Source organism: Lygodium microphyllum, chromosome 25 (assembly GCF_053477565.2).
Source record: "Lygodium microphyllum isolate KBCC chromosome 25, Lygodium_microphyllum_v1.1.10, whole genome shotgun sequence".
Lineage (NCBI taxonomy): Eukaryota > Viridiplantae > Streptophyta > Polypodiopsida > Schizaeales > Lygodiaceae > Lygodium > Lygodium microphyllum.
The window spans coordinates 20,473,195-20,545,283 of record NC_141159.1 but is presented as its reverse complement, the minus strand read 5'-3'; the positions used below and the strand labels follow the sequence as shown (position 1 = coordinate 20,545,283).

The 72,089-nt window shown below is 42.1% G+C and overlaps 1 pseudogene; it reads left to right on the top strand.

The window, feature by feature from the left end:
* The first annotated feature begins 41,514 nt into the window (after nt 1–41,514).
* Nucleotides 41,515–51,113, top strand: LOC148013958 (uncharacterized; annotated as a pseudogene).
* Nucleotides 51,114–72,089: the final 20,976 nt, after the last annotated feature.

Sequence of the window (72,089 nt, the reverse complement as noted above, 5' to 3'; positions counted from 1 at the left end):
CTCATTTTGTCCAACTTACCCCAATTTTTGGTCCAAAACTTGGTCACGAGTTGCCAAATTGATTGGAGCCCACCATTATCCACTGGTTCATGCCAAGAACCTCCATCTTAGTCACGGTTTATGAGAGATCTCCATGTTAGACCACGGTTATGAAAGAACTAACTCATGTGACTCAATATTAACTGCGGTCTCCCAAATGACTAACAAATGCATCATTGGTCCAATTAGCCATATAGCACAATACTTTCTTCTTCCCTTTGTATTCACCTATAACACTTCTAGATACACCTGAAGATGTGGGGATGCTCCTTAGTCTCCCAGACCAAGGGCTAACTATAGATGTAGTAGCTTATGATGTTTTTGGTCCATTAAGGATTCATGATTCTTGCTTTTCTGTTTGCACATAACTATCATTATCATCATCCAATGCATTACCACTAGATGCATGCCAACCACTCATCTTATAAAAAATAACACCCCAACTCACTCTATACTCACCTATGATACAAGGTTATAATAGTGATATCCTTTATAGTCTAAAGAATATGTAATAAAAATACATTTTTCAGCCTTTGGATCAAGCTTCTTTTGCAACTCATCTAGCACATGAACATATGTAATACAAGTAAACACTTTTAAGTGTGTCACGTTGGGCTTCTTGCCTATAAAGCATTCTCTAGAAGTCATTTCATGAACTCAACTGTGGGTGTTCTATTCATAATATAGGTAGAATATGAATAGTTTTAGACCAAAAATGTTTTAGTAAATTCTTTTCAGCCATTAATACCCATGCAAATTTTGCAATATGCCTATTTTTTATTTCTGTAAACCCACTTTTCTATAGGGTATACCTACAAGTAAACTATCTCTTTATCCCATGAGACCTCAAGAAGTCATTGAACTCATAAGAGAGGTAGCCTTCCTCTCCATTTGACCTCAAGAACTTAACTTTTAAGCACATTTCTGTTTTATTAGCAAACTTTGTTATCGCTATCACTAACAACTGTCGAGACCCTACAAACTACTTATCAAGTCAAGCATTTCAAGCAAGTTGAGATATGATTTTTGATGCCAAGAAGTGCTTAAAAATATCCAAAATTTCCAAATTTCAAGGGAAAAATAGACTTCTCGAAGGCGGCTGTGACAATCAGTACGATTTTAAGCGGCAATGCCGAAAGTGCTTAAAAGACCCACTAGATGGCGATCAATGAATTTTCACAATTTTTTGACGCGTCTGACGAAACCTTGGGAGATGCTCCGTAGTGCAGGGCTTGAAGATGGATGCCCAGGATTTTTCGGACTTCATTTCGGACACTGAACGATGGAGAGGGAGTGCCCGAGATGCCAAGCCTAAAATGGCAAGTGGAAAATGACTTAAGAAGTCCCAAAAGTCATGACTTTTGGGGGCTCTCTTTGGAGTCCCAACTAAAACTCAAAATCACGGGGGGAGGGGGGCCCGTTTTTTTTCGCACGTGTAGATGAAGGAGCCATTTTCTTATTTGATGGTGGAGAGGGGGGTTGGAGAGCCTGCAAACAACCCCCCAACTAATTACATGACCGGCCTACACTCAATCTTCGCTCCCTATCGCTTGTTTCCATTCATCAAATGGCTGCCTGATTGTGGAGATGTCAATCTAGTCTTTCTCTCTCCTACATAGAGGCACTTCATGTGGCAAGAATCAAGAAGAGAATCGGGTGATGGATGTTTGTCCGGGGAGGCATCGGATTGTTCCAAGAGGCTGAGAAGGTTGAAGGGGCTGAAGATCTATACTGAAATCCATGGCTGCTTGGTCGATACACAGTCCCAATTAAATATTCAGAAAACCCGAAACACGCAAAATGTGGTATGCTCTATTTTATGAAAGAATTTTACTTGTTTTTTATCGTTCATGTTTTAAATGGTGTGCACATGGGCTAAAATTTTATTTGAATGTTCCTTGCATTATGTTTGAGGGCTTTAATCACTGTTATGCAGAAGCCATATTGATTTATAGCAATTATAAATTTTCAAAACCCGAAAAAACACTAATTTTGATGGAAATTGATAGTTTTTTTTTTGTGGAGAAAAATGAGTGGACATGGGATAAAATAAGAAAAAATGCTAAGTTTCATTTTCAATGATTGGTCACTAAAAAAAAGGTAGAAAATACCTATTTTTTATTAAAAGTAAATAGAAAAAATAGAGAAAAATGAAAAAAATGGGTTTCTTGCGTTCGAAAAAAATAGAAAAATACGATCTATGTATGTGAACATCTGACAAGGCTGAAGCATGAGGTCAAGCCTTAGTTTGGCCCTTGTCCTTTGTGTTAAAGTGCATCTTTATTGCTTTTATATACAAAAAATGGTATACAAGAATCTCTACACATATGCATCGCAACACAATTTAAACGGTGAGGGGGGGGAATGATATTATACAATAGTTTAAATGATGAAATAATAAAAAGTATGATTTTTCTCTTTATGCATAACATTTAGGATGTGGTTTATTTAGAAATAATAGATCTAGCAGCACGAGGTTAGTCTTGGTGCTAGGTTCCTATAACGAAGCATTGCGTATTAGTGAAAATTCATTAAAAGGGTTGTTTTTGCACGGCACATAGGTTGATTTCAAACCATAATTGTTTGTGCACAATAAGGCATTCACTTTTGCATGAATCATATACACATGGTATCTATTCCTGGCATGCACAGCAATTGGTTGAAGTATAAAATGACCCACGTTGAAGAGAGTAAGGCACCCAAGCTGCAGATCTAGATGGTGGGTCCAAGGGGACAATTAAGTGAGGACTCGTACATTCCTAGAACGATATAATATTGGTACCAAGAGCAAATTCTATTTCGTATGTGTTATATGTGTTAGCGACACATCGAGGGGCCAATCCCCAAGGTGTAGGAGGGTCGCAGTGGGGCCGTGACAATCAGTCGAGGGGTGCCTCCTATGTTGTTCTACATGGTAAATCGCACCAAAATGTGTAGGGTCTCCCTCTGAGGAGTATGAGAAGGTTAAGGGTTGGACTACAAACACGATACAAACGCAAAATTTATGTGAGATGGTAGGACAATGTGTCCTGTAGACACTCCTCTGACCGTGAGGCCATGGGGTTGTCTTGTGCATGTCAGAGGTCCGGCTAGTGCTATAGCCAATGCTTGCCCATTTTAGGTCCCATAAGTGGCGTGTTTGTTGGGAGCCGCCAACAAATGATGGTTCTTGAATCTAGGGTTTCTAGGGACCAAATATTCAGTTTATGTCCTCTGACAAGGACCGTCAAGCCAAAATACAAAAAGCAGAACGTGCTGAGAGGTCTAGACAGCGGTTGGAGATTGTAAGACACTATTCTCCTCAAAGGAGCAACCCATTACGCATAAGTGGCAGTGGTTTTAGTCATCTAAGTGTTACAAGCAACCTTTTGAGTGTAAGTGAAAGTCTTAGTACTTTCCCACTTCCAGTTAATTAACCCACAACAAATGGGGGTGTAGTTATACCTACACAAACTCTCGTTGTCAATCCACTTGTAGCCATGGCACAACCCATCGCAATTCCAGTAGGGACATTGGATTTACCGGCATTAGGAGCACCTTTACCCATTTTCCATGGGCTAGCTAAAGAAGATGGAGAACTCCATATTAAGGAGTTCCAAATGCTCATGTTCAACTATCAAATCCAAGACAAAGGACACCTAATGATGTTCTTCAACATGATATTAAAAGGAAGAGTGGAAGTATGGTATCACAGTCTAGAAGCTGGAACCATAACTAGCAGTGCCCAATTCTTTACGGCTTTCCGTAGAGAGTTTGCTCCTGAGAAGGGTGGACAATATTGGTTGCGTGTCTTGAATGTAACATGTCAAGAACCAAATGAGAATGTCCAAGCCTATGCCAAGAAATTAAAGCAAGTTCTTCGCAAACTTAATACTTATATTCCCATTCCAATGGCTACATAGTTGCAATATTTTCTACATGGATTGGATTTTAATATCCAAGTGCAGCTTAGTAGTGTTGTTTTGGCTTACATTGACACTGCTATTACCCAAGCAAAAGGAGTGGAGTCGCGCTTGCAAGCGGCTTGTGCAAAAAGGATACATTGGAATGGTAATAATTTGACCTTGACCAATGGGAGTCAAGGTGATCGCATGTCAAATGGGAATGGGCAAGGGAGTATCATGCCAAATTTGTCTATGTCACCCGCCCCTCCTAGCATGACTATGCCCATGGCTAATCAGGCGGCCTCACTAAATAGTGGTGGAAGCCAAACAATGAATTCTAATGTTGTCCCATTAGGTCAGCGGGCCAATTCCTAATGAAGTAGTTAGGCCAATAGGATGACAGATAGATAATCGTGGCTATGAATCGAGTGTCTCTAATGTCCTTGGCAAAGTTAAGGACGTGATGAAGCACTATATCGATATGATTTCTGAACAATATAGACAAATAGCTATGGACATCAATTTTCTTAAGCAGCTGGAGAATTTGATAGGGAGTCAATGCCTTGAGAAGGGTGCCTCCTCAAGATTCAACTATAAGTGGTGTGGTGGCCAACATTTCCCTAGGAATTGCCCAAATGTCAAATAAGATATTTGCAAAAAGTCTGGCTAATTAGTTGCTACCTGTTGGAGTAAGATCAGTTCTCTCCAACAAGGGAGTAAACAACTAGGTCCAGTTAACCATTGTGCACAAGGCAATAATCTCCAGCAAGAGGAGGGACCAAGACAAATACTGCAACGAGGAAAGGCTACTGTAGAGGAGTTGCCTCATGGCAGTGAAGTCAGCCTTATTGAGGCCGTGTGTGTCAATGATGCTGAAACTTCTAATCTACGAGCAGTAACAAGAGGTCAAAAGATCAAAGAGGGTGACAAAGGAATTGTAAAACCTGTCGAGGGAAGCCCTAAGCAAGATGCTAGGGAAAAGTGAGTCCCGAATCCTAATATGGAAGGTGGACCTTTAAGACCTATTGGTAGTAAAGTTGATCCCAAGAAGGATAAAGGATTGCCAAGAAAGAAGGTAAAGGCTAAAAAAGAGGCAACAAAGCCGATTAAAAGACCAAAGGAGAGAATGGTCTGGCGCAAGAAGAGATCTTTGGCTAACTACCACGACTTTGACCTAGCAAGTTCTCTTTGCGAAGTTAAACCAGATGTAAATCTCCTACAATTGATTAAACTTTCTCTAGGACTATGCAAGGAATTTAAGAAAATCCTTTATATAGGGTATATTGTAGAGCCTTTAGGCATAGCTAGAGTGGAAGAAGATTAGTTTGATCATGCTGAAAAGCATTGCCCTAGGGTTCCAACGTATGTGGATGGAATATTAGTGGAGCATGCTATCGTGGACACTGGATCCTCCGTCAATATCATGAGTTCAGATTTGATGGATAGGTTAGGTCTAGAGATCCAAAAAAACATCTCGACACTTCTTAGGATGGTTGATGATAGTCTAAGACAACCGGAAGGTTGCATCACTAAAGTCCACGTTATAGTTGTGAGCATGGAATGCTATCTTAACTTTAGGGTGATAAGGTTTGCAGGATGTCCTAGATATCGAGTTTTGCTAGGCAGGCCATGGATTCTACAGACAGACTGTCAAGTCGATATACCCAGTGGTCGAGTGATTCTAGGTCGAGGTGCCCATCGTGTAATAGTGGATGCTTACCCTAAGTCTCCTCAAAGTGAGAGAAATCCATTATCCTCCACTGAACTAGAAACAGTAAATGATCCATCTGGTAGTGAGATGTCATTGAGCGATGGATTTAAAGAAGGGTCCACTACAAAGGATATTTATCACGTAACCTTGAATGAGCCGATAGAGCCTCAAGATCAAATAAGAGATGCGGACGTTATTGAGTTGGACCTTGGCACGCCTAATGATTCACGGCCAATCAAATTAGGTTACATACTCAATTTGAAAGAGAGAGAGGAATATCTGTCCCTGATTCAGGAATTCTGTGACATCTTTGCTTGGAACTTAGAGGTGTTCCTCCCAGTTTGGATATGTATACCATTCCTGTAAAGGAAGGTACTTACCATGTACATCAAAAAGTAAGGTGTATGTCTTTTGAACTAAGGGAGGGGTTGTTTGAAGAGCTTTAGAAGTTGTGGAAGGCGGGTTTGATCTTCCCAGTTCAGCATACTGAATGGTGTTTGCTAGTTGTGATTAGAAAGAAGAATAGTAATCAAATCTGTCTTTGTGTAGACTTTAGAGAGCTAAATAAACGGATTGTTAAAGATTACTACCCGTTGTCGTTTATTGACCAAATTTTGAATCACTTGGCAGGTAGGGAAATATATTCGTTCACCGATTGCTTTGCAGGGTATAACCAAATGGAAATTGCTTAGCAAGACAAGCTGAAAACGATATTTATCACTGTCTTCTATACCTTTGCGTACCATGTGATGGAATTTGGGTTATGTAATGCACTTGGTTCATGGCAAAGAATAGCTGCCAACAAGACCTTTGGTGACATCTCCCCAGAGGAGTTGAAAGTATTCATGGATGACCTGGGGGCAGCCACCATAAGAGAAGGGGGATTGATTATTTTGCAAAAGTGTTTTGAGCATTATAGACAATTTTGCATAGCTCTCAACCCGCGGAAGTGCATCTTTGGAGTGCCTTATGGGCTATTGTTAGGCCATGTGGTCAGTTCCGTAGGGATTGCGACTGACCCTGAAAAAATCAAGGCCATAGTCGCCATGAGTCCGCCACGTACTCCAAATGAAGTGCATAGCTTTCTGTCATTGGTAGGGTATTATCGGAGGTTTATCAATGCCCCGGCAAAAAGAACGTTGCCATTGACGAACCTATTGTCTTTTAACTATCAGTTTGCATGGAGTGATGCTTACAAAGTATATTTTGACAATGTGAAGAATGAGCTTACCAAATCACCTGTTTTAAAAGCACCTAAAAGGGCCGAAATGTTCTATATATTTTCAACAGCAACCATGTATAGTATCAACTGCTGCTTATCCCAAATTTGAGAGGAGAAGTGGTACCATCCAATAGCTTTTGCTAGTCAAAAGTTGGGCATATCGGAAATTAACTACACCTATATGGAGAAGTTGTGCCTTGCGATGGTATTTTCAACCAAAAAGTTCAGGCACTACATTCTTTATGAGAAGGTGGGTTTTTTATACGAAGGTAGAAGGGCTTCGATTGTTGTTGAATAAGTTACAGCTCCCTGATCATTTAGCAAAGTGGTTAATCACTTTGCAAGAATTTGATTATGAGATTGATTAAGAGCAAGCTGACAAAGCTTCAAGGAATTTTAGAGTGTCATGTGGATTTCAAAGAGCCGAAAGAGGTCTTGGCTAAAGGAAGTGATATGGAAATTTTTTTCAAGATTGATACGGCATCTATTCCCTGCTGGTATGCTGCTATACCACACTATCTTTCTATAAGAGAAACTGGAGCTACTTTATCAAAATCAGAGAAGAGGAAAATTAAACATCTGGCATTGAAATTTTCCTTAATCGCAGGAACACTATATCGGCAGGGTGTTGATGATATCTATCGCCGATGTGCGATGCCTGATGAGTTTCCATTTATACTGAAAGAGTGCCATGACTCCGGTTGTGGAGGGCACTTTGCTGGGTAGTTTATGGCACAAAAGGATTTAAGAGCTGGATATTGGTGGCTGTCCATCTTCTAACTATGTCAAGATATGTGATACATGTCAAAGACATAACAGTAGAGAGAATAGGAAGCGTCCACTTACATCGATTATGGCTACCCTTCCATTTGAGAAGTGGGGCATCGATTTTGTGGGACCTATTACCCCACCATCTACTACTCATAAAAGATACATTATAGTAGCAACTGATTACTTTACAAAGTGGTCAGAAGCACGGGCAACGACGTAGGACAATGCAAAAGAGATAGCCAGTTTCCTACTTGAGCAAATCATTTGTTGTTTTGGTCCACCAAAGGAAATAGTATCAGACCGTGGAACCCATTTTTTGAACAAGGTGATAAAAAGCCTGACTGAAGCATGGAAAATTAAGCATAATAAGACGACCCCCTATAATTCGCAAGCCAATGGAAAAGTTGAAAGTACCAATAAGAAGCTTGTGGGTATCCTATCCAAAATAGTCTCCGAAAAGAAGAGGGACTGGGATACAAAATTATATGTGGCAGTTTGGGCGTATAATACGACATTTAAGTGAGCCACTGGCCACACCCCATTTAAATTTGCTTACGGGGAGGAGTGTGTCTTGCCCTTAGAGATTGAGTTGCCAACCATTAGGCTCACAATCAATCATTATTTGGGTGATGAAGATACCCTATTCGAGCATTTTATGACTATAGCCCACTTGGATGAACTTAAATTGCAGAGTCTGTTGCACCAGGAGGTGGCTAATCGTCGAGTGAAGCAGTTGCATGATCTAAAAGCGAAGAAATGTACCTTTAAGAAAGGGAAATTAGTCCTATACTATGATGCACGTAGGGAGGAGGGATCGATATGAACTAGTTTACTTGATTTCTTTAGGCCAAGAGGGCTAGCTAGTTTGTAGTGAAATGTGTTATTTCTTTAGGCCAAGAGGGCCAGCTAGTTGGCAGTGAAATGTGCTATTTCTTTAGGCCAAGAGGTCCTTATGTCTGTTTGGTGCAGGTATAGTTAATGGTTTTTTGTAGTAGTGATTGCATCATACAGGTTGACGAAGTCGCTGGAGGAAGCCTTTGCTGCGACGGAGCTTCTTGTGGCCATTCCAGGTGGTTTCATCCAATTTTTGAGTCTTTTCCCTTAAGTAATTAATGATATATGTGCGTGTAAGGGTCCCTTTCTTTTGTTTGTTTGGGACCGGCACTCGAGGCATGAAGTCCCAAGCTTGGGCTTTGTATGTCTAGGGGAGGTTTGAGTAGTTATTGCCTCCTCCAAAGTTATTGTCAGACATTGAAAGACCTGTTTTAGAAGACAATTCTAGTGACCCTGTCCTACTAACCTACTAGGTAGCCATTCTACGAGTTTCTGTTAGTTGTGAGGTAGTTAGAGAAGCCTACTAAAATAATGATGAAAAGAGGCAAAACCCTAAATATCTGAAAGACAATATATGAATATACGAAGGTGTGTAAAAAGGGGTTCTAACCCCTATAAAAATAGAAAAGGAAAGAAAGAAAAATCCTTGAGCTGTTGTCTATCGGCTTGCGATGGCCCAGTAGGTTTGTGGGGACGAGACAAGACCCGGGGCCGATGCCTTGTCTTCCTAGGAGTGGCATCTAACTAAAAAGTAAAGAATACAAGAAGGTTGGAGTGAAAATAAAAGTGAGCGTTAGAAAAGGATTCAGTGTCGCCTTGTGAGGGCTTGGTAAGTTCTTGGGTACTAAGACACGACCTGAGGCCGATGCCCTATTCTCCTTGGGTCACTACGCTCAGCTCCCTCCTTTTTACACGCCCGAGTATGGAAAATAAGAGGCTAAAATAGCAATGTGCTAAAAGAAACTATTTTTTGATCAGGCTATAGGAGTTCTTTCCTAGTGGAAGCTTCTAGTTGAGTTGCCCTTAGTTAGGTAGGTAGTTCAGACCACCACTTAGGATGACCTCTTTGATAGTTCTTTTTAGCTTGGATGTGTTGGAGCAATTGGTTAGTGACTAGCTTTAGACTTTCTCTCAAATTATGCTAGGCCTACTCCTCGTGGAATCATGCCTTGGTTTTGACAGGGGGTAGGGTGAGAGTTGTGATATGTTTTGTTGTGTAACTATTTTGTATCAGCTTGATGCTCTTTGTGGTTGTGTTTATGTGCAGATCTGTTTATGGGATTCGACGGGCTAAGTCACCCTATCCCGTGGTTGTTAATGACATATGATTTTTAATGTCGAGAAGTGCTTAAAAATAGCCAAAAATTCCAAATTTCAGGGGAAAAATAGACTTCGTCGAAGGCGGTGGTGGCAATCAGTATGATTTTAAGCACCAATGCCCGAAAGTGCTCAAAAGACCCACTAGAAGGCGGTCAATGAATTTTCACAATTTTTTGACGTGTCACACAAGACTCTCAGAGATGTCCAACAGTGTGGGACTTCAAGACGGATACCTAGGATTTTTTGAACTTCAATTCAAACACTGGACGATGAAGAGGGAGTGCCCGAGAGGCCAAGCCCAAAATGGTAAGTGAGAAATGACTTAAGAAGTCCCAAAAGTCATGACTTTTGGGGGCTCCCTTTGGAGCCCCAACTAAAACTCAAAATCGTGGGGGGGAGGGGGGGTCCGTTTTTTTTCATGACGTGCAGATGAATGCGTCATTTTCTTATTTGATGGAGAGGGGGGTTGGAGAGCTTATAAACAACCCCCCCAACTAATTACATGCCCGACTTACACTTAATCTTTGCTCCCTATCGTTTGTTTCCGTTCGCCAAATGGTTGCCTGATTGTGGAGATGCAGATCTAGTCTTTCTCTCTCCTCTTTCTCTCTTCTGCATAAAGGCACTTCATGTGGCAAGAATCAAAAAGATAATCGGGTGATGGATGCTTGTCCAAGAGGCACTGGATTGTTCCAAGAGGCTGATGAGGCTAAATGTTGAAGATCTATGCTGAAATCCATGGTTGGTTGGTCCATACACAATCCCAATTAAATATTCAAAAACTCGAAACACGCAAAAAGGCGGTATGCTCTATTTTATGAAAGAAAATTGTTTGTTTTTTATCGTTCATGGTTTAAATGGTGTGCACATGGGCTGAAATTTTATTTGAATGTACCATGCATTATGTTTGAGAGCAGCAATCATTGTTATGTAGAGCCCGTATTGATTTACAACAATTATAAATTTTCAAAATCTTTAAAAACACTAATTTTGATGGAAATTGATTTTTTTTTTAAAGCAGAGAAAAATGAGTGGACATGGGATAAAATAAGAAAAAATACTGAGTCTTGGTTTCAATGATAAGTCATCAGAAAAAAAACTAGAAAATACCTATTCTTTATTTAAAATAAATAGATAAAATAGATAAAAATGGAAAAAATGGGTTTCTTGCGTTTGAAAAAAGTCAAAAATAAGATCTATGTATGTGAATGTCCGACGGGGATGAAGCATGAGGTTAAGCCTCAGTTTGGCCCTTGTCCTTTGTGTTAAAGTGTATATTTATTGCTTATACATACAAAAAATGACATACAATAACCTCTACACCTATGCATCACAGCACAATTTAAAAGGTGAGGGGGAGAATGATATTATACAATAGTTTAAATGCTGAAATAATAAAAAGTATGATTGTTCTCTTTATGCATAACATTTAAGATGTGGTTTATTTAGAAATAATGGATCTAGCAGTATGAGGTTAGTCTTGGTTCTAGGTTCCTATAACGGAGCATTGCGTATTAGTGAAAATTCATTAAAAGGGTTGTTTTTGCACGACACATAGATTGATTTCAAACCATAATTGTTTTTGCATAATAAGGCATTCACTTTTACATGAATCATATACACATGGTATCTATTCCTGGCATGCACAACAATTGGTTGAAGTATAAATGACCCACGCTAGAGAGAGTAAGGCACCCAAGCTGTAGGTCTAGACGGTGGGTCCAAGGGGACAATTAAGTGAGGATTGGTACATTCCTGGAATGATATAATATTGATACCAAGAGCAAAGTCTGTTTCTTATGTGTTATATGTGTTAATGATGCATCGAGGGGCCAATCCCCAAGGTGTAGGAGGGTCACAGTGGGGCCGCGGCAATCAGCCGAGGGGTGCCTCCTATGTTGTTCTACATGGTGAATTACACCAAAATGTGTAGGGTCTCCCTCTGAGGAGTGTGAGAAGGTTAAGGGTTGGACTATAAACATGATACAAACGCAAAATGTACGTACGATGGTAGGGCAATGTGTCCTGTAGACACTCTTGACTGTGAGGCCATGGGGTTGTCTTGTGCATGTCAGAGGTCCGGCTAGTGCTATAGCCAGTGCTGGCCCATTTTAGGTCCCATCACGAGTGATAATGGCCACCTCTCACATGACCGTGCACACTCTAACACAAGGATGTAGTGAGCTTACTGTTGAATCCCATCATTGTATTCATCTCTGTTGGATCCTTTGATGGCTCCACGATTCAAGGAGCTAGCTCGAGAAGCTCCATCTCTATGCTCCAAGCTCTAACCTCCATAGTTATGCATGCAAGAAAATAGAAGAGAAGAAGGAGAAGAAGAAAGGAGGAGAAGAAGATCTTCCCCACGGTCCTTGACTCTCTCACGCTCACATTAATTCTCTCTCACACTCCCTCTCTCCCTCTCTTATGCACAAGAAGGAATCAAGAGCAAAAATAAGAAGAGGGCTAGTTTGTACACACACCAAGCATGAGCTCTTCCATTCACTTTTGGACTTTTATATATGCTCTTCTCACCTTGAACACCCAATCCATTTTCATGACCGGCCATGCAACCTTGGTCCTCTTTTTCACTCTCTTTTCTATTCTTTTTGCTATTTTCATGGCCCCTTTACATGCACCTTTTCATTTACAACTTGCAAATGAGAGAGCTTGGCATTTTTTTACAAAGGCTAAAATACACTTTACTTCTTGTATCCCTTATTCTTGATTTTTAAAATCCCCTTAACCTACTGAGAGCTGAAAAGATAAGTGGGTTGCTGATGAGAGTGGAAAAAGACTGAATTTTTGATTGATTTTTGTTATTTTTGAGGTCTGAATGATTGATTTTTTATGGATTTAGAGTGATGTATGGTTGATAATGGAAGTATTTGAGAGTGTTTTTGATGATATTGATTGTCTTTTGGAAGCTCATGATGATTTTTAGTAGAAATATAAAGCTCTGTGATGTTCTGATAGGTTTTGTTGAGGTTCTGATTGGTTCTGTATAGCTTTTATTTTGTTCTGATTTTCTTCTGTATGAAGCATGGATTGATGATTGATGAAGGTTGAAATATTTTAAAAGCTTATTGAGTATTTTTTGATAGTTTGGAATGGTTTTATTATGAATTATGAGGATTTGATGTTCTCTGATGACCTTCTATAACCCTCTGTAAACCTTCTATAGAGCCTCTGTCTCTGCTCTGTTCCTGTTCTGTACTGTTCTATAGATCTTCTGTAAGTGTTTTGTAGAATGTATGTGTGACTTTGGAAAAGTTTTCTAACTTTTGTAAAGGATGAATCTAAGTTCAAAAGAGCTAAAACAAATGGAAGAAGCAGCTGCTGAAGACTGAAGAGAAGACTGGAGTGACAGTGACAATAGTGCGCTATGAAGAGACATTGTAGTGGCTCTGGTGTCTCTTCACATCAGATATACCTCTTGGGAGGTTCATCCACGACCTAAGAAGGATTATTGACATTAATTATAGAGTATTTTAGTGAGGAAATGATGTATTATTGAGAGAGAGAGAGAGAGAGAGAGCCAAAGATAGCCGATTCTATCAAAACAGTGTAGCTGTATATGAGAGATTAAGAGAGGAAACTATGAAGACATTGAAGATGAATACTATGTGATTTATTTCCATTCAAAAATGTTGTATTCCTTTATGTTCCTTATTCTATTGATGGATTCTATGAAGATGTTGAAGATTATGGTTGATTCTATCAAATCCGTGGGAGATATCTACTATGATGCTGCGTGAAGAATTGTTGTTTTCTTTGTTTTGGTCATCAAAAGAATGAAATAAAAGCTTTTTGATGTTACAAGATATATTTTCTTGCAATAGAATTCCCTTTTCCTTGGTTTTCCTCTTGGGGCTCCATGTTTTTGGTGCGCAGCCGAGGAAACTTGCCATCAACAAGCATCTGAAGAGGCTGAAAATGAAGGAAATGGAGTTGCCAAGAAGAGGAGAATTCAACGGATGTTTGCAAAGTTCATTGTTCCATTGAAGAGTTGGATATTCTCATTTCCAAAGCCACTTTCCACAAGAAGTTCACCCCACAATGGCGGAAACATACTACCATCATGATGCATGCTCTATGTGGTGGGTTGTTTCCTCTTCCTGCTGAAGCAGTAGAAACTTGCATCTTCATGGAAATTTGTTTGGGAGCAAATAGAAGAGCAAAAGCAGAGAGAATGACCATCCATGGAAGATTTGGTATTCATTGAGAAGTTTCCAGACATCATCAAGTGGGAGATTATGAAGAAGCTTCAGGAGTCGTGGTCTGTGGAGGTTCACGAAAACAAGAAGGAAAAGAGTTGGAAATTGTTTGTGGATGCTCAACAGCAAGATACGTGGGATGCTTGTTGCACTGACAATCTTCTATTTGTCCAATTAGCAACCCACTAGAAGTTGGTAGACAGAGTGTTTTTCACAACATACACTCTTAAAACCCTCAGAAGCTAGCATTGTTATGATGGCACAACAACGATCCTAAGAAGAATAAGTTCTGATACTTTCAGAACAGAATATCTTCCCCTCTATAGTGGCTTGAAAGCCAAATTCAGAGATGCTGAAAAGAAGGAAGTAGAGGAGATATTGGCCAGAGAATCCCCTAGATACTGAAGCCCTTTCTTATTCTATTCTATTGAGTACTAAACAACTGGTTGGAGCCAACCCCCTAATGAATGATGCAATCAAGAGGCAAGTGTTAGAACGAGTCCAAAGGTACGTAAGAAGAGACAAGGCAAAAATCAAAGCTGAGAACAAGCTAGCAGTAGAAGCTTCCTTTGACGCCCTAAAAGAATTCTTTACAGAAGTTTCCATGTTAACTCAAGGTCCCCTTCCTAGTCAAATTCGTCCTGGAAATATTGATGACAGGCCAGCAAATGTAGTCCCATTGCCAGTTTTTAAGGGAGAATACAATGAAGACCCTGATCTTCATATAGCAAAATTTATGGTAGCATGTGTGGCTAACAATGCCAGAACCCCTGAGCATTGGTTAGTAATATTCCCTGCCACTTTCAAAGGTGCGGCATTTCAGTGGTATGAGAGACAAGCAGTAGGAACTTTTGGCACTTGGGACGACGTGAAGTTGGCCTTCCTCACTAAATTCAAATGTGAAGATTTTGAAAAGCCGATGCAAGAGGAGTTCATGAACCTAAGTCAGTCCTCTAGAGAAAGAGTAGAAGCTTATGTCTTGCAAATGGAATCCATCCTGAAGAGATGGACTAACCATCATTTGAAAAAAGGCATCCAGAAATGAGTGTTTCTTAGAGGTCTACAACCAAAAGTTTGCAAGTTTGTGGAATTGAGAAGACTAGCCAATCTGCAAGCTGCAATGGAAGGTGCAAGATTGTATGACGAAGTTGAAGCAAGGCTGTCAATGACTCCAGTAAGAGTAGTCTTACCTCCTCTCATGCTAGGAATGGTATACCCACCAAATGGAGTCCCAGGGACAGTTCCCTACCCCTATCCCCAGATACAAACAGTGTCGCAGTATAATGCACCTAATCCACTATGGTCACCACAGATGACAGTGCCTCAAATGATGGTTCAACCACAACAACAGTGGTCTCAAACAGTTCCTCCAATGGCGACTCAACAACAATGGAACCCTACCAACTGGAATCAACAATCCCAAGTCTCAATAGGAGCTTTGAATCAGAATCAAAACAAAGGACCCTCTAGATTGACCCAAACAGTGTATGCAGTAATTACAGAAGCTTCCCAAAATCCTACTACAAGCACTTTAGGGGGTGAAAATCCGAAGGACTACTTATCCAACTTAGTTGCAAGTATCAAGAAAAAGCTTATGGATGTGATCATAGAGCAGCTACAGATGTTGAAGGTGAATACCGCCAATAGATCCACCCCTACGGGAGCTGGAAGAGATGTGATGCACTCTAATACATGGTGCGGAAAGTGTCATCAAGTGGAACATTTAGCAACTCAATGTACCCGAAAACCACAACCATTCCTGGAGCCTTCTATTTCTACTGTTTGCGGAAGAACCGTACAGAGGATATTTACTCTCTAAAAGAGATGCACGAACAAAGACAGAAGGATGAAAATGCAAGATTTAACTTGCTAGAGTCCAAAATGACAACACAAGATATTGGACCAAAGCCTAGAGAGTTTGGTCCTAATTTCGATCCAAGGAGGTTTCCCTCTCAAAGTTACAGAGGATGACAGTCTGGCGATGGTCAGAGATCAGAGGTGGAATGTTATAGGTGTGGGAAAAAGGGTCATATCTCTCTGAATTGTCCAAACCCTAGGCAATCTATGGATTAAAAGCCCTTATGCAAACGATGCAAAGGTGAAGGCCACATTACAAAGGACTGTCCAAGTCCAGCCCCTCTAAAGGCCAATGGCAATGATAGCCAACAAAAGGTACAAGAGCCTGCCTCCAATTTGGTAGAGTTGGAAGTTGCCGCTATCACACGCGCCAAGAAGAAGGGACCAGTTGTGCAAGAAGATAACAACTCTCTTGCCAAGACTGTGAAGTTCAATCTTTCAACAGAGGGATAAAGCAGTATAGAACGGAACAATGCAATACAAAGCACTGTAGTGCCACATAGCGTCACAGAGACAGTCCTGGAGACAGGACCAGAGGTCCAGGAGATAGACAATACAGAAGCACCTTCAAAAACAGAGAAAGTTCCAATGCTATAATTATTAGAAAAAAAAGGAAAGATAAAATGGGTGTAGCCCCATTCCCCAACAGGCTGGAGAAGCCTGTGGATCCTATCAAAGATTATGACTTAGTCAAAGACCTAGACACCTTTAAACCAAACCTAACATTTTGACAGTTACTGATGTTGTCTCCTAGCTACCAAATTTCTTGTTGTCTCCTAGCTACCGAAAGAAATTCAAAAGCATCTTGACAAGAAGACGTGGACTAAGGATTGTTCCTTCAACAGTGGACTGAGACCAAAAAGGCCCCGGAGCCTGTAAAGGAAGTGGATGTGGCTAATGCCTTCCTAGATCTTGGAATCCCAAAGATTAGTGTATGGATTGAAGGATGCTTTATTTTAGATTCATTGATTGATGGAGGCTCATCAATAAACATAATGATGGATGTGACAATCAAGGACTTTAGGGTTGCAAGAAATTCAACCTACACAGTGGCTTATCAGATTGGCAGACCAAATCAAAATTAAACCATTGGGCATCCTCCCATACGTAAGGACATTCTTTGCAGGAAAAGATTATTAGCTAATATATTTGGTGATCAAACCAAATTCTAATGGGACCTCATACCCTCTACTGTTGGGAAGACCTTGGCTTTTTGAAGCGAGAGCTAGGACGAACTGGTTCAAAGGAACCCTAACCCTAGGCTAAGGACCCAACAAAGTGGTGTTGAAATTGTATGGATCGCAAAAAGGAAATGGATCCACATCCATTGAAGTCATAACTGACTCCTCCAACAAGGTAACAGATGGTACATCAAGAGACGAAGAGGCTGTTAAACAGATCTTTTCCAAAAAAACAAAGGCACGGTCCCTAACAGTGGACACTGTAAGCAAACTACCAAGGGAAGCAAAGTCCTTGTCCATGGGAGAATACCTCCTGCCTAAACTAGAATTAACTTCTGAAATCACCTTTGACAGTGGAATAGAAGCATGGATGTACTGTTCTCCCTGTTACATGGCAGTCCCAGAGACAGTAACAGAGACAGAACATAGACATAGCAGATACAGAGTAGAGACAGAACCAGAGACAGTCTAAAGACAATGACTGTAACAGAGACTGAAGCAAAAGCAAAAGCAGATGCAGAGGCAGAAGATCTGTTCTTCTCCTATAGAGCCTCTACAAAAGCAAAGACAGAGCCTCCAGAGGAAGAGAATGAAAATGATGAGGAAGAAAATAAGGTAGGTTATGAAAGTACAGATGAAGAATTTCCTCTGATAGCGGACGATCTTGTTGATGTCCCTACAGAGACCTCAGAGGCCGAAGATCTCAGGGTGCTAGATGGAATGACCATGGTTCCATTTGGGTTGATCAATGGACCACAAAGTATGCAGAATGTGTATAAGCAATGGATTAAAGGCATAAAAATTAAGTTCACCAGTGGCTCATGTCGCCCTAACCATTCAGTCCAAAGAAAAGATGATGATGATGCCATCTATTAATAGAAGCTAGAGCTATCAAAGCCTCAGCTTCTAGAAGGTCCGTGCTATGTGACATTCTTGGACGCATCCTCTGAAGATGAATCCCTAAGTCCAGAAGAAATCACCACTCACACAGAAGCAAACAAAGCTCTAATACCCTTCCAGCAACCTCAACAGACAAATGAGTCATCTGTTCAGAAGGAGGACACTAGTTCTAGTGGAACATCAGACAAGGACACTACTCCCTTGAAAGAGTCAAACCTCTATCCAGAAGCAATCCGTGGGACATTTATCCGCGAAGTAGAAGGTGAAAGGCAAGTAATATTCATGGATACTGATAGTACTGAATGTCACCTGAAAGTGGGTCTCAATCTTCCAGAAGAAGAACTAGTGGTCCTGCGAGACTTATTAAAGGAGAACTTAGACGTGTTTGCTTGGTCATATAAAGATCTAAAGGGGATTGATCCTACAGTATGCCAGTATCACATTGACCTAGAGCCTGATGCCAAACCTGTAAGGCAAAGATAAAGGTGTATGAGTCCTAATTACTCTGCTCTAGTAAAGGCTGAATTATTGAAACTTCTTGAAGCCGAGTTCATTTATCCCGTGGCTAAGAGTGAATGGGTTTCGCCCATTGTGGTAGTACCCAAGAAGAATGGGAAACTTCGAATATGTGTCGACTTTCGAAAGCTCAATTCGAAGATAAAGAAGGATCATTTCCCTATCCCTTTTACCGAACAACTTTTGGACACAGTGGTAGGCCATGAGCTGTATTCCCTCTTGGATGGATTCAACGGATATAACCAAGTCCAAATCGCAAAAGAGGATCAATCCAAAACAACCTTCACCATAGAATGAGGAACCTATGCCTATAGAGTGGTGCCATTTGGGCTCTGTAATGCTCCTACCACCTTCCAATGAGTAATGATGACTGCCTTCGAGAATCATTTGCATGATTTTATTGAGGTGTATCTTGATGACTTTTGTGTCTATAGTTATATTCGAGAGCACTGGGGACACGTAGAGCAATGTTTTGACAGATGCCGAGAGTATGGGATTTCTCTCAACCCCGACAAATGTGTCTTTGGCGTCTCATCAAGATTTCTTATGGGTCATATTGTCTCTACACAAGGGATTGCAACAGACCCGGCGAAGATTGAGAAGATTGCCGCCTTAACAGCACCAACAACCTCAAGCAATTAAGAGGATTTCTTGGCCATGTGGGCTACTACAGAAGATCTATTACACACTTTGCAACCAAGGCAGCCCCTCTGCACAAGATCCTAATGAAAGATACGGATTTCCTTTGGATTGATGATTGTGAAGAAGCCTTTAATGCCCTAAAACAGTGCCTTATCCAAGCACCTATCTTACAACCTCCTGACTAGACGAAGGAGTTTCATGTGCACACAGATGCTTCAGTTGAAGGGCTAGGTGTTGCCCTATGTCAAAAGGACCCCTCTAAATTAGATCAACCAATATGTTATGCAACCCGGAAGATCACTGATAGGGAACGAAACTACACAGTGATAGAGCTTGAGTGCTTAGCAATGGTGTTTGCACTAGAGAAGTTTCAATACTATCTACTGTCAACACATTTCAAGTTCTACGTGGATCATGAAGCCATTTCCTTCCTGATGAAAAAAGCAGATGTTAAAGGATGACTGATGAGATGGTTGCTCCTATTCTAGGAGTTCGATTTTGAAGTGGTCACTAAGCCTGGCCGTTCCCATGTCTTAGCTGATCATCTATCATGGATCCCTCAAACTGCAAAAGAGAAACATGATGATCCTGACGTTCCTGATGCTTCTTTGTTTCTAGTTGAAACAGTTACTCCCTGGTATCCAGACATAGCCAACCTCCTAGCAACTCAACAATATCCTCCTTGCATCTCAAGCCATGAGAAGAAGAAGCTTCTGTTAGAATCAGCCCCCGACACCTTGCTAGGCAGTGCATTGTACAAGAGAGATAAAGATGAAGTGCTGCGAAGATGTGTTGCAGGGGATGAAATCAGCATAGTATTGAAAGCATGCCATGACAAACCATGTGGTGGACACTTCGTAGGAGAAGCGACAGCCAGGAAGGCTCTGTTAGCATGTTACGGCCGACCCTCCATAAGGATGCATATGAATACTGTAAGAGATGTGATGCTTGTCAACGAATGGGAAAACCCACCAAAATAAGTACCATGTCACTGCAACCTATTCTTCCCCTAAAGCCATTCAAGAAGTGGGGGATTGATTTTGTGGGTCGCATTGATCCACCTACAAGATGGAAGTAGAAAAGATACATCTTAGTATATATGGATTATGTCACAAAGTGGTGTGAAGCTAAAACTCTCAAGCAGCATGATGGTAACAACGTAGCCCTATTCATGTACAAGAATATTATCACCCGTTTTGGCAATCCCCTCGAGCTGGTAAGTGACAGAGGTACTTATTTCCTTAATAAAATCATGGAGGAGCTAACGGAACTGTATAAGATCTTCCATCGCAAGTCCACTCCCTATTACCCTAGAGCCAACGGCCAAGTTGAAGTCACCAATCACATCCTTTGCTCGATTGTGAGAAGAATGATTGCCGCACATCGTCACGACTAGGATGATCGACTTACAGAGGCCCTTTGGGCATACAAAACCTCCCATAAGGCAGCTACAGGACAAACCCCTTTCCAGTTAGTGTATGGTACAGAAGCCGTCTTCCCTGTTGAACTGGAATTTCCCTCTTTGGGAGTGGCAGTTAAAGAACGCTTGGGAGATAATGAGTCACTGCAATGTCGTCTCCTACACTTGGAATGCTTGGATGAGATACGGCGGATGGCCCTACAGTGCATGGAAACCACTCAAGCGCGACACAAGGCCTATCATGATAGTTTCATCAAGCACAAGGAGTTCAAAGAAGTTGATCTTGTCCTAGCCTATGATTCGAGATTTGGCAAGTTTCCTAGCAAGCTTCAACAATAGTGGATGGGCCCATACAAGGTACTTGCTGTCAATCCTAATGGCTCTGTTCAGGTGCAGACCGTTGATGCCTCTAATGTTCCTTTTCTTATCAATGGCTATCGTTTGAAGAAGAACTTCCCTCCCTAGGGATCTTGACAATCACAGTCAACCTACCCTCCCTCTTTTGGGTGTCATACTGTTCTTCTTGTCATGCTTCTGATAGCCCTTATGATTCTCCTCATGAGACGGTCTTGTTCTGCTAAGCCCTCGCATATACATCCCAACCCGACCTTGTTCTCCTATTGTCTGATCCAACAACGGTGGCGAGGTTGGTCCTGACATATGGTATTTCTACCATTCTCTTTCTTTTAAAAAAAAAAAGAAAAAAAAGAAAAAAAAGAGAAGAAAAAAACACAACAAACAAAACTGTTATGGGAGAAAATGAAGAAATTCCCTGTCATAACAAGCCTCGTTCCAAGAAAAGGTGGAAACACCCTTGGGCGAGAAGCTAACTGTGAAAAAGATGGTAACACCCCATAGTTCAAGATAGCTTATTTATCAGCAAAACCTTTTCAGTATGTCATTTAAAGCCACCTCCCTTTGTGTGGTGTCTTTGTAATATCAGTCAGCCTGCTCTTATTAGTAGACGATATTTCTTACAAATCATTGAAGTACGAGACTTGTTGGCTGCCTCCCTGGGTATGCCTCCTCTTCAATACCCTGACGACAACAATAATCGACATGATCTTCATCACTAACCCCTTGAGTGATGTGAGATTTCATCCTAACAGGATGGGGATGTGAGTATGGGCTGCCCTTTATATCTATCAATGAGTGTGAGACAGAGGGTGGGGTGAGTGCCAGTCTTTCCCTTCAAATCAAATGAGAGGTGAGATGTGTGAACGGAGAGTTGCACACACGAGATGGGCCTCTCAATGCACAATGCACAATCTGCTCATATGCACTGCACCATAAGGCTCCCTGGCCTTCCTTCTTGCACTGATGCACAGTTGCACCATCAAATGCACACAAGGCATATGCCCTCTGCACAAGTGACAGTGAGGATTACATTCATGGGTTTCCCGAATGGGCTGCCCTCTGTATCTTTCAACAAAGCGTGAGACAGAGGGTGGGCTGAGTGTGACTAGTATTTTTTCAATCAATTATCGCGAGGTGAGGATTGAGGGACGTTACGACCATTGGAGTCAGGTACGTTTCTATTTCCCTATATACCCACAGGCAGGGTCTCTACCATCACCATGAGACACGTCACTCTGTTTTGTACACTGCACTGCAAAGGCTCCCTGGCCTTCCTGCTTGCACCTATCCTAGATGGGTTGGATGCATTGATGCACCCTTAACTGTGCACCCTGGCATACTCTTTCTACACCATTCCTTTGTCGATTCCTAAACCGGGTGTGAGCTCTTGGTTTCCATCATTATTTCTTCGAGTGATGTTCGTAATGGGATGAGTGACTGTTCTTTCATTCTATTTGAGTGCTCGTGAGTTGAGTGCAATATCCCTCGTCATTGATAAATTTCATGTGATTCCTTCAAACAGCTACCTCCTTGGGTGCTACCACGTGGTCCCTGCCACGAAGGACGTTGGACTTGTGCTGTGAAGACACCTTGGTACCTCCTGCAGCCGACAACGATACAAGACACAACCTCGATAATCGACCTCACTCCTCGGCAATATGGGCCAAGTTTTTCTAACCCTACACCTTCTATTTCTCAGTGACGGTCATGTCTTAAGTGTGGGGACGTTCGTGGTTGGTCTGATGTGTGGTACTAGGTCCTTGATGTTTGGTTTACCCTTCCTGCTAAGGTTTTAAGTGTGAGGACGTGTCCCTGCGCATCTATATTGCATACCTCCATGCATATACCCTGTTATAATCATGCATCTATGCCATGACTTCATTTTACCTTGATGGGGTCCATTCCCCACTCTTCCATTCTATTTCACCATGTCCTCATAGTTGTTTCTTGACCATTTGCCTTTATTCTTTGTTTTGTGACTTTTCCATGCAAACGCATTCTATGTTCACTGAGAATCACATCCAACCTTACAGCCATGTTTGTCCCTTCAAACTTTCCATTTTTCATTTTTACCAACCCCTGTTCCGACAGACGGTTCTAAAGTTATTAATTTTTGAAGCAATTCTCGTAAATTGGACGGTTTTCCATGTGAACGCGTCTTTATTGCTTCAGAACCTTGATCTAATGTGCCAACCATGTCCTACCCATTCCCCTTGATATTTTTCCTTTTTCCTCTCTATCATTCCGATGCACAGTTGGTCTGCTATTAATTTTTGCAGATTTTCGGGCCCTTTTGTGCCTATTTTTCCCAATTTTCCATGTGAGCATACCCTATTTTCACCAAAATTCCAGTTTAACTTGATAGTCGCATCCTACTAGCCTTTCCTTCAATTTTTCCTTTTTTCTCCCCCTTCTTTCAACTGCCAGATTTTTTGTTATTAAATTTTTTGAGTGTTTTTTAGTGTCATTTTTGGGGGTTTTTTCTCATGTGAACCCCTCCCAATTCCCCCCAAACTACATTTTGATGCACCAACCCTATGAATCCCTTTCTCTCGGACATCTTTCCTATTTATCACACTTCGTTCCGGCAATTGGTTCTTCTTGTATTAATTTTTGAGTCCTTTTTTGGGTCTGTTTTTGGGATTTTTCCCATGTGAACGCATCCTATCTCAATCAAAACTGTGTTTTGCGGTGATAGAATTGTTGGACACATTATTCAGCCCATTTTTCCTTCTTTTTGCACTTCATTTTGACAAGCGGATTTTCCAATATTGACAAACGTATGTGTTTTCAAGTCTATTTTTTATGTTTTTCTCATGTGAACATCCTGATTTTGCCCCGGAACCTGTGTCACATTTTTTCATCCTTTTCCTCTCGTCTCCTGACACATTTATCCTTTTTATAATTTTTTTATCCAGTGTCTGGTTTGTATTTTATTAATTTTTATTTCCATTTACGTGTGGCCACGTCTCTCGTGACTCGTGTGAACACGCATGTTTTTTATTTTACGTGCCTCGGGATGCCCCTATGGCCTCAGTGCCTCGCGTGTCCCCGTCCCTGCCCCGTATGATCCCGCTGATGCAAATTTTTTTACACTCACCCAGCTCTTGCGAGCGAGACAAGGTTGTGCTCCTTTTTACCCATCATGACAATTTTTTGTTATTTAAAAAAACAACAAAAATTTAAAAAAAAACCACAAACATTTAAACAAACACAAAAACAACACACCTTTTTTATTAAAAAAACATAAGAAAAAAAACCGAACCAAAAAAACCCAAACACATAACAATAAAGAAAAAAAAGCAAAAAAAAAACAACAACAAACAAAAACAAAAACACAAAGAAACACAAGAAATTCAAACACACAAAATCAAAAGGAAAAAAAATGAAAAACAAAAACAAAAAGCAAAACCAAAATTTATTTAATTATTTTAAAAAAAAAACAACCATCTTACATGTGTTCACTCTCCCTCTCCTCGTCATTCGTCTTCTCCCTCCTCATCGTTCGTCTTCTCCCCCCCCTCGACGTTCGTCTTCTCCCCCTCCTCATCACTGTCTTCTCTCCCTCGTCGTTTGTATTCCCTCCCTCCTCCACAACGCCGCCTCGCTCGTCGCCTTCTGTCTCGCCCTCGTCCTCTTCTCCACCCCGACTCCCCCGCTGTTGCCGCCTCCCGCCACCACATTGCCCTCTGTTGCCTCCCTGCCACCATCCTTCCACCGCCTCCCCTCCCCACACCCTTCCACCGCCTTCCCTTCCACCGCCCTCTTGCCCCCCCTCCCCCCCCCCCCTTACAGAATTGGCCCCCCCTCCAAATTTTCCCCCCTCCCTCCCCAACCCATATTGGCCCCCCACCAAATTTGGCCCCCTAACCCCCAATTACCCTAACCCCCCTAACCTCGATTACCCTAACCGACCCCCCTAACCCCAATTACCCCTACCCAAGCCCCCTTTCCCACCCCTTCCCATTTCTCCCCCTCCTAGCCCCTTTTCCCACCCCCACCACCTGCAACAAACCCGCTGACCCCCAATTTCTAACGGGCAACAACTGCACTCTCCAACCACTCCCTACATGCAGGCCTTTTTGCTGCTGCCGATGGTCTTCTGTGTGCATATGTTCACGTGGGCCCCATCGTGTGCCTATCCATACGTGCGCTGCTAGCGGGCGTTCACGCGTGAGGATGCACCTCCGACTTGTCCGTGAGGTGGTGTGTTACAGTCAGTCGTTCACACGCAGTCATCCTCCATTGTTCACGCGCACCTCGAGTACCGACTTTTAATTAACTCCTCTTGCATCCGCTCTTCAAAACCTTCACACCTGAATTTAGTGAGGAAGGCTAACTTCAAGTCGTCCCATGTGCCAAAAGTTCCTACTGCCTATCTCTCATACCATTGAAATGTTGCACCCTTGAAATTGGCGGGGAATATCGCTAACTAATGCTCAGGTGTTCTTGCATTGTTAGCCACACATGCTACCATAAATTCTGCTACATAAAGATTGGGGTCTTCATTGTACTCTCCCTTAAAAATTGACAATGGGACTACATTTGCTGGCTTGTCAAACACATAAAAACAAACAAAAAACACCAACAAAACTTCAAAAATTCATTAAAATACATTTAAAATCCAAATAAATTGCAAAAATTTCCTAAAAGATTTCCAACATTGCTCAAATCATTTGCACTATTTTCTCAAGTGGGAATTCAAGAAAATAAATTGCAAAAAATTCAAAACTTCAAAATTCTTTCAAAAATACATGCAAAATGAGAAAAAATCATTAAAATTTAGTAAAAATTCAAAAAAAATCAAAAAATTTTCACAAACCCCCTTGCCCCTTTTGCCAATAATTTCTCAATTAGAAATGCTTTCATAAATGGCTAAAGTATTATTTGATGCCAAAACTCTTTTTTTAATACGTCACCTCATGAAAATTCATTTTAAATTTCAAAAACCAGTTGAAAAATCATGGATAAATTCAAACACAAAGTTGACACTTGTTGGATTGTTGAAATTCCACCATTACACTTCACAACATATTCATGTGTCCTATATCTCCTTTTAATCATTTTTTTAAAAAAACAAAGAAAAAACAAAACACATAACATAGAAAATACAAACATACCTAAATTATAGTTTTAAAAAGACAAAGAAAAAAATCAATAATAAAAAATACAAATTAAAAAAATACACTAAGGTGCTTTATTTTTTTCTAGTCAGTGGTTTTTGCTTTTTTGATTGGATTCCTTGCATTTGGGACTACCCAGTGCGCCTTCAGTCTCTTGTATACACACCCCTACCATGTATTTACTTTTTATGTGCTTTATTCACTTTGGTCATCCCTTAACCACAATAAAGTGTTAAAATGAACTATATTCACCCACTTTTTCATGCGCGCTCACGCTAAACATATTGTTTTCTAATAACTTAAAATCAACCTGCCGTTCACTTTGCACGCGCTACTTGCGCTTCAGAGGCACTTTAATTTTTAATAAAAATGAACCAGCCATCACAAAAAAGCATGCGCTGGCAAAAAAGCGCTCCACATCACCATTAATTTTTTATTAATGAATTTGCATTTAGAGACTCCAGTCTGGGTATCGTAGTTCGAGTTTTGTTAAAGCACTGTTTCACCTTAATAAATTGTAATTAAAATTTTAAGAAGGAACCGCGATTTTCTTATTAAGGTTTATAACCTAATAAAATTTCATCCATTGTTAATAATTTTTTAAAATGAACCCTTCATTAAAATCATTTCCCATCACTGCACTTTTTTCTCCCTTTTTAATAAACACGTGTGGGATGGGCATGTAAAGTCCTCTTAGCTGAAATTGTTGGTCGAAGTTATGGTTAGGTCCTGATTAGATTTTTATGGTATTATCGTTTGCTTGTGTGATACGATTACAGGTGCGGTTTGTAGTTTTTTTTCTTTTTTGCCTGATACAGGGCCTTGGGTGCCTACTTGTTGCATCGCATGAAGTTTTCGGTCGTATATGTGTAGAGGTCATGCCGAATCTTTTCTAGGATGTGGGTTGCTTGGGGTGGTCAATTGGTTAGTTACGTCTGTGTGTGTACTTATTTTGATTAATTTCTTTTTTATAGCTATTTGGTTATTTTGCAGGCATTCTTTGTGATTGTCTATGTTTGTGGTGTATGTGTGTTTTCCATCTGAATGGTGCCTCACGCTCCTCCTCCTATCCAGTACGTCTCGTTGATCAATAGGGATTATTCTTCCCTACTAGCTTTTGAGTCTATAGAGAAAGCAAGACTTGCAACTTTCGTGGCTGCTTCACTCCCATTGATTCCAAACGATCCATCTCTGTGTGATGAGTTTCTTGCATCATAAAGTAAGAAATCAGGCCTGGTTCGTGGAGCTTCCATGCATTATTTGTCCAAAGAACTCTTCACAGCTTCTAGGATGGTGTTAAAAGGGGTCGCCATTGATTGGAGTACTTACCTGCTTACGAAGATGGACCAACATTTTCAAAGTGACCAGAGGGAATGTCACCAATGTCATTTATGATTCCTATTTATATGCTTTCTTGACATATTCTGGCCTTAAGAAGGGTGTGCTACCACCTCCTCCATCTGATCCTATTTATATGCTTTATTGACATATTCTGGCCTTAAGAAGGGTATGCTACTACCTCCTCCATCTGATCCAGTTCCTCCCCCTCCACCTTCCGAGGATTCAGAACCTATTGACATAGAGGATCTTGATTCCCCTCCTCCATTGGTCATTCAACTGAAGCGCTTGAAGCATGTGGCAAATAAAACTCCCCTAGTCATTCCTTCAGTCACAATTCCTGCTACCTCTGGCAGTGACCTCCCTGCATACCTTACATGCAATAATTTATTCAGGGCACATCGAGAGGGTTCTTTGGAAATTTCAATCCCTTCACTAAAGAGTTTAGTGTCAGGAGATGCCATTCCATTCCTTTGTAATGATATCCAGAGTTCTATTGAACTCTTAGTGATGACAGCTTGTATTCAACAGTTATATGCTTCTTTCTATGAAGAATTGATGCAATCCAAAGACCAGTTGCCTAAGGCAACCTCAGAGTTAGCCTCTTCTAAAGACACTCTTGCTGATCTGTTTAAGCAGATGGAGCAGCATACCCAAATGATTGAGATCAAGAGAGAAGAAATATCTTCTTTGACGATTCAGTTAGCAGAAGCTCAGTCAGAGGTCACTAGAGTTTCGAAAGAGAAAGAGAAAATGTCCAAAGAAGCTCAAGAGTTTTAGACTCTTTTAGATGCAAAACTGGTAGCTTTGCAGACTGCTCATAATACATTGGAATCACAAGCTTCCGAGATTAAGCAGTTGCAAGACCAACTGGCACAGTCATGGTCCATTCCTCCAAGCCCTAATGTTCCTATGATTCCTTTTATCTCTCAGTAAGACTTGGCAGTTTTCCAGAGACAGGCCACATTATGTCCTTTGTTTCAAGATAAAGTGGAAAGATTGCAGTCCAGGATGGATTTGTTATGGTCTACATTTGAGCACTTTCAGGAATATGTTCCTCCAGACCATTCCTTTTTTATCCACTATCATTTGCATAAGTTGGCCTTCTATATGAAGCTTTCAACGATGAATCTCCCTCTTCTAGAGGATGGTTGGAGTGGGACTTGGTCTTTTGATTTGCTGACAGAAGTTATCCGTATGGTCTTTGAAGATTCTGTGACGACGGATATCATGTTGTTGTCTTACATGTATCTACGAGGTGATATGTTGATTTTAGATGATGTAGATTTGGCTTGGTATGTGGTTTTGCAAAGCTGTCTTATATGTCAACTATTTGGAGTTGAGGATAGATAACATGTTTCAGTGTTATTCTTCTAAAGTGGCTACTTGCCGTGACACTTCATGGCATTCAATGATTGATTCTGTTGTCCTGAATCAACGTCAGAATACAGCTTCTACTTGTGTGCAGAGCACTAACCAACTGAGGGTGGATCTCTTAGCTTATCTTTCCAAGAACCATCCATTTGATTCATCTTTCTTTGAGGCCTATCATAGACGATCCTTTTTAGGTCCCTCTGTTCCTAGCCTACTGTACTATCAACAAATGGCTCATCGCTATGATACTTATCTTTTCCTTTATCAATCTAACTTAGCAGCTATCTTACCTCTCCTTTTCCAACCTCAGGGTTTTTCTCAAATTCCTATATTTACCTATTATTGTTTCATTGAAGATCGAGTCTTTTCCCCTTCTCCATCTATTCATGTACTTTCTACTTTTTGTGCTTATCAATTGACACCTTTCCTAACTGATTCACTTAATTTTCAGCCACTCCTTCTTTAGCTTATTCCTCCTTTTATGATTTTGCCTACCCATCTCTTCATCATCTTTTACTTATTCCACTTTCATCTCCTACCACTTCTATTTCTCAACCCCCTCAGTTGGTTAGTGGGTACGAAGGATTTGATCAACAGATTCCGAGAAGAAGAGGCTGTAACTCAACTGATTCTCTCACAGGACCACAGATTAATTGGCCATTAATTCCAGGGGACTGGACAATTGCTAGTCAAGCATACCAGAATTACCTCCATTTTTCTCACCAATATTCATAATCTCTAGATCCTTCAGTGAGATTGACAGCTCATTTTGCTTGGTACTTAGCATATATGCATAGACATTCCCATAACGATTAAAATGCCATTCCAAATCTTTGTATGAATGCCAATGTGAACATTGATTTCCAATAGTTGGATGTCCTATATTTTCATGCCCTATGTCTACTTAGCAGATATCTTGTTTTGCTAGAAAGGATGTGCTACCTTCAATTCTTTCAAAATCCTCCCAAGACATTTGTGGATGAGTCCTTCTCCATGGATCGTTTTTGAAATCACCAAGCCTTCAAAAGGAATCACCTTCATTGATGCCTTTGCAATGTATTTTGGATGATTCTTAATGCTATATCTCTCTTTTTGGAGGTGTCATTCAGATGGTTGTGTTCGTGTGTGTGTTGTAATAATTTGTATGTAATGAGTTCGTGCTGGTTGAATAATTTGTTCAAGAGCTCTCTTTTCAACTATTGATGGTGGATGGAACGCCTATGATGGAAAGCTGAAGAACCTCTTATATCCTTTACAAATTTGTTATGACTTTTAATTGATTATCAGATGAGTTAATGAATAACGAAGTTTTCCTTTAGTAGTATTTTCTAAAGATACAGGTGATAAGTTGGGGTCGTGGTTTGGAGAGATTATTGAAGATACTGAAGAAGATCAAAATTTAGCTCTTTAATGAACTTATATTCTTCTTTTCCTTAGGTCACGAGGATGCTTTTCTCCTAAGTGTGGGGATATGTTGGGAGTGGAAAAAGATTGAATTTTTGACTGATTTTTGTTGTTTTTGAGGTCTGAATGATTGATTTTTGATGGATTTAGAGTGATGTATGGTTGATAATGGAAGTTTTTGAGAGTTTTTTGGATGATATTGATTATTTTTTGGAAGCTCATGATGATTTTTAGTAGAAATATAAAGCTCTGTGATGTTCTAATAGGTTCTGTTGAGGTTCTGATTGGTTTTGTATAGCTTCTGTTTTGTTCTGATTTTATTCCGTATGAAACATGGATTGATGATTGATGAAGGTTAAAATATTTTGAAAGCTTATTGAATAGTTTTTGATAGTTTGGAATGGTTTTAGTATGAATTATGAGGATTTGATGTTCTCTGATGACCTTCTATAACCCTCTCTAAACCTTTTGTAGAGCCTCAATCTCTGCTCTGTAACTATTATGTATCTGCTCTGTTCTTGTCTGTATTGTTCTGTAGATCTTCTGTAAGTGTTATGTAGAATGTATGTGTGACTTTGGGAAAGTTTTCTAACTTTTGGAAAGGATGAATCTAAGTTCAAAAGAGCTAAAACAAATGGAAGAAGCAGCTGCTGAAGACTGAAGAGAAGACTGGAGTGACAATGACAATAGTGAGCTATGAAGAGACAATATAGTGGCTCTGGTGCCTCTTCACATCAGACATACCTCTTGGGAGGTGCATCCATGACCTAAGAAGGATTATTGATAGTCATTATAGAGTATTGTAGTGAGGAGATGATGTATTAGAGAGAGAGAGAGAGAGAGAGAGAGAGAGAGAGAGAGAGAGAGAGAGAGAGAGAGAGGAGAGCCAGAGATAGCCAATTCTATCAAACAGTGTAACTATATATGAGAGATTAAGAGAGGAAACTATGAAGACATTGAAGATGAATACTATGTGATTGATTTCCATTCAAAAATATTGTATTCCTTTATGTTCCTTGTTCTATTGATGGATTCTATGAAGATGTTGAAAATTATGGTTGATTCTATCGAATCCATGGGAAATATCTACTATGATGTTGCGTGAAGAATTGCTGTTTTCTTTGTTTTGGTCATCAAAAGAATGAAATAAAAGCTTGTTGATGTTACAAGATAGATTTTCTTGCAGTAGAATCCCCTTTTCCTTGGTATTCCTCTTGGGGCTCCACCCACATGTATCTCTCTAGCATGCTCATCTTGGGCATATGTTGATTAAGGGAATGAAAATGCTTAGTGCTTTGCAATATCTTTTGCCTTTTGACTACTCGCATTTTGAGTCATGTGATCATTGTTTATATGGAAGGCAGACTAGGAATTTACATACAAAGTCTTGTATTCCATGCATGGGTGAGACTTTGGCTCTTATGCATTCAAATGTATGGGGACCCATACCCTCTCACTCATTAGGGGGGTGCAAAGTACTTTGTCACATTTATTGATAATTATTCACGTAAGGTTTGGGCTTATCCCATAAAGCAAAAATATGATGTCTTGGCTATCTTTCAGCATTGGCTTGCTCTTGCCGAGAATCAGTCTAGAATAGGCTAAAATGCCTAAGGACCGATAATGGGGGTGAGTACGTCTCATGTGCCTTTGAATAGTTTTGACGAGTGGGGTACACCCCTCCCTAGAATGGTATAGCTAAGCATATGAATAGGACTATCTAGAAGACAGTCTCCAATTGCTTAGCCAAACAGGCTTACCACAACTTTTTTGGGCTGAGGAAGTCTCTATTGCCATGCATCTCATTAAGAGGTCACCTTGCAATGGTATTAACTTTTAGGTTGTTGCAGAGGAGTTATGGACAAGAAAGCCTCCCTCATATGCTCATTTTTGTGCCTTTGGATGTGAGGCCTTCTACCATGTGCCCAAAAACACAATAAGCTGGATCATAAAGCGTGAAATGCATTTTCCTTGGCTACAAAGATGCAGGTGAGATGGGATATTATGTTTGGGATCTGCAGATGTGAAAAGTGATCCGCTACCACCACTAGGATGTTGTGTTCAATGAAGGAAAAAATGCATATCCAGCGTGAGAAAGTTATTGAGATATGTAGGGTTATCTTTCAGGATGAGCCCCTTCCTCTCACACAACCAGCTTGACAGCCTACACTAGCCAATCCTCATGGCCAAGATGTTAGACAAGATGTTGGATAGGCAATACAACTTGCATTGATGTATTCTACTAGAAATAGATGACCTCCTAACAGTTATGAGCCCTCCATAAATTATGTCTTGGCTACAAATGCAGGAGAGCCTCTCACCTACGATGAGGCTATGCGCATGGGTGATAGTCACTCTTGGGAGAGGGATATGTAGTTTGAGATTGACTCATTGCATAAGAATAATGTGTGAATTTGGTTTCCTTGCATAGTGGCAAGCGGGCTTTGCCTTGCAAGTGGGTGTATAAGTTCAAAAGTACCCCTGGACACCCCAAGTGATCCCCAGAACAGCATACAAGGCCAAATTGGTAGCAAAGGGTTTTAAACAGGAACATGGTGTTGACTTTGATGAGGTCTTCTCTCCTGTGGCTAAGATGACCATCCTACACTTAGTCTTAGCTTTGGCTGCGGCTGCACAACTGGACTTGGACTTGTATCAATTGTTGGATTTCAAGACAACTTTCTTACATGGGGGCTTGCATGATGAGATATACATGGAGCAACCTAAGGGCTTTGCAGAGCCTAGTAGGGAACACTTAGTGTGTAGATTGAGGAAGAGTCTTTATGGCTAGAAGTAGGCACCTAGGGAATGGTACCACAATATTGATGCTTTCATGCAGTCACACAGGGCTACAGCCCTAGTGCTATGGATCCATGTTTGTACACAAAGAAAGCATCAGTAATGGGTCATTATTACTGATTTTGGTACTCTATGTGGATGACATGCTTTTAGCAAGGAAATCTCATGATGAATTAGATGCTCTTAAGGCTAAGCTCAAGAAGAGATTTAGGGTGAAAGATGTAGACTAAGCCTCTCATATACTTGGTATGCACATTACAGTGATGACAGATCTCACGGACTACTCTATTTATCACAAAAGGAGTATATCCATAAAGTCCTTGAGTGCTTCCATATGCAGGATGTGAAGCCTATTGGTTATCCATTGCCTTCTCATGTGAAGGTATCATAGGCCAATTATCCACAAACAGATGAGCAGAGGGCCGAGATGGCCAAGATTCACTATGCATCTGTAGTGGGCAGTCTTATGTATGCCATGATAGCCACCAATCCAAATATTGCACTTGCACTTAGTGTTGTGACACGTTATATGGCTACACCTCGCAAGAGGCATTGGGATGCCACGAAGGGTAGCATGAGATACCTGAAGGGCAATGCTGATATGTGCATATGTTATGGTAGCTAGGATACAAGAGTTGTGGGATACACAGAATCTGACTATGCAAGACATGCAGATAGTAGGAAGTCCACTTCTGGTGGCTATGTATTCACTTTTGCTGGAGGTGTTGTTTCATGGATGTCCAAGGTGCAGAAATGCATGGCCTTTTCTACTATTAGAGGCTGAGTATGTTGCAGCCACTGAGGCTTGCAAGGAGGTTATTTGGTTGGGTCATTTGGTTGTTGACCTTGGTATTGGAGATGCTATCCCTACACTACATTCAGATTCTATGAGTGTTATCCAGTTAGCAAATCATCTAGTCTTCCACGCGAAGATGAAACACATTGAGGTGAGGTATTACTTCATTCGTGAGGTGATTGAGGATAGGTCTATTGACCTTACCAGAATCCTGTAGATTTTTTCACAAAAAGACTCTCTACAAAATGCTTTTCCTTCCTTAGGAGGTTGATGGGTGTTGAATGAGATGACATCTTTCCTCATCCTGTTGTATCTATGTATATGTTGTACTGTCTTTTCTTTTTTCTTTTCACTCCTCACTGAGGTAGATTCACCTTTAAGTGGAAGGTTTTTGGGGGTAAATGCGCCTCTACCTAGCCACCTATATATTACTACACTGACAATACCCATCACTCTCACTTCATTCTTTATTCTTTCAGTAACATTTGAATAAAGGGAAGGCTGGTCACACATTGTAACTGTTGGAGTTCCCACATTGTGTATGTCTCTCTCTCTTGCTCTTACTCCTTCCACCATAGCTCTTGCTCGTGCTCGTGCTTCCACTTCAGAGCTCATCTCCCTTCACTTAGGAGGAATTTCTAGCATACCAAGCATTGGCTCAAAAGTCATTTTATGGTGGATGTGGCTGAGTAGAAATAAAAACCATTTTTGAACAAGCAATGGAAAATATCCACATGAGAAAAGAAATTGCAAAGGACTATATCAAATATTAGAAGGCCAAGAAAAAGGGAAAGAAATTGAGACTAAAGAAACTATAGGTCAAGAGATAGACAAGTTCATGATCCACCAAGAGAGAAAGCTAAAGATGGAGAAGGTGTGAGATTATATTCAATCGATAGGTCAATTGTTTTAGTCAAGGTTCCATATTTTCTTCTATTTGGTAAACAATATTGTTGGGTTCTTGTTCATAGGACTATATGGGGAGGAAGATCTTATCATTCATCCATTAGATTCCTCTATGATTGAAATCTTCATTGAGTTGTATGGTCTAATAGAGGTTCCCAACAACTTTGTCTCTCTTGAACTAATATATTCTCTTCTGTTGAAAGTAAAAATTGTTGTTTCAGTGATCCTTGGTCCTTCCAATAACCTTTGACATAGGTCTAGATATTAGACCATTGGTCAATACCCTTTTTAGATATTTTGTAGGCCAAAGGGGATTGTTTACTTACAATAGAACCTTGGAAAATATAGAGTCAAATCAATTTTGTGGCACACCATGGAAGTGTGAGATTTTTGTTCGGGGAGATGAATGTAAACTCTATTGACTCTCAAAATGAACAAGGTGGAAAAGCTGTAAAATCTAAAGCAGAAGACAAGGCCAAGGCAAAAGTGAAATAGAAGACGAAGGCGCGCCAAGAAGAATCTGGAAACACAAGAAGTGCAGAAAAGTCCTAAATCAATGAAAAAGGTGCATGAGAAAAAGTGTGAGTCTATACTATTATAAAAAAGTGCAAGGCACACCATGATTTATTTTAAGAGTACCGGGTTCTCACCTGTGCAATTTGTAAAAGTAGATGGGCGGTGGAAAGGAAGCTAGGAAGATAGGAGGACAATGGAAAAAGGGCCTAGGCTACGATCGGCCATGTAAAAAAGGGGATAAGGGGATGACTGCCTAAAAAGGAGTTAGGGTTTTGTATATAAAGTTGAAAAGTGAATGAGAAGCTCATTCTTGTGTGTGGCCAAAAGTGGCTCTCCTCCTCCTCTTCTTCTTCTTCTTCTTCTTCTTGCTTGCTTGCTTGCTTGCTTGCTTGCTTGCTTGAGCTAGTGCTTGAGAGAGGGAATGTGAGAGTGTGAAGGAGTGAGTGTGTGAGGGTGAGGGACCAGGGAGAAGAAGCTCTCCATCTTCTTCTCTCTTCTTCTATTCTCTTCTCTTCTCTTCTCTTGCTCACAGCAATGAAGCTTGGAGTGGGAAGCTTGAGGATGGAGCTCACTTGAAGCTTGCACTTGGATAGTGGAGCTATCGGAGTGCTCAGGAGAGGAGGTAACTTGATTGGGCATGGAGGTAAGCTCACTACACCCATAGAGATGGATGGTGTGTCAACTATGTGAGAGGTAGCCATTAGTGCTCGGCTTGGAATGCTTGAAGCAATAAGCGGTCCGTGCATCTTGGCGGTTGAGCGAGAGCTCCCACGTTTTGATTTCATTGCCGGGACCAACAGATTTAAGCCTTGAGCACTTTTGCGCTTTGAATGAAGCATTGAAGTAGGGTTTTCCCCGAACCGGTGCTTGAGATAGATAGATAGAAAGCGAGGGAGTTTGAAGAGGTATTCAATCTCCTTAGCAAGTAGGTTTTTGATTTTTGGACTTGGAAAAGCATGTTGGAGTAGTGTAGATATCTCCCTTGTGATTTTTTCTTACATTTAGGTAGGATAGAAGCAAAACATTGGAGCACGCAATAGGGTTTTCTGTTGCTATATAATAGGTTGAAACAGGGAAAAGAAGGGCAAAAAATAAAAATTTGGATTACATATTGGTGAGGGAGCAAGATTAAGGTGAGGACAGGCCTGGGTAGAGTGATAAGGGGCCAAGAGTGGCAAGGAAGACCACATTTTGCATTGCAAGGTTTCAAGAGAACTGCAGAGGGGGAGAGAGAGCTTCATTGCGTGGACTTGCCTTGATCTGGCCATCGAGAAGTTCTTTGCCCACCACAGGTAATTCCACACCTTCCCCTACATGAGTAGCTTGGATCTAGGGGTGCTCGACTAGTAGGAAGGCCTTGATCGCTCAGCGCAATGAATTCTGTGGAATTCGGTGAAAAACTCATCGTGCTCGGTCCGTTCGAGTGAGGACAATTTTGAGCCAAGTCCCAGAATCAGCCCTTGGCCTACCGTCCTATATTCAGCCCTCTAACCACTCGGACCGAACTTAATATTCAACCCAACTTGGCATTCGGCCCTCGGCCCGCCTGACTTGGACCACTTGACTCGAACACCCACCGTTCAGCCTGCCCGAATCAACCATTTGGACCACCTGCTTCAGCCCTCCGCCCTAGCAACCCAGCCGCCCAACCCCACTCGGACAAGCTAACATTCGCACCAGTGCATTCGGCCCTTGGCCATTCGGACGGGCCGAATCGGATATTCGGTCCCTGCAATTCGAACCTGCTAGGCCAAATTTGGATTTTTTTTTTCAAAATTCTAACCTGTAGATTCTGAAACCAACAAGAGACCATACAGAGCCAAAAGCATATCATAGACCTATTACTAGATTGAAATCTAGAGCATGTAGTTCAAAACTTGGCTATGAACTATCCTTCAAATCGCGCATGGCATTTATCGTAACGGCCTTGCAGACCAGGGGGGACTGCCCCCTCCGACCCCCGCAAAGGGGGCTCTGCCTCCTCTGCACCTCCCCCAAGTAGATTGGAGAGAAAACGCATGTTGTGACAGGTCCTCCAAATTAGATCTTATTGTAGTAATGGCTCTACACAAGCATGGATTCTCACTTGCAAAAGAGCAGCCAAAAGCCCATACTCAAACAAAGATAAACAGAGACACTAGAACCTCAATGGGCCAATCTAGCCTACAAGGGCAAAAAGGCCATATCACAAAAACATGTCTAGATTGCGTCTGGACTACATCTAATCAAAGTGGAATGCAACAACCTCAAGCTACAACTACGAGGATGACTAGACATGGCAGTCTTGAAGATGGATGCACCTTGATTGGCACTGTACAAATGACCCAAGATATCAGTAGAGAAACCAAATCTAGTTGTGTAGTTGGGGCCTCAAGGGCATGCATCAGGAGGCTTAAATTTGCAAGCCAAGACCGAGAACATGAAGACATAGTGCCGCCTGCTTATCTTAGGGTCAAACTCACTGCAAAAAGAGAGCATAGTATCGATGCTCTCATCAATGAAGGGGCAAATTTTAATATCTTGACCTATGAAGCATGGACTTTGCTAGGCCAACTAGAGCTCACACCGACTAATGCAACTATTAGTCCATATGGGGGACACCCACAAGCACTCATAGGAAAGCGCAAAATCCTTGTAACTACTGAAAGCTTGCCTATCCTATTCCATTTCCCTCCAAATAGTGCTAGTTGTGGAAGGGAAACCCTCCTTGGACGACCTTTCAAAAGGGTGACGAAGTGTGAGGCTGATTATGTAGCACAGAGGATACACTTGACACTACGAGGTGTGAGGATTGTCACAACCTTTAGCAAGGGTGACCTCATCGAACCTCGAGGGAAAGGCAAGGAAGGTGATGATAATGAGAGCAAGGACCTATTGAAAGAGTTGATACAAGCACAGGTTGAACAACGAGAACCAGTGAGTGAGGCCATGCTTGAAACAAGAAGGTCAGGAGACAATGTCAAGGACGGGCTTTGGACTTACAAATATCGTAGATGACCCCAAAAGAAGCCCAAGCCTTATAGATGAAGGTATCAATGGAGAGCCAACACAACACCAAGATGGATATCCAAAGTGTTGCTACATGCTCAAGGGTATTATGCAGGTAACGGATGGATTTGGATACCAAAACCCCCAACTAAACCTCCTCTATCAGCTAAAGGCCAGATCATATCAAGAGCAAAGAAGCGCAGGAGGGAATCTAAATGAAAAACCAAGCCCCTTACAATCAAAATCAAGAAACCAAATGGGACTATTCGAAGGGTAGATCCTCGACCTAGCGTGTTTGACGAGTAGATATTAGATGTAATCTTTGAGGGTAAGAAAAAGCCACTAGTGCCTAAGGAGCCTTTGATTTCCCAAGAGGATAACAAGCATCATAGACACAACATTGCTCATGGCAAGGTCAAATGCTCAACAAAGCAAATGGCAAAATCATCTAACAGCCATGACCAAATCTTCCAACCAGTTTCAAAGCCACTTAGGAGTCCCAAATCTCCTACACCATCTTTCCCAAAATGGACACATGAAGCGCAACAGCAGTCGTCAAGTGTAGCTGCTCAATCCCAATCTCTATCTCCATCTAAGCTTCCAAATGTCCAAGAGGTGGGACATGACACCACCCGTAGCTCTCGGCACAAGGATATGCCTATGCAATCTAGTGTGACTAGATTTACTGAGGCTCGATCTGCACAAGTGAATGCTCAAAGGGCAACAAAAGACACACCCACTTCCGATCTTCTTGAGGACCTGACACCGTAATCTACTAGCAGTAACCAATCCACTGAACTAGCCGTTACTACTTTCAATCAGGAATCACATCAGTCACAACCTTTGGCCGTCACAATGCCCCTTGCGGAACATGTCCTTAGCCATTCACCGATGGAAGAGGCGTTGCAATCAACATCTTTGATATCTCCAGCACTACTGAAGCACCTAAAGCCTAGGCTTGAGGAGAAACCTCTCGAAGTTGTGGCCAAGGAGATGGCATATCTGACCAATCAACCTAGCAAGGCTGTTCAACACATTGTAGCTAAGTCCCATGAGAGCACACCAGAGAAAGAGAGTGCTAAGGCCCCACCAAGCACATCAATAGATGACCTAGTTCAGGGTCCTAAGTCTTTGAGAAAGACACCTTCATTGCCCATGAACAAGAGGAGAACACAACAAACACAACATCAGGTATAAGTGGTTGTGGATGCTAAGAACATTGAGACCAAGAGAACGGAAGAACTTGGGAATAAGGCATTGAGTCCACCCGCTAAGAAACCCATTGCCATCTCCCCTAACAGTGGTGAAACCTCAAAAAAATCCATGTTTTTTGCTAAGTCAAAGCAACCATCGCCCCTATCAACGGTTGCTCTCACCACTCAATCCATTGATAACAAAACTTGCATTGACCAATCAAGAGTGGATACAACACTATCACAACAGGGTGACAAATCTATACCAATCACATCACAGGCGAACCATGACGCAATAACAAAGCCTCAAGAGAAACTTGTATGGTTCTTGGTCTCAGTCTATGTCTTTTGTCAAACAGTTTCTTTTTTTGTATCCTTGCTGCCCTTAACTTTGCAGTTGCTGCCTCTATGTCTTATAGCTTTCTTTCCAATTGTCTAATGCGCAAGTCCAACAACTCCTCTCGATTCAACTCCTCCTCCCAAGGTAACACACTCCATGTGACTGTCATCTCTTCTATCGGCATGATAGGTTTTTGACCATACATCAATTCTGCAAGCATATATCTTGTAACAGCACTATGAGTTGTTTTGTTAGCCCACAAAGCATAAGGGAGCAATCGTGGCCACTCTTTTACCTTCTCTCCACATGCTTTTTCCAATGCCTTCACAATAGGTGGATGACCTCTTTCACTTTTTCCATTTCCTTCAGGGTTAGAGGCTGATGTTAAAGCAAGCTTTATCCCCAACCATGCAAAGAAATCATGAGCCTCATCTCCATCTAGCTCACCCCTATCTGCTGTAATTTTTTCCACACAGTCATATCGACAAAAGATCTCTTCTAAGAGAAAAGTACATACGACATTTGTCGTCTTAGTATGTAGAGCTCTCCCTTCCACTTAATTAGTCAAGTCTTCACAAGCAAGCATAAGATAACTCATTTGCCAAAGACCTGTAGGCATTGTGACCAAATCCACCGCCCACTTAAAATGAAGAGACAATGGATATGTGGGTTGCAATCCATCCCAATGTCTCACAGTTGAATACATTTGACATGTCGTACATGTTTCCACAAAGTGAGCAACATCCTTATACATACCCTGCCACCAATATATTTATTTGATCTTTGTAAAAGTTTCCCAAACACCTCTATGACCAGCCCATAAGCTTTCATGAAATTCTTGCGTAACAGTTACTTGTGAAGCTCTATCACCCAAAACTCGCAATGGCATACCCTGTTTCTTTTTAGCATGTTTCCATAAGTATCCATCTTTTAAGAAAAATCCATAAGCTTTCCTCTTGATCTTCTTAAACTCCTCATCTGACTATTCATCTCTCTTTGTTAATGTACTGAGATATTGACCAATTCTCAGCTACTCTCCTGCATATTTGTCTTCCAGAAACACTTCTACACAAGATGCAAACCATCTAAAGTGTCTTCTCTTTGTTGTCCAAGCTTCTGTTAATGCTGTAGCAACACCTTGCATTGCTAAATTCACTCTTGCAACATCATTTTCAACCATAAGAAAGTTATCTTCTTCCTCCTCATCCATCATCCCATCTTCATTCTCATAGCATGCTAGAGATAACATGTCTGCCATTGGGTTATCTCTTCCTGCAATATGCTGAAATTCAGGGTTCAAAGATTTGATGTATGCAATCCACCGGAGCATAGCAATGTCCAGAGTAGCATAACTAGTAATCATACCCAATACTGGCAAACAATCGGTCTCAATGACTACATGAGCACCCATAAAATACTCCTTATCACATTTAAGGGCCATCACAATTCCCCATAATTCTCTTTTAACTTGTGGATATCTTCTTTGTCGTTCAACCAATACTTTAGCACCCAAGCGTTGTCGTATTGCTGTGCATTCGAGGTGTGAAAACCACCCAAAAGTTGTGTGTGTGATTTGATACTTTGTACATACTTAGTTGTTGTGTTTACATTTGTTTTCTGCGTATGAGTATAGTGGGGAGGAGTTGGAGGCATAGTGGTGAGCATGATGAGATGCTTTCAGCCTATGTTGAGCAAGGTCAAGTGGAATGCACAACTGATGCTGGTGAACGTGTTACACGTATTTGTTCAGGACCTTTTCCTTCTCCTTCTCCAGCTACATCAAAAATACCTAATGATACCAAGCCTCCACATCCAGGAGTTGGGAAGAAGGAGCCCAAGCATATTGGACGCTTTGATGTTTTGAGGATGACCCAGGTCAAGACAGTGCAGATTCACCTCATGGGATCAAGAGCTTGCAGTAGCAGAAAGGAGAAGAGAAAGAGACTATTGCAAAAGATGATGATGAGATCCTTTTTGAAAGAGACCTTGAAGGCCTTAGAGTATCTTCATCATCATGGACATATTCACCGAGATGTCAAGGCAAGGAATATTCTTGTTGATGGAAATGGTGATGTGAAACTTGGGGACTTTGGTGTTTCTGCTTGCATGTTTGATACTGGTGATAGACAACGATCAAGGAACACTTTCGTTGGAACCCCATGCTGGATGGCACCTGAGGTTATGGAGCAAGTTCATGGTATGATTTCAAGGGTGATATTTGGTCCTTTGCGATCACAGCCTTGGAGCTAGCACATGGGCATGCCCCCTTCTTGAAGTACCCTCCTATGAAGGTACTTTTGATGACCTTACAAAATGCCCCTCCATGGCTTGACTATGAGAGAGACAAAAGGTTTTCAAAGTCATTCAAAGAGATGATAGCAATGTGTTTGGTGAAAGATCCTACAAAACATCCAAGTGCAGAGAAATTGCTCAAGCACTCTTTCTTCAAGCATGCTCGCTCTGCTGAATACGTTGCTCGAATAATATTGGATCCTCTTCCTCCTCTTTGGGAACGTGTGCATGACTTGAAGATGAAAGATACCGCTTTTCTACATGTGGTATGCTATGAAAAGGAAGAGTGGCTAAAAAGGGGCTGCTTTTCCTCAAAATTCTGTGAGACTGGGACCATGGGTGCTTTTCTGGTTCAGGGAAAAAAGCCAATTTAGGGAGGAGGCTTGTAGCATTTTGGGGCTACATAACGCTTGTGAAAGAGGAAAAACAGGGAGAAAAGGGAAGCTCTCTCTCTCTCGGTATGTCTGTCTGTCTCTGTGACAGACCACTATCGCCTACCAGTTGAATTGTTGCATCCTTAGTCACATCGTGAAATCATCGTTACCGGATTGCTGCATCGATCGTTTGTCTTGATCAAGTAGCATGCTTTTTGTCGTGAAACGCTTAAAAATCAGGATGGATTATGGTGTTTCTAGTAGACCACAATCTCTCTCTCGGGTCCGATTGAGCTGAAATTCGTCGTCTCCACAACTCCCCAGTCGCAGCCATCCACTTGGGTCATCTCACCTTTGCCATTTCTGAGGTCTTTCTCTCGAGGACCGCTTTACTGCTGTCCAAGGCAAACAAGAAGTCTTACCCAATGCACATACTTTGAAGTCTCTCTACAAGTCAATTACCCGGAGCAGTCTCTCTACTCCATTTCCACCTACTTTCTACATACAGGATGGCTGATTTTGCACGATTCACGCCTCAGCAACTAAACAAACAGCTGAATTTGAACAGAATGCAACAAACAGATGGCTGGTGCAAGAGATTAATCAATTGGGTCTCCGTATGAAGTTCCAATGAAAGAGATACCTCAGGCTTCGACTTAGGAGCTTCGTCAGTTTGTCATCAGCTTGAACGAAAGTATGCCTAATGCTTAGAAATTCATCATCCGTGTGCTTGATGATAACCGACTCTTCGTTCAGCCCATGTTGTGGACATGATCCAGAAGAAGATTCAGGAATTCTGAGAATAGTGCACCTTCGAAAAGTCCATGTGAGGCACATGGTTACAGATTTTAATAACACATTAAGTCACTTACAGGGGCAACATAAGAGAATTGGGTTTACATCGCAGTTGCTAAAGCAGTGGAATGTGCTTAAGAAGATGTTGGTGATGAAAGGCTAAGTAGTGGAGGACTTGAACAGTAGTAAAGCAGAAGCATCTTTAACATTTACAGCAATAGTCACAGTAACAGCTACTATAAAATCTTCAAACCTCTTACAATGAAGTATTTCAACATCAACAGTTTTATCTTCAGTTCTTTTGTTCTCAAAGAATCATCCCACATTTGGAGATCCCTATAGACAGCTGGCTTAAGCACATATGCTAGATTATACACTAAATCTAGTTGTAAAACTCTATCAAAGCTTGATACTCCTCATTCCTATGAAACTTTCAACCTGCAACAGAGATCTCAGACTTTCAGATTCTGCATTATGATCTGTGAACCACGAGCCATTATTAACATGGCAATGAAAATGCATGTTATTCAAGTTTGATCTTATCACAATTCTATATGGTGAAGAATTACGTATTTTGGAAGACCTATGACAGAGTTTTAACTGTACAAGAGCTGTGTATATCTATCCAAGATTACACTTGATCTGGATGGCTGCCATAGAAATTTTATCTATTCAAGAGAATTGCAAATTATATGACATGAGTATTCGTCAAGTTGTTTATTGGGCATGCTCTCATTTAGTTGTAACTGGATATTTGTCACATATTATTTAAAATTGAGCTTTCAAATGGAATTTGATCTCGCTTGATTGATCTTCTATCTTGAAATTAGTCAAGGTCCTCTGTGGATGTGATATTGCTTTCACAAACCCTTCGACATCTTTGGTGAACCCGACGTGAAAGCGTCGCAGAAATTTCAGGATGGGAGATACTTCAGCCTCTTCTACAATTCCAGCTGCGTCTACTTTAGCTCCATCAATGACTGCTGCGTCAAGTACTTCAACAGAGGATCTAAAGCAGATTTTGCAGAATATGTCCATGTATATGCAACTCCAAAATCAGCAGACACAATTGTATATGCAGCAGTAGCAACAATTGCATCAACAGCAGTTATCTCAACAAAGGCAACTCAATTCGGAGCAAGAGAATGCAAACAGCGCGACTAAGGCTATTGAAGCAGTTGAGAATGAGAAGAAGCTATTTGACAGCCGTAATGTTTCATCATATTTGAAGACATATGAGATCAAGATGGGGTTTTTCAGAGTTCTAGAGTAAGTACTTCCTTCGTCTTGTCACACCCACTTTGAGGGCAAAAGTGACTGATCTTTTTATTCAAAATACACATTGGCAAGATTTTAAGAAGGCCTTGAAAGAAGAATATTTCCTTGAGGACTTTGGTATGGCTACTCGGTGGTCATTCCGAGAGTGGGTCTACATGCCAAACAAAGGTCTAGCTGCTTCGGAGTTAATTCGAGAATTTGAGGAGAGGTATAGTCAGCTTGATGCCATTGAACAAAGAGCATTGGATGTTGAAAAAGTTGAGCTTTTCTTGCAAGCTGCAGATCCTGCTCTTCAAGAAGAATTGGGTGAGCTTCTTGAGGATTGCACGAAGCCTATGGGTCTTAAAACGGATTGGCAGGATGCCCAGGATGCAGTCTCGACTTTGACCAAGAGGAGGATATGGAAGACTCGCCTACAGAATGGTTCCATGACACCTACACCATCATCTACTCCTATGCCTGCTTCTATTCTTGTTATTGCTTCTCCTCCTCAGCCAGTTTCTTGGCCTATGCCAGTGCCTACTGTTTCCACTCCACCTATTCCTCCTGTTCCATGACCGATGCCTACACCTTCTGCTCCAAAACCATCCGCTCCATCGGTGCCTACCTCTCTTGATGACATAATTAAAGGCACAACAGATTTGACACTAGATTCAGTCAAAGCGGAGTTGGTGGGAAAGTTGAAAGAGCAGTTTGCTTCGACTGCGCCTACTACTTCTTCTAGTGCTCCTACTGCACCTAGGAGTGCTCCTAATGCACCTAGGAGAGATCGGAGATGTATTTGGTGCGATAGTACGGACCATCAGCATTGCAGGGATTGTGAATCCTTTCAAGATGCAAGGAGGAAGAATTTGGTATATTGGGGCCAAGATGGTAAGATTTGGTTGACTGAGACAGGAGCTCCACTTGCTACCAACTTTGGTAAATGTGGAATGAAGAAGTTAGTGGATGACATGGCTGTGCGTACTTCTTATGTGACAGCTAGAGGTGATGCTTCTGCATATGGAGTCCAGATTGAGAAGGGATCAGAGACTCAGTCAGCGCTATGTACTTATGCTATGGAGACTGCAAACAAGGGGAAAATTCAGCAAACTGTTTTGACTAGTGCAGGCTCTAGCATCAGATCAGAGACAGGTTGGGATTCGCCTGTTGACAGGTACTCTATTTATGCTTATTTGGCTAAGTCTCATGGTGCAGATGCACTTGTTGAGGAGAAGCGTAAGAGGGATGAAGAAAATCCAAGTGCAGCTAAGAAGACTAGAGGGGGTGAGTTTGTTACTCCACCTACTGCAGGACTGTCTTCAAGACCAGGGCCAGATCGACAAATGGAAGATGCTCAAAAGAGAGAAAAGAGGCAAGAGCCTAGAGAGAGAAAGCAGCCAAGGTTTAGATTGATGTCCGATATTGAGACATCTACAGACATGAAGAAAATCTTTAATGACAAGATACTTGGCAGTGAGGTGACTTTCACTATCTCTGAGATTTTGGGCATCTCGAAAAGAGAGTTTCAGGATCAGTTTCAGGAGGTCCTGAAGAGGAAAAGACATGCATTGTCTACCACTGATACACAGGGAGTTTTGATTGGGGAGCTGGATGAGGATGAGGATGAGGTTATGGTTGAGAATGCTTTTGTTTTTCCGCAGGTAGAGAAGAGGGTTCAACCTAAGCATTATGCTGAAATTGATGAGCCTATCTTGATACCGCGTAGTCACTTTTCGCGGAGCCATTGGGCTAGGGCAACTACAGAGATGATGGTAAAGATTGGAGAGAAATAGGTGCCTTATGTTGCATTGGTGGATCATGGTTCTGAGATTAATCTCATAGTTCGTGGAGTTTATGAGAGTAACAGATGGCCTATGGATATAGAGCATGGGTGGCGTATGAGAGCCGCCAATAACACTGCAGGTGATTTGTATGTTGCCTGTCCTAGTGTCAGGGTTTCTATTGGTGATATAGAGGAGGATTTTCATTTCTTTGTGCAGGATTCATGCTCTTATCCCATAATTCTTGGACAGCCATTCATCACAGAGATGCGCATGGAAACAAAGGTAATGGATGATGAATCTGCTTATGCACGGATTCGCAGTAAAGATGGCATGAGAGCAGTTCAGTTTATGACTGTATGTGTGAACCATGTTAGAAACAGGGATACTCTCAGAGATGCACCTTTGCCCACTGTGAGGGATTCGGGTTTTCATTAGGTACCGCCGTTTCACGAGATGACGGTGGTACAGAGCAGAGGAGATTGGAGTTCTCGCCTCCTGGCAGCAGTGTTTTCTCCTCCGGTTTTGTTGGGATTTCAGCAAACAGTTCGATGAGCTATCAGAAGGCTTCTAAGTTGCCTAGAGCTGCCAGGCAATATATATGCAGGAAGGAGAAAATTTTGAAAAATGCAAGAATTTTGGAGGATGATGAGCACATAGATGGGATGTATGACAGTGTGATTTGTGTAGATACGATGACAGAGATGGGAGATATGCTGAAAATTGATATGCAGAATTGTCACAGTAATGTGTTAGTGCAGTCCCTGGACATGTTTCATGAAATTGCAGATTTTGTGTCACAGATTGAGTCAGAGGATGAGGTAACTCAGCAAAGAGTGATGAGTGCTGAAGAAACTCAGCAAACAGAGTTTCCAGCTGGTTATGATCAGCTTTCAGAGACACAGAGGGCTGAAAACTTTCAGCCAACAGAGTTTACTGCTGAAATATTTCAGCATCCAGAGTTTAGGGTTGTTTCTATGCAATCCATAGAGCAGAGGGCTGAGGATATTCAGCCATTGGAGTGTAGAATTGCTGATTTACAGCAAGATTTGTGTAATGCAGAAGAGCATAATGAAGCCAGGGTTGACACGAAATACAAAACTGTGGATAAGAAGGTGAAGCCGGTTTCTGTACTGCTTCCACCTGAAAGTGATCAACAAATAGAGAGGGCTGCTAAACAGCAAATTTTGAGGAATCCGGAGCATATTGGTCATAAATTTTCAGCAGAGACTCTTGCTGAATTGAAAATTGGAAATGGTGATTTCTTACTACCCATAGAGAAGCAATGCTTTCAGAAGATGCTTGAGCGACATGGAAGGGGATTTGCTTTTTCCCCGCATGAGATCGGATGTGTGAATCCTGATATTGTTGCTCCTATGGTGATCTTTACTATTCCTCATATTCCATGGAATCTCCGACCTATTCCAGTGCCTAAAGCACACCTGCCAAAGCTGATTGATTTATTGAATGAGAAAATCAGGATGGGAATTCTTGAGCCTTCATCTGCACCATACTCAAACAGGTGGTTTACCGTTCCAAAGAAGAATGGTACTCTCCGATTTATTCAGGACATGCAACCAGTGAACAGAGTTACTATCAGGAATGTTGATATAGGTCTAGTTGTGGATGAGTTTGCAGAAGAATTTGCTGGACGTGCCATCTATTCTTTAGGTGATTTGTATTCAGGATATGATCAGTTTCAGCTGGCTTTGGAAAGCAGGGACATAACCACCATGAGAACTCCTATTGGGCTTGTCAGGATGTGTACCTTGCCTCAAGGTGCCACTAATTCTGTTGCGCATATGATGAATGCCATGCATAAGATCCTTCATGATTATATACCTCAGCTTACCATGCCTTTTTTGGATGATGTGCCCATTAAGGGGTGTGCAGAAGAAGAGAAAAATGAGAGTCTAAATGAGCAGGGATGTAGATACTTTGTGGCTGATCATATTTCAGCATGTAAGAAGATTTTGGCTAGGTTAGAAGAAGTGAATTTGACACTTTCAGGGCAAAAATCTGTTTTTGGAGTGAATGAGGTTGTCATTGTAGGACATATGTGTGGATATTATGGCAGGAAACCCTCACCTGATAAGGTAAATGCTATAGGCAAGATTGCGGAGTATTTTTCTACCACTTCAGAGGTACGGAGATTCATTGGAGCTTGTGTGTTTTACATGATTTGGATACCCCATTTTGCGCACATAGCAGATTGTTTGTATCAGCTGCTTCGAAAGGGGCAGAAATTCTATTGGGATGAGAGTCACACTAGAGCCATGCGAAAATTGAAGAAGTTATTGCAGAATGCTCCTACTCTCAGGAAAGCGGATTATAATTGTGAAAGGCCTATTGTATTGACAGTTGACACTAGTCCAATTGGCATAGGTTGGGTTGTGGGTCAAGATGATGCAGATCGAAATAGGTATGCTATTCGGTTTGGGGCGAAAGTCCTAAACAAGAGACAGAGGAGATATCCGAAAATCAAGAGGGAGTTATTGGGGATTGTCACGGCTCTCAAATGTGACAAGGAGTACTTTATTGGAGCTTCAATTGTGGTAGAGACAGATTGCTTGCCATTGATTGGTATGATCACGAGTTGCTCTACTCCGGATATAGCCATGATGAGATGGATTGCATACATCAAGTCATTAAATCCGGAATTTAAACACATAGCAGGGAAGGATAATCCAGTGGCAGATATGTTGTCTAGAGCCAGATATGATGATGAGGAAACTCTACTTGTTGCAGAAGAGGATGATGCAGAAATTTCAGGCACTATGGTTGATCATGTTTGTCATGTCTATGATATTGTGGCTTTCATAGAAGAACTCTATGTTGGAGATTGGTTGCAGATTGGCAGGTACCTTGGTACACTAAGCAAAAGAGATGAATGGCCAGATGAAGAGTTCAAGAAGATCAGAAGAAAAGCCTATGGTTATTTTCTCAAGGACGGATTTCTTTGGAAGCATCCGAAGAAAAGAGGCGGATTACCTTTGCGGGTTGTCTGCGATAGAGAGACACGGTTACAGGTGATGAGGGAGTTTCATGAGAGTCCTTGGGCTGGTCATAGAGGAGTATGGGCTACTTATGAGAAAATCAAGGAGAAATATTGGTGGAAAGGCATGTACAGAGATGTTTCTCACTTTGTTGAGACTTGCAGAGACTGCCAGATGTATTCGATAGTGCGTCATCAAGATGAGCTTCATCCGACCTATCCGTTATGCATTCATTATAAGTGGGTAGTTGATTTGGTTACCATGCCTATGGGTCTATGGCAGATGAGATACATCATTTTGGCTAGAGAGGATCTTACCAATCATGTTGAGGGCAGATCTTTGAGAACGAAGACCACTAGTGCAATGTGTAAGTTCTTATTGGAGGAAATTTTCTGCATGTATGGTTGTGTGGGTAAGATCACTGCGGATCGTGGTGAATTGGATGCAGATGAAGCTAGGGAGTTTTTCTCTCAGCTAGGAATCAAGTTGGCTCTAACTACAGCATATAATCCAGAGGGAAATGGGAAGAGTGAAAGAGGGCATCCGCCGATAGTGAAAGCATTAGTCAAAGCATGTAGAGGACGGATTGGAGAATGGCCGATACTTCTACCATTTGCTTTGTAGGATGATCGTACGACTCATAGTGTTACCACAGGATATATGCCTGCAGAGTTGATGTATGGTCAGAAACCTGTTATGCCAACTAAGACTTGTGCTTTGACTTGGTCAGTTTTACCTTGGCAGGAGGATTTGACGAGAGAGGAGCTCTTAGCTCTTCGGATTCGACAGTTGGAGAGGATACATGAGGATATTCAGCTAGCTATTGACAGGTTGAAGGTTGCTAGACTAAGGAATAAGGACAGGTTTGACAGCAGGCATCACTTGCGGCCTAGAGCAATAGAAGAGGGAGATTGGGTATTGGTCTTTGATAGCAGCCTTGAAAATCAGCATACTACACTTCGAAAGATGGTGAAAAGATGGTTTGGGCCATACATAGTCTGACATGTCTTTGATAATGCAACATATGAGTTGATAGAATTGGATGGGACGGTGCTTAGAGTGCCTATTGCAGGAAAAAGAATCAAGATTTTCAAGAAAAGAGATGATGAGGATTATGCATTGGAAGAATTTGAAAGAGAAGAGCAACGAGAAGAAACTCCAATAGAAGAGACAGATGATATGACAGATAATCTTGTTGATATACCGGAAATGCATAATGAAGAGATTGATCTGTTTGTGGATCTTGATGATAATGATCATGGGTAGTTGGCCCATCCGGAGGATGCGTAGGATTAGAGGGGGTGGATGTCGTATTGCTGCGCATTCGAGGTGTGAAAACCACCCAAAAGTTGTGTGTGTGATTTGATACTTTGTACATACTTAGTTGTTGTGTTTACATTTATTTTCTGCGTATGAGTATAGTGGGGAGGAGTTGGAGCCATAGTGGTGAGCATGATGAGATGCTTTCAGCCTATGTTGAGCAAGGTCAAGTGGAAAGCACAACTGATGCTGGTGAATGTGTTACACGTATTTGTTCAGGACCTTTGCCTTCTCCTTCTCTAGCTATATCAAAAATACCTAATGATACCAAGCCTCCACATCCAGGAGTTGGGAAGAAGGAGCCCAAGCATATTGAACGCTTTGATATTTTCGAGGATGACCCAGATCAAGACAGTGCAGATTCACCTCATGGGATCAAGAGCTTGCAGTAGCAGAAAGGAGAAGAGAAAGAGACTATTGCAAAAGATGATGACGAGATCCTTTTTGAAAGAGACCTTGAAGGCCTTAGAGTATCTTCATCATCATGGACATATTCACCGAGATGTCAAGGCAAGGAATATTCTTGTTGATGGAAATGGTGCTGTGAAACTTGGGGACTTTGGTGTTTCTACTTGCATGTTTGATACTGGTGATAGACAACGATCAAGGAACACTTTCGTTGGAACCCCATGCTGGATGGCACCTGAGGTTATGGAGCAAGTTCATGGTATGATTTCAAGGCTGATATTTGGTCATTTGGGATCACAGCCTTGGAGCTAGCACAAGGGCATGCCCCCTTCTTGAAGTAGCCTCCTATGAAGGTACTTTTGATTACCTTACAAAATGCCCCTCCATGGCTTGACTATGAGAGAGACAAAAGGTTTTCAAAGTCATTCAAAGAGATGATAGCAATGTGTTTGGTGAAAGATCCTACAAAACGTCCAAGTGCAGAGAAATTGCTCAAGCACTCTTTCTTCAAGTATGCTCGCTCTGCTGAATACGTTGCTCGAACAATATTGGATCCTCTTCCTCCTCTTTGGGAACGTGTGCATGACTTGAAGATGAAAGATGCCGCTTTTCTACATGTGGTATGCTATGAAAAGGAAGAGTGGCTAAAAAGGGGCTGCTTTTCCTCAAAATTCTGTGACTGGGACCATGGGTGCTTTTCTGGTTCAGGGAGAAAAGCCAATTTAGGGAGGAGGCTTGCAGCATTTTGGGGCTACATAGCGCTTGTGAAAGAGGTAAAACAGGGAGAAAAGGGAAGCTCTCTCTCTCTTGGTCTGTCTGTTTGTCTCTGTGACAGACCACTATCGCCTACCAGTTGAATTGCTGCATCCTTAGTCACATCGTGAAATCATCGTTACCGGATCGCTGCATCGATCGTTTGTCTTGATCAAGTAGCTTTTGGTGTTTCTAGTAGACCACGATCTCTCTCTCGGGTCCGATTGAGCTGAAATTCGTCGTCTCCACAACTCCCCAGTCGCAGCCATCCACTTGGGTCGTCTCACCTTTGCCATTTCTGAGGTCTTCCTCTCCAGGACCGCTTTACTGCTGTCTAGGGCAAACAAGAAGTCTTACCCAATGCACATACTTTGAAGTCTCTCTACAAGTCAATTACGTGGAGCAGTCTCTCTACTCCATTTCCACCTACTTTCTACATACAGGATGGCTGATTTTGCACGATTCACGCCTCAGCAACTAAACAAACAGCTGAATTTGAACAGAATGCAACAAACAGATGGCTGGTGCAAGAGATTAATCAATTGGGTCTCCGTATGAAGTTCCAATGAAAGAGATACCTTAGGCTTCGACTTAGGAGCTTCGTCAGTTTGTCATCAGCTTGAACGAAAGTATGCCTAATGCTTAGAAATTCATCATCCATGTGCTTGATGATAACCGACTCTTCGTTCAGCCCATGTTGTGGACATGATCCAGAAGAAGATTCAGGAATTCTGAGAATAGTGCACCTTCGAAAAGTCCATGTGAGGCACATGGTTACAGATTTTAATAACACATTAAGTCACTTACAGGGGCAACATAAGAGAATTGGGTTTACATCGCAGTTGCTAAAGCAACGGAATGTGCTTAAGAAGATGTTGGTGATGAAAGGCTAAGTGGTGGAGGACTTGAACAGTAGTAAAGCAGAAGCATCTTTAACATTTACAGCAATAGTCACAGTAACAGCTACTATAAAATCTTCAAACCTCTTACAATGAAGTATTTCAACATCAACAGTTTTATCTTCAGTTCTTTTGTTCTCAAAGAATCATCCCACATTTGGAGATCCCTATAGACAGCTGGCTTAAGCACATATGCTAGATCATACACTGAATCTAGTTGTAAAACTCTATCAAAGCTTGATACTCCTCATTCCTATGAAACTTTCAACCTGCAACAGAGATCTCAGACTTTCAGATTCTGCATTATGATCTGTGAACCACGAGCCATTATTAACATGGCAATGAAAATGCATGTTATTCAAGTTTGATCTTATCACAATTCTATATGGTGAAGAATTACGTATTTTGAAAGACCTATGACAGAGTTTTAACTGTATAAGACCTGCGTATATCTATCCAAGATTACACTTGATCTGGATGGCTGCCACAGAAATTTTATCTATTCAAGAGAATTGCAAATTATATGACATGAGTATTCGTCAAGTTGTTTATTGGACATGCTCTCATTCAGTTGTAACTGGATATTTGTCACATATTATTTAAAATTGAGATTTCAAATGGAATTTGATCTCGCTTGATTGATCTTCTATCTTGAAATTAGTCAAGGTCCTCTGTGGATGCGATATTGCTTTCACAAACCCTTCGACAGCATATTGCATATCTTTGCCCTTCCTCATCATCTTGCCCAATTGCCCATACAATCCCGATTGGGCTTGTATCAACAGTAATAATGATAGGCTTTCCATGTGAATAGTCAGTCTTTCTCGAGGAGCAGATTTTAAAAGTTGCTTCAATTTCTTCATTGATTTTTGATGCTTCCTTTCCCAATGAAATTTTTGACCTTTCCTTAGAAGCTGATAAAGAGCATCGGCTACATGTGCAAAGTGAGGAATCCATATCAAATAGAACACACATGCACCCAAGAATCTATGCACCTCTGATACATTTGTGCATACATCTCGCATTCTATCAATCCCATCTATTTTTGCTGGTGATGGCCTTCGCGCATAAGGCCCACACATATGCCCAACAATCAAAACCTCTTCAACTCCAAAGACAGACTTTTGTCCAGAACGAGTTAAATGCACCTCTTCTAGACGTGTCAAAATCCTCTCACAATCCACAATATGGTTTGCAACAAACTGTCTGCATCCATGAGCATCCATCTCTTCATTCTTTTCATCCACTACACACCCTTTGATTGGAACATCATCCAAGAAGGGCATAGTCAATTGTGGTATAAAATCCCTGAGTACCCTATTCATAGCATTTGTCATGTGTGCCACTGAGTTTGTTGCACCCTGTGGGAGAGTGCACATCCGTACTAACCCCAAAGGATTTTTCATGGTTGTGATATCCCTGCTTTCAATTGCAAGTTGAAACTGATCATAACGCGAGTAAAGATCACCCAAAGAATAGATCACTCTGCGTGCAAAAGCCTCTGCAAATTCATCAACCACAGGACCTGCACCCACATTTCTTATGGTCACTTTATTGACTAGTTGCATATCTTGAATAAATCTCAAAGCCCCATTCTTTTTGGGCACAGTAACCCAACGATTTGAGTACAGGGCTGAAGAAGGCTCCAAGATCTTCATGTGAATCTTTTCATTTGGCAAATCCATCAGCTTTGGCAAGTAAGCTTTAGGCACTAGAATAGGTCTCAAGCTCCATGGTACATGTGGCACAATAAATATGACCGTATGAGAGACAACATTTGGATCCACACAACCTATTTGACTTGGCTGAAATGCAAATGCCTTCCCATGTCTAGCCAACATCTGCATAAAACAGTCTCTCTCAATAGGCAAAAGAAACCCTTCTCCACTAACTTTCAATTCCTGTAATGTTTCAGATATAAACTGATGACCTATATCTTTAGGATCTCGTAAGCTTGGTTGCCTTGACACTTTTTCATACATACCCTTACTCTCTGGTGGAAGTGGCAAAGCAATTGGTTTCACCTTTTTGTCAATTGTCTTATACTTTGTCTCCACAAGTGCGTCAACTCATTGTAATCCTTCCTGCTGAGCAAACAATGCTATAACATCATACATATCCAAAGAATATACTAACAACACTCTGTTTTCAGCCTCATTTTTTGCATGCATAGTTGTTGAAATTTCAGCCATAGTGTCAGTAATATTCAGCCCATAAAAGATGCCTAAAATTCCATCATTTTCAGCTAACAACCCCAATGCTCTTAGCTTCTTAATAGCCCGTTTCATAGATATGCGTTCAGCCCTACACATAGCTTCCATAGGCTTAAACCAACATGAACTGCTTGTTGTAAACTGAGAATTACCAATAGTAAATACATCTTCATTTCATCAAGAGGCAAGTACACCCTCTGAACAGCACTACTTTAGCCCCACATTACAACAGTGCTTAATGAAAATTCAGGTCTTTGAATTCCCTTGCATTTGGAACCAAAGGAGACTCTCGAAGCGTATCAAGATTTCTAGGATGATTAACACAAACAGTAAGAAATTGGACTGCTTTTCTCCCATCCTTGCTTTTGACTCTTGCATAAGTAGAACCATCATCAAGCACATTTGTTTCCATATGCACACCTGTAATATAGGGCTGCCCCAAAATCACTGCATATGAGGAATTATCTTGCACAAAGAAGTATTGCTCTTTCTGTATATCACCAATCGTCACTTTTACATTAGGACATGCAGCATAGAGCTCCCGTGAAGAATTATTTGCAGTCCTCATTTGCCAACCATGATCAGTGTCTACAGGACATGTAGCATTTTCATACAATCCACGCTCAATGACATTTATCTGAGACCCATGGTCAAGTAAAGCAACACAAGGAGTTTCACGTTCCCCTATTTTCACTACCGTTTCAGTGGTAGCTCTAGCCCAATGATTTCTTGTGTAGTGACTTCAAGGAATAAATCCTAGAGTCTCTTCTCCATATTGTTGCATTTTCCTTACTCCACCATGCATATTGCTACAAGACAATGCATTTTCAGCCACTTTCTTCTCTTTTCCACATGCTGTTGTTGAGTGTTGAAATGACTTGTTTTTTTGGCTGATTTTTTTTGTTTTTGAGAGCTGAATGGTTGATTTTATGAGATGATTGATTGGTTTGGAAGTGGTTTGAGAGTGTTTTGGATGATATTGATTATGTTTTGGAAGTTCATGATGATTTTCAGTGGAGATATGAGGTTCTGTGATTTTCTGATAGGTTCTGATTGGTTCTGTATAGCTTCTGTTTTGTTCTATTTTGTTCTGATTTTCTTCTGTAAGGAAGCATGGATTGATGATTGATGAAGATTGAGATCTTGTGAAAGCTTATTGAGTGATTTTTGATGGTTTGGAATGGTTTGAGTATGAGTTATGAGGTTTGGTAACCTTCTCTAGGTCTTCTGTAGAGCTTCTGTCTCTGTACTGTAGCTGTTCTGGTACTATACTGTGATTGTTCTATATGCTTCTGTAGGTATTTTGTAGAATGTATGTGTAGCTTGGAAAATATTTCTAGCCTTGGAAAGAGGTGAATACAAGTGCAAAAGAGCTAAAAGAAGTGAAAGAAGTAGCTGCTGAAGACTCAAGTAAAGACTGGAGTGAAGTAATAGTACTGAGCTATGAAAGGACACTGTAGTGGCTCTGGTGACTCTTCATATTAGACATACCTCTTGGGAGGGATATCCACGACCTAATAAGGATTATTGTGAGTCATTATGAGAGATTGTAGTGAGGAGATGATGTATTATTGATGGAGAGAGAGAGAGAGAGAGAGAGAGAGAGAGAGAGAGAGAGAGTCAGAGATAGCCAATTCTACTAAAATAGAGTGATTGTATATGAGAGATTGAGAGAGAAGACTGTGAAGATATTGAAGATGAATACTATGTGATGTATTTCCATTCAAAGATGGTGTATTCCTTTGCTTTCTTTGTTATATTGATAGATTTTGTGAAGATATTGAAGAATATGGTTGATTCTATTGAATCAGTGGGAGATCTACATGATGCTGCATAAAGATTTGTTGTGCCTGGTGTTCTTTTCTTCATGGTGATCATATAAAACCTAATAAACAAGCTTGTTGGTGTTACAAGATAGATTTTCTTGCCAAAGAATTCCCTTTTCCTTGGTGTTCCTCTTGGGGCTCCATGTTTTTGGTGCGCAGCCGGGGAACCTTGCCATCAACAAGCACCAGAAGAGGCTGAAAATGAAGGAATTGGCATTGCCAAGAAGAGAAGAATTCAGTTTGTAAAGTTCCTTCTTCCACTGAAGAGTTGGAATTACTCATAATAAAAGCCACTTTCCACAAGAAGTTCATCCCACAATGGCGGAAACACATCACCATCATGATGCATGCTCTATGTGGTGGACAGTTTCCGCTTCCTGTTGAAGTAGCAGAAACTTGCATCTAGGTGGCAAACTGTTTGCGAACAAACTGAAGAGCAGAAACAAAGAGAATGACCATCCATGGAAGATTTGGCATTCATTGAGAAGTTTCCAGACATCATTAAGTGGGAGATTGTGAAGAAGCTTCAGGAGTCTTGGTCTGTGGAGGTTCACAAAGACAAGAAGGAAAAGAGTTGGAATTTGTTCGTGGATGCTCAACAGCAAGATACGTGGGATACTTGGTGCACTGATAATCTTCTGTTTGTTCAATTAGCAACCCACTGGAAGTTGGTAGACAGAGTGTTCTTTACAACATACACTGTTGAAACCATCAGAAGCTGGCACTACTATGATGATGGCACCACCACAATGCTCAGACGTATGCATTTTGACACCTTCAGAACTCAATACCTTCCTCTGTGCAGTGGCATGAAAGCATAATTCAGAGACGTTGAAAAGGAAGAAGTAGAAGAAATGTTGGCAAGAGAGTCCTCCAGAGACTGAAGTCTTCTGTTATCCCTCTGTGGAGCACTAACAACATAATGGAGCCAACCCCCTGATGAATGACACAATAAAGAGGCAAGCGTTAGAACGAGTCCAGAGGTACGTGAGAAGAGAGAAAGCAAAAATCAAAGCTGAGAATGAGCTCGCAGGAGAAGCCGCCTTTGACGCCCTTGCAGAACTCTTTACAGAAGTCCCAATGGCACATCAAGCCCTTCCTCCTCCTACTAGAGGTCCACTTCCAAGCCAGATCCGTCCTGGAAATATTGATGATAGGCCAGCGAATGTAGTCCCATTGCCAATTTTTAAGGGAGAGTACAATGAAGGCCCCGATCTTCATGTAACAGAGTTTATGGTAGCATGTGTGGCTAATAATGCCAAAACCCCTGAGCATTGGTTAGCAATATTCCTCGCCACTTTCAAGGGCACGGCGTTTCAGTGGTATGAGAGACAAGCAGCATGAACTTTTGGCACATGGAACGCGACCTGAAGTTGGCCTTCCTCACTAAATTCAGGCGTGAAGGTTTTGAAGAGCGGATGAGAGAGGAATTTATGAACCTAAGTCAGTCCTCTGGAGAAAGAGTAGAAGCTTATGTCTCATGAATGGAATCCATCCTGAAGAGATGGACTAACCATAATCTAGATGATGGCATTCAGAAGGGGGTGTTTCTCAGAGGATTACAACCAGAAGTTCGTAAGTTTGTGGAGCTGCAAAGACTAGCCACACTGCAAGCTGCAACAGAAGGTGCAAGACTGTACGATGAAGTGGAAGCTAGATTGGCGATGAATCCAGGAAGAGGAGTCCTACCTCCTCTAATGCCAGGAATGATGTACCCAACAAATGCAGTCCCAGGGATAGTCCCCTACCCCTACCAACAGATGCCCCCAATATCACAGTACAATGCACCAAATCCACAATGGCCACAATCAATGCCTCAAATGATGGTTCAACCACAACAACAATGGTCCCAACCAATTTTTCCAATGCCAAATCAGCAGCAACAGTGGAACCCTACCAACTGGAGCCAACAGCCAACAGTTCAAACAAGAGCTCTGAATCTGAATCAGAACAGAGAACCTTCTACACCAGCCCAACCTGTTTATGCAGTGATTACAGAGACTCCTCAAAACCCTACTGCCAGTACCTCAGGAGGAGAAAGCTTGAAGGATTACTTATCCAACTCAGTTGCAAATATAAAAAAGGAGTTGATGGATGTGATTACAGAGCAGCTACAGACGCTGAAAGTGAATACCGCCAGTATATCCAATGTGGCAGGAGCAAGAAGAGATGTGATGCGGTCAAATACTTGGTGTGGTAAGTGTCATCAAGCAGGCCATTTAGCCACTGAATGTACACGAAAACCAACCATCCCTGGAGCCTTCTGTTCCTACTGTTTGCGGAAGAACCATATAGAGGATATTTGCTCTCTGAAGGAGATGCATGATAGGATAAGGAAGGAAGAAGACGCACGATTCAACTTGCTGGAATCTAAAATGACAAGGCAGGATATTGGACCCAAGCCTAGGGAGTTTGGTCCTAGTTTCAGACCCAAAAGCTTTCCCTCTCAAAGTTACAGAGGAAGACAAGAGATCAAAAGTAGAGTGTTACAGATGCGGAGAAAAGGGACACATTTCACCAAATTGTCCAAATCCCAGAAGGTCCATGGATTACAAGCCCTTATGCAGTCGATGCAAAGGAGAAGGCCACACTGCAAAAGACTGTCCAAGCCCAGCCCCAGTGAAAAACAGTGCTAGTGATAGTCCGGCCAAGGCCCAAGAGCCTACCTCCAATTTAGTGGAATTGGAAGTTGCTGCCATTACGCGTGCAAAGAAGAAGGAATCACCTATCCAGAAAGAAAATAATCCTCCTGCCAGAACAGTGAAGTTCAATCTTCTACCAGAAGAACAGAACAGAACAGAGCCTGACAGTGTCGTACAAAGCACTACAGTGCCACAGAGAGTCACAGAGACAGTTCCAGAGACAGGACCAGAGGTCCAGGAGATAAAAGAGGAGGAAGTGCCACAAGTGGCAGAAGAAGTTCCCATGATGCCCCCGTTGGAAGAAACAAGGAAAATGAAAATGGGTGTTGCCCCATTTCCTAACCGGTTAGAGAAGCCAGTGGATCCTATTAAGGAATACGATCTAGTCAGAGATCTAGATACCTTTAAACCAAACCTCACATTCTGACAATTATTGATGTTGTCTCCCAGTTGTCGAAAAAGGTTCAAAAGTATACTGACAAGAAGACGTGGCTTAAGGATTTCTCCCTCAACAGCAACAAAGTCCAACAAAGCTTCAGAGCCTGTAAAAGAAGTGGATGTGGCTAACGCCTTCCTAGATCCGGGTACCCCAGAGACTAGCGTGTGGATAGAAGGTTGCTTCATTGCAAATGCACTGATTGATGGTGGTTCATCAGTGAACATTATGACGGATGTGACAATGAAGGATCTAGGCCTACAAGGTGTGCAACCCACCCAATGGCTCATCAGACTAGCGGATCAGAGCAGAATCAAGCCTTTGGGTATTCTCCCATATGTGAAGACTACAGTAGCCGGAAAAGATTATTGGCTAACCTATCTGGTGGTGAAGCCAAACTCTTATGGTACATCCTACCCTTTGTTACTGGGCAGACCATGGCTTTTTGAAGCCAGAGCAAGGACGGATTGGTTCAAAGGAACCTTGACCTTGGGTAGAGGACCTAATAAAGTGGTGCTGAAGCTATATGGTTCTCAAAAAGGACATGGATCCACCTCCTTGGAGTTATCTTCTGACTCTCCTAATGAGGCTACAGATGGAACATCAGCAGACGAAGATGCTATCAAACAAATCCTTCCGAAGAAAACAGTGGCACGTTCCTTAACAGTGGATACTGTAAGCCGACTCCCAAAAGATGCAAAGCCATTGTCAATGGGCGAATACTTCTTGCCTGAACCAGGAACGATTTCCGAAATAACTTCTGACAGTGAGATAGAAGCATGGATGTATTGCTCTCCCTATTACATGGCCATAGCAGAGCCAGAAACAGAGGCAGAAGATGAAACAGAGAACCTGTTCTTCTATTACAGAGCTCTTACAGAGGAAGAGCAAGAGACAGAGGTAGAGACAGAGACAGAGACAGAGACAGAGACAGAAAGAGAAGACGATGGAAATGATATTGAAGAAGAAGGTTATTAAAGTGAGATGGAAGAATCTATCCCACCCGAAGAGGATACATATGAAGAAGAAGTTCCAGAGGCATCAGAAGCAGACGAGCTCATGCTGTGGGACAAAATGGCGATGGTACCATTTGGTCTGGTAAATGGATCTTCTCATATGCAAAATCTTTATAAGAAATGGATTAAGAAGAACAAGCCTTCTTTCAGCAGTGGCTCTTGCCATCCTCAACCATCCTTGCCAAAGAAAGATGATGATGATACACCATGCCAACAAGCACCAGTCTCACAAACCCAACAAAAATCAGAGGGTCCCTGTTATGTGACATTCCTGGATGTGTCATCAGAAGATGAGTCTTCAAGCCAAGAGGTAACTAATCTTGAAACCAAACCCGAAACGGCTCTAATCCCATTTCAACATCTCAAGGGGCAACCTAAGTCTCTACCAAAAGAAGAAGTTGAGTCTAGTGGGACATCAGAAGAGGACACCACTCCCTTGAAGGAGTCGGATCTGTATCTAGAAGCAGTCCGTGGGACCTTCATCCGTGAAGTAGAAGGTGAAAGGCAGTTAACTTTTGTGGATGCAGATGGCACTGAACGCCATTTGAAGGTGGGTAGCAGCCTCCCAGAAGAGGAGTTGTCAACCTTATACAACTTGTTGAAAGAGAATTTGGACGTGTTTGCATGGTCCGACAAAGACCTAAAGGGGATTGATCCCACAATATGTCAGCATCATATTGACTTGGAGCCTGATGCCAAGCCAGTATGGCAACGACAAAGGTGAATGAACCCGAATTATTCCACATTGGTGAAAGCAGAGTTGCTGAAGCTTCTGGAAGCCAAGTTCATTGATCTAGTGGCAAATAGTGAATAGGTTTCACCCATCGTGGTTGTACCCAAGAAGAATGGCAAGCTTCGTATATGTGTGGACTTCCGCAAGTTGAATTCCAAGACGAAGAAGGATCACTTTTCTATCCCTTTCACAGACCAATTATTGGACATAGTGGCAAGACATGAGCTTTATTCCCTTCTGGATGGATTCAATGGATACAATCAAGTGCAGATAGCAGAAGAAGACCAATCCAAAACAACCTTCACCACAGAATAGGGGACCTATGCTTATCGAGTGATGCCATTTGGGCTCTACAATGCCCCTGCTACTTTCTAGCGAGTCATGATGGCCGCATTCCAAAATCATCTGCACGACTTTATTGAGGTATATTTGGATGACTTCAGTGTCTAAAGTTTGATCCGGGAACACTGGGGACATTTGGAACAATGCTTTGATCGATGCCGGGAGTATGGGATTTCCCTCAACCCCGACAAATGCATCTTTGGGGTCTCTTCTGGAGTTCTGTTGGGCCACATTGTCTCTGCACAAGGGATATCAATAGACCCTGCAAAGATCGAAAAGATCGCAGCTCTGGCAGCACCCACCAACCTCAAACAGTTGAGGGGATTCCTAGGCCATGTGGGTTACTATAGAAGGTTCATAGCTCATTTTGCAACAAAGGCAACCTCCTTGTACAAGCTTTTGAGGAAAGATGCAGATTTTACTTGGACGGAAGAATGTGACACAGCCTTCAACACTCTGAAGCAATGTTTGATTGAGGCACCCATTCTCCAACCTCCTGATTGGACGAAAGAGTTCCATGTACACACTGATGCATCCATTGAAGGCTTAGCACTGTCCTATGCCAGAAGGGCTCCTCGAAATTAGATCAGCCCGTCTATTATGCAAGCCGAAAAGTCACTGATAGAGAACGGAACTACACAATGACAGAGCTGGAGTGCTTGGCAATGGTGTTTGCCCTAGAGAAGTTCCGCCACTACCTCCTATCTACCCACTTTAAATTTATGTGGATCATGAGGCCCTGTCCTTCCTGATGAACAAAGCAAACATGAAAGGACGAATGATGAGATGGCTCCTTCTATTTCAGGAGTTTGACTTTGAGGTGATTACTAAGCTTGGTCGTTCCCATGTTCTAGCTGATCATCTATCGCGTGTCCCACAAATTGCAGACGAGGAGCAGGATGATCTACACCTTCCTGATGCTTCCCTATTCCTAGTAGAAACTGTAACCCCTTGGTATGCAGACATTGCCAATCTGCTGGCAACCCAACAGTACCCTCCTGGCATTTCTAGTCGACAAAGGAAGAAGCTTATGTTAGAATCAGCCCCCTACACTCTGCTAGGTATTGCACTGTACAAGAAAGGCAAAGATGAGGTGCTTAGAAGATGTGTTGCAGGAGACGAGATTGGGATTATTTTGAAGGCTTTCCATGATGAGCCATGTGGAGGCCACTTTGCAAGAGAAGCTATAGCCAGGAAGGCTCTACTAGTAGGATACTGATGGCCTACCATTCATAAGGATGCCTATGATTACTGTAAAAGATGTGATACTTGTCAAAGAATGGGAAAACCCACGAAGACAAGTGCCATGCCACTACAACCCATTCTTCCCCTAAAGCCGTTTGAGAAGTGGGGCATTGACTTCGTAGGCCCGATCGATCCTCCCACTAGAAGGAAGCAGAACCGATACATCTTCGTATGTACGGATTATGTCATAAAGTGGTGTGAAGCTAAAGCCCTAAAGTGAGACAATGGTAACAACATGGCCTTGTTCATGTACGAGAATATCATCACCCGTTTTGGCAGTCCCCTAGAGCTGGTAAGTGACAAAGGCACTCATTTTATTAATAAAGTCATGGAAGAGTTGACAGAGCTGTATAAGAACCGCCATTGCAAGTCCACCCCTTATTACCCCAAAGCCAACGGCCAAGTCGAAGTCACCAATCGCATCCTCTGCTCGATTCTGACAAGGACAATTGCCGCACATCGTCGTGACTGGGATGATCGACTTATAGAGGCCCTCTGGGCGTATAGAACCTCCCATAAAGCAGCAACAGGACAGACACCCTTCCAGCTGGTGTATGGTATAGAAGCTGTTTTCCTTGTTGAACTGGAATTACCCTCTTTGAGAGTGGCTATCAAAGAGCATTTGGGGGACGATGATTCACTGCAATGCCATCTCCTACACCTGGAATGTTTGGACGAAACTCGTAGGATGGCTCTACAGTGCGTGGAAGCCACGTAAGCTCGACACAAGGCTTACCATGACAGCTTCATCAAGCACAAGGAGTTCCAAGAAGGTGAGTTGGTCCTAGCCTATGATTCACGATTTGGAAAGTTTCCTGGCAAGCTCCAACAGCGGTGGATGGGCCCATATAAGGTACTTGCTGTCAACCCTAATGGCTCTGTTCAAGTGCAAACTGTTGATGCCTCTGATGATCCCTTCCTAATCAATGGATATCGTCTGAAGAAGTACTTCCCTCCTTGGGGATCTTGACAATCATGGTCACCTGATTCTTACCCCCGTTGGCGTGGCACTATCACTCTTATGATGCTACTTCTGATACCCGTTCTTCAGCCACTCCTGATGAAGTGGACACAACCCTCTGTCCCCTCAACCCTACCTTCCAGCCTTGATCTTTTATCCTCTATTTTCCACCAGCGACAGTGGCGCGATGGGTTCTGACAAATGGTATTTCTACCATTCCCTTGCTTAAATCGAAAAAACAAAAGAAAATAAAAATATATACATATCGGTCATGGGAGAAAATGACTTAGGTCCCTGTCATGCCGACCTATTCTTCGAGAAAAGGTGGAGACACCCTCGGGAATAGGGGAAAACAAGAAAAAAAATAGGAGAAAAAAAAACAAACAAGAAAAACAAACTATTATGGGAGAAAAGGAAGAAATTCCCTGTCATAGCAGGCCTCGTTCCAAGAAAAGGTGGTAAACACCCTTGGGCGGGAAGCTGGCTGTGGAAAAGGTGGCAACACCCAGCAATCCAGAAAATAGATTCATCAATTGATATCCCCAAGATCCAGTTCCGAAGCTACCTTCCTTGGTACGTTGTGTCTTGGGTCTCTCTGCAGAGCGTCTAACTGTCCTCTAGCAGACGCCATGTCCTATCCAACACAACGTTCGATTTGATGGCTACCTCCCTGGGTACGCCTCTTCAACACTTGACGACGCGATCTTCATCGACAAACAATTGAGTGATGCGAGCTTTCATCCTAACTAGATGGGAAAGTGAGTATGGGTTGCCCTTTGTATCTATCAGAGTGTGAGACAGAGGTTGGGGCGAGAGACCAATCTTTTCCCTTTAAATCAAATGAGAGGTGAGAAGTGTGAATGGAGTGTTGCACGCACGGGATGGGCCTCTCAATGCACAAAGCACAATTTGTTTTTGTGCACTGCACCATAAGGCTCCCTGGCCTTCCTTCTCGCACCGTATGTCGGCACAAGGCGGGATGCACAGTTGCACCATCAAATGCACACAAGGCATACAACCTTTGCACAAGTGACCGTGAGGATTACATCAATGGGTTTCAGGAAAGGGCTGCCCTCTTGTATCTATCAACAGAGTGTGAGATAGAGAGTGGGCTGAGTGTGACTGGAGTTTCTTCAATCAATTACCGAGAGGTGAGATTGAGGGACGTTACGACACTTGGAGTCAGGTTGTTCCCGTTTTCCTATGCACCCACGGGATGGGTCTCTACCATCAATACAAGACACGTCACCCTGTTCTGTACACTGTACTCTAAGGCTCCCTTGCCTTCCTCCTTGCACTTATACCAGATGGGTTGGATGCACTAATGCACCATCAACTGTGCACCTTGGCATACACCTTCTGCACCATTCCCTTGTCGATTCCTAAACCAGGTATGAGATATGGGTTTCAATCATTCTTCCTCGAGTAATATTAGTCATGGGGCGAGTGACTGTTCTTTCATTCCATTTGAGTGACTGAGAGTTGAGTGCAACATTCCTCATCATCGGCGAATTTCCTGCGATTCCTTCAACCATCTACCTCCCTGGGTGTTGTCACGTGGTCCCTGCCATGAAGGACGAGTGCTGTGAAGATGCCTTGGTACCTCCTGTAGCCGACAACGACAGTGGACGTGCCATCGACAATCAACCTTGATCCTCAACAACATGGGCCAAGTTTTTCTAACCCTACACCTTCTGTTTCTCAGTGACGTTCATATTTTAAGTGTGGGGACGTTAGTGGATTTGCTGTGGTGTGGTATTAGGTCCCTATTGCTTGGTTCACCCTATCCGTTAAGGTTTTAAGTGTGGGGACACGTCCCTGCGCGTCTACATTGCATACCCCTCTGCATATGCCTCAACCTGCTAATGCCTCTATGCCATGCCTTGCTTTTACCCTAATGGGGTCCCTTCCCACCCACCCGTCCATTTTTCACCCACCCTCGGGGCTGTTCCCTTGCAGTTTTCCTTCATTCCCTGATTTTGCGGTCCTACCATGTGAACGTATCCTACATTCACCAAAATCCACATCCAATCTTATAACCATGTTCCTCCCTTTGAACTGACCATTTTTCCTTTTTACCTACCCCTGTTCCGGTTCACAGTTTTCGAGTTATTAATTTTTGAAGCCTTTTGCGTCCATTAGCCGGTTTTCCATGTGAACGCACTTTGCTTGCTTCGGAACCGTGATATGACATGATAGCCCTGACAATCACTTTCTCCTTGATATTTTTCCTTTTTACTTCGTGTCATTTTGTGCACGGTTTGTCCCATATTAATTTTGTGGTTTTTTTCAACTTTTTCGTGCGTCTTTTTGATCTTTTTCCATGTGAACATGTCCTGTTTGCATCAGAATTCCAATTTGATTTGACAGTCGTATCTCCCATACTTCCCCCACCTTTTTTCTTTTTCCTTCACCCTCTTTTGACTTCTGGATTTTTTATTCTTAATTTTTCAATGTATTTTCGGGTGTATTTTTGGTGTTTTTCACATGTGAACCCCTCCTACTTCAGCTGGAACAGCGTTTTGATATGACAATCCTGTACCCCCCTTCCTGTGGACATTTATCCTTTTTACTGCATTACATTCCGGCTAGCGGTTCATCCACTATTAATTTTTGATCCCATTTTTTTGTTTATTTTTAAGGTTTTTTTCACATGAACGCGTCTTATCTTAGTTGAAACTCTGTTTTGATGAGATAGGGTTGTCGGGCATATCTTTCTGCACATTTTTTCTTTTTCCTCCACCTCGTTCTGATGCACAGATCTTTCGATATTAATTTTAATTGTGTTTTTAAATCTGTTTTTTACGTTTTTTGCACGTGAACGCCCTATCTTTCCCTCGGAACTCCCATTGCATGTTTCCCCTGTCTTCCCCCTGCCGTCCTGCCCAATTTTTGTTTTTATGCCATTTCATTTTGATGACCGGATTGGGAGATATTAATTTTTCTTTATTTTTTATATTTTCGTGCGACTCGTCCCGCGCGTGAACGCGCCTGTTTTCAATTTCTCATGCCTCCATGCACCCCGGTCGCGTCCGCGTGCCTCGTCTTGCCCTCTCGGTGCTATTTCGATCCCGTCACGGTAAATTTTTTTACCCCGCTCCGTGCACGCGCGCAGGACGGGGGTACGCCTTTCTCTCATGGGCCCCCCCCCCCCCCCATTTCCTCCCTTGGGCACCTTCTTGGGCCCCTACCCACCTTCTTGCCCACCCCTCCCCCTACCCTTTCCCCCGGGCAACCCTTTGGGCCCCCATCCCCATGGGCACCTTCCCATGGGTGTACCCCTCCCACCCTTTTCCAAACCCCCCATACCCTTTCCTATCCCCCACCCCACCCTTCTCTCTCCCCGACCCCTTCCCCCCCAACTACCTTTCCCTCTCCCGCTCTGCATGTCCCTCCCCTCCCTCCATCTCCACCTCCCTCTCCTTCACCCTCCCCTCCTCCTCCTCTGCTCCTTTCTCCCCTCCTTCTTCTCCCGCCTCCCCTCCTCCTCTTCTTCTTCTCCCTCTCCTCCTCTTCTCCTCCTTTCCTCCCCGACGTGTGCTCCTCTCCTCCCTGTGCCTGTGGCCCCGTGGCCCTACGTCCTTGGCTGCCTGCACGCCGCCCTGCTCCCGACGCCCGACCCCGCCGTGGTCTGCCGGTCGTCGCCGGACGCCGGCCCATCGCCCTCTGTAGCCGTCTAGTGGGCGCCCTGGCCGCCGTGAAGACCACCCCGCCGACTCTGCCCGCTGAGCGCCCTCTGGCGCCCCTGCATTGGCACCCTGCGTCTTCGCCCGCCCTGTGGCCTTACCTTTGCCGCTGGTGCCTGTGCTGCCCGCCTTCGCCACGTCGGAGCCCGCCGTGAAGCCCGCCGCCCTGCGCCATTTGACTCCTTCCCTACCACGTGCCCTGCACTAACACACCCCTACCCACACCACCTAAGCCCCCCTCCCCCCCAATCACACACAAACCCACCCCACCTACCCCATCTAAGCCCCCTTTCCCCCATCCCAACACACTTACCCATCCAACACCCCATTACCCCCATCTACGCCCCCCTTCCCTCCCCACAAACACACACATACCCCTACCCAAGCCCCGAGTCCCACCACAAAACCACCCCTACCCTCTGCAAGCCCCCCTTCCCCCCCACAGGCACACCCGCAGAAACCCCACCACTAAAACCCCCTCCATAACCCCTGTTCCCCCGCAGAAACCCAACATCAGCAAACCCCTCATACACCCCCGTCCCACCCAGCTGCACCCAACCACAACCCGCAGAACTCGTAGGCACCTTTTCTCAGCCCTTGACACACACGCAAGTGGGTGATTGCGATTGTTCGTGATTGCTCGTGTGCGGGTGCAGGAGCTTGTTAGCTGGCTGTTCACACACCACTGACACGCAGCCTATTTCTGGGTATTTTTCCGGATTTTTACTTCAAAAATCCGAAAACCTTTAAAAAACATTGAAAATTAAAAAAATATCATTAAAAACACTTAAAATTCATTAAAATTTACAAAAACATATTGAAATTTTTCCAATCTTTTTGTAGCAAATTGCCATATTTTTCTAACCTACAAATTTAAAAAAAAAACAAATTCAGACCATTTTAAAATTAAAAATTCTTTTAAAAATACCCAACAAATGACAAAAAATTCATTAAAAATGCTGAAAATTTTCCAAATTAATTGCCAAAAATTTCCTAAAAATTCTATTCACATTTTTACTTACTTTTGGCATATTTTCTAAGTTGTAAAAATACTGCATTACATCCTAAATTCATTTTTTTTAAATCATTTTTCTTTCAAAACACAACCTGAAAAATATCGAAACAAATCCAGATATTTTTGGATTAAGGAGAGCGCATTCTTTGCATTCACATACACCCACTACCAGGTATTTTTCCTTTTATTTTTTATTTTTTTTCTTTGCTACCCCAAAATCCACAGTTAATTATTAAAATGAACCCTAAACACCACCATGGCACGCGCATTCGCGCCAAACACACCATTTTTTTAATAAAAATAAACCAACCGTTCACTTAGCACGCGCTAAGTGCGCTTAAGAAGCACTTTAATATTTTTAATTCAAATGAACCAGCCGTCACAAGAGCACGCGCTGGCAAAAAAGCACTCCACATCACCTTAATTTTTAATAAATGAACTTGCATTTAGAGACCTAGTCTGGATATCGAAGTCCGGGATTCGGATTAAAGCACTACTTTAACCTAATAATTGGTAATTAAAAATTTAAGAATGAATTATCGTTTTCTTGATAAGGTTTATCACTTAATAAAAATTCACCCATTTCTTAATAATTTATTAAAATGAACCTTTCATTAAATTAATTCCCCCTCACTGGACTTAATTTCCCCTTTTCAATAAACTCGTTTCGTAGGATGGGTACGCGAAGTCTTCGGAGTTGTCTCCATGGCCAAACCTGATTATCAAAGTTGTGGTCTTGATATGTGTGGGTTGTTGTTATGTTTTGGTTCGGTTTCTTTGTTACGGTTAAGGATACGGTGTGTAGTTTTTTTTTCTTTATTGCCTGATACGGGGATTTGGGTGTTTGCATGTTGCATAGCATGAAGCTTTTAGTCGCATATGTCTAGAGGTCATGTCGAATTTTTTCTAGGCTGTGGTTTGCTTGGGGATAGTTGGTCGAGTCACATTTTACCATACTGGTTGATATCTTATCCTTGGTTTTTGTCTGTTGCTTTGTAGGCATTCTTTTTGTCTGTGTTTGTGGTGTGTGTGTAACCATCTGAATGGTGCCTTCTCATGCTCGTCCCCTATCCAGTATGTCCCACTAGTCAGTAGGAATTACTCTTCCCTACTCACTTTTGAGCCTCTCACGAAGGCGGGACTTGCGACTTTCGTAGCTACCTCCTTTCTATTGCTTCCAGAGGATCCATCGATGTGTGACAAGTTTCTGGCCTCCTACAGCAAGAAGTCGGGACTGGTCCAGGGTACTTCCATGACTTTGACACCTCGAGGCCTCCGGAAGGCTCGATCTCTTCCCTCCAAAGGTGAACCCTTTGTTACAACTCGCCAGCTTTTCTCTAATGAAGAGATTTTGAAGCTGTTACAAAAACAGACAAGGGAAATTCTGGATGTTAAGAAGGTGATCAACTCTTCAGGAGTTTCCTTTTCCATGATCATTGATCCTGTGTGGAAGTTGGTATGTCAGTTTCTCCAAGACAGGTTTATGCCTACAAAAACGCCATCCCATTACTTGTCCAAAGAGCTTTTTATAGCTTCAAGGATGGTGTTAAAAGGAGTAGCTATTGATTGGAGCACTTACCTACTCACTAAGATGGATCAACATTTCTTCAAAGTCACCAGGGGCAATGTTACCAATGTCACATATGGATCGTACTTGTCTGCCTTCCTGACCTACTCAGGTTTACAGAAGAGTGTGTCTCCACCTCCTCCATCTGATCCAATACCTCCTCCTCCACCTTCAGATGAGTCAGAACCAATTGATATAGAGGATTTGGATTCTTCGCCTCCCCTGGTCATACATCGCAAATGCTTGAAGCGGGTAGCAGATAAAGCTCCTTCAGTTCTTCCTTCAGTGCCCATTCCTGCTACCTCTGGCAGTGATCTCCCTGGTTATCTCACATATAATAACCTATTCAGAGCACATCGAGAAGGTTCGTTGGACATATCAGTTCCCTCACTGAACAGTCTAGTGTCAGTAGATGCCATTCCTTTCCTATGTAAAGACATTCAGAGTTCCATTGAACTGTCAGTGACAGCCTGTGTTCAACAGCTGTACGCTTCATTTTATGATGAGCTGATGTAGTCTAAGGACCAGTTGCATAAGGCAACATCCGAGTTAGCCTCTGCTAAGGATACCCTAGCAGATTTGTTTAAGCAGATGGAGCAACAAACCCAACTGATTCAAACCCAAAGAGATGAGATATCTTCTTTGAAGATTCAATTAATATGGGCTCAATTAGAGGCTACTAGCCTCTCAGAGGAGAAGGAGAGGATGTCCAAAGAAGCGCAAGAGTTTCAAACTCTTCTAGATGTCAAACTTTCAGCCTTACAGACTGCTAATGACACAGTGGAATCACAAGCTTCCCAAATCAAGCAGTTGCAAGATCAACTGGCAAAGTCACGGTCTGTTCCTCCAAGCCCTCATGTTCCCTTGATCCCTTCTCTCTCACAGCAGGACTTGGCAGCTCTTCAACGACAGGATACCTTATGTCCTCTCTTCCAGGATAAAGTGGAAAGATTACAGTCTAGAATGGATTTGTTATGGTCTACATTTGAGCAATTCCAGGAATATGTTCCTCCAGACCATTCTTTCTTTGTCCACTATCAATTACAGAAGTTGGCCTTCTACATGAAGCTTTCAACGATGGATCTTCCTCTTCCAGAGGATGGTTGAAGTGGGGCTTGGTCTCCTGAGTTATTGACAGAGGTGGTCCGTATGGTGTTTGAAGATTCTGTCACGACTGATACCATGTTGATGTCATATATGTATCTACGAGGACACTTGTTGATTCCAAATGAAGTGGATATGGCTTGGTATGTGGGAGACGTGGTTTTACAAGCTGTTTTGTATGTCAATCATTTGGAGTTGCGAATAGATGACATGTTTCAAAGTTACTCCTCCAAAGTGGCTACTTGCCCTAATAATTCCTGGCATACCATGATTGATTCTGTTGTCCTAAATCAAAGACAGAACACAGCCCCTACCTATGTCCAGAACACTAACCAACTGAGGGTGGATCTCTTAGCTTATCTTTCAAAACATAATCCATTTGATTCTACCTTTTTTTATGCCTATCAGAGAATATCTATCTTAGATCCTTCTGTTCCTACCCTACTGTATTACCAACAAATGGCTCACCGTTATGATATATATCTTTCCCTCTATCAAACCAATTCCACAACCATTTTACCCCTTCTTTTCCAACCTCAATCTTTTCCTCAAATTTCCATATTTACATGCTGCTCTTTTATTGAGGATAGAGTATTTTTCCCTTCTCCACCATGTCCTTCTCCATCCATTCATGTACCTTCTACCTTTCCTATTTATCAGTTAACACCCTTTCTAAGTGATTCCCTAAAATTTTCAGCCACTCCTTCATTAAATTATTCTTCATTTTATGATTTTTTTTCTACCCATCACTTCATCCACTTTTCCTTATTCCACTTC